The sequence below is a fragment of the Arachis hypogaea genome, chromosome 6 (assembly GCF_003086295.3).
Source record: "Arachis hypogaea cultivar Tifrunner chromosome 6, arahy.Tifrunner.gnm2.J5K5, whole genome shotgun sequence".
NCBI lineage: Eukaryota > Viridiplantae > Streptophyta > Magnoliopsida > Fabales > Fabaceae > Arachis > Arachis hypogaea.
Window position 1 is genome coordinate 101,312,023 of NC_092041.1, and position 65,096 is coordinate 101,377,118.

The window sequence follows — 65,096 nt, forward strand, 5'->3', positions numbered from 1 at the left end:
TGGAAGATCTTCAGTACTGTACACACGAGTTCAATTGGACATGAATTATTTTCCAAAGAATTATCTAAATATCAGAATGTTTGGTCCATTATAGAAGGACCCTTTGAGCATGATGCAAATTGGCATCTAAATGACAAAAGAGTATGTCAGATACTCATCACAAATTATCTCTCTGGTCCTTTTATTTGATCCACAGTAGAAGGTTTCTGCCACTAAAAGGTTGTTCCTGGTTTGCATCAATAGGCAATAGCTCACAATTTCTGCAAGTAGGTTGGTGTGGTCTAATCAATTAAATAAGAACAGTTAAAGAAAGGAAAGTAAAATAACTTTTAAATTGTCAAGATAAGAAATGAAATAAGGATTTCGGATTTCCTATAAATATGATCCTCATTGTGTGTTTCTCATTTATGGTGATGACAAAATAAAAGAATAAAATGTGGAGCAATTGCACAAACCTTGAACTAATTGAGTAGAAATTCTAACAAGTACAGATAATTAGTTGAGTTATACTGTTCATGTGTTGGGCATGATGGGAATAGCTCACAAGCCTATGTTTAGAATGAAAAATCTGTTAATTAGTCAGCGATAGAACCTTTAAATAAAGATTAGATTCGTGACGGATTAATTTTTAGTTTGTCTGAGAAATATTGTGAATAATCCAACCAGATGCACTCCATCCATTTAAGGGACTTATTTTTTTTGGACATGTATTTTTTATTTCCATTTGTCTTAAAAGAAGGAAAAAAGTTAAAAAATGTGTTGGACCAGTTTGATCACTTGTTATGTCCAACCGTATTTGGGCCCTCTAATTTTCTAACACGATTTGAACATTGAGTTAGATTTCTAAAATAAGAAAATGAAGCAATTTTGAAAAGAGAATGGTGTTTTAAAATTTTAAGCGTTGGGTCCTGTTTCTGTGTCAAATCTCAAATGCTTCATAAAAATCTTGAAATCATTGTTCCCTCTTAAAAAGCTGGAAGTAGTTGCAAGTTATACTGTAACAGGAAGCAAAAGAGCACATGCTTCTATGCTAAAGTTGTACTTACTAATTAATGAATGAACTTTGAAGAAGAAATTTACATAGCCAGAGAAAGGGAGGTTTGAATTAAGGTTATTTTTAATGTTTAAAATAATTTAAGGTTATTATTAAATTATTTTTTTATTTATTATATATGTGTAAAAGTAATAAAAATAAAATTTGTTGAAATGACAGCAGGTTATTTAATTTAATTAAAAAGTATTTGATTTGGGTTTTAAACATAGTAAACAGAATTATTTTTGTATAAATTATATATAATGAAGATTATTTTAAAAAACAAAGTTATACACCAACTCTTTTTATATTTTCATTTATAGCATATATATTGTTTTGAGATGTCTTTTTAGTTGTTGTATACAATATCTTCCAGCCCTGCAACAAGTGAGTTAACCACTGTTTGTGAAAATTGGACCTGCATTGATTGTGGTCCTGTTTCTACTAATGACCTTTCTAAAAAGATTATCAGAACACCAATCAGTAGAATAATAGAGTATGACAAATTAGTTTGGTCGTATAGCAAGATAAAAATTACACAATCAAGATCGGGTATTACATTACAAAAAAAAAATGCAAAGATTAATCTCTCAACAAATTCCTCATTAAAAGATATTTAGATAGAAATATGGAATATGAAAATTTTTCAAAAAATTAAGATGTTAATGGGGAGAATTACAATATTTTGTCGGTTAAAGGAAACTTAATAAAAAATAATTAATTATAATCTTTGTCCTATTTATTTGCAAGAGAAAAGGACAATTGAGCATGCACTACTACTATGTGATTGAACAAGAGCTGTATGGTTTGACTAAAAAATGCAGTGCACATTATACAAAGAGAACGTCAAATCGATAGGATTATGATTATAAAAGATGTTCAGAAAATACAATTAAGAAAACAAATCAGAAACAACTCAGAATTAGAGTAAATTTGGCATCATATTGCGGACAATTTGAAAAATAAGAAATGAAAAAATCTATCAAAACTCAAAACCTAATCCGGAGTCAACCATCAATTATGCTAGAGTACTTGAACTAAGTTATTTCAATTCAGCAGAAGAAAGCAACAATGGAACTAAAGAACAAATCAAAATAAGCTTAGTACCTCTCATATGAAGAGCACCTCCTCTCAACTTGCTCAAATTAAACATTAATGCAACCTTCTTCAAGAGATTAAATTTTGGATTAGTAGCAACTGTCATAAGAGACTGCAATGGATCAAATAGGGGAGAGACGATAGTTGTGATTCATACAAATTCTAGTTTCACTGCAAAAGCAATTGCAATTAGAGAAGCAATTATTTTAGCATATCAAAAAATCTCAATATTAAAAATGTAATAATTGAATACTGCTGCCAGTTAGTTCAAATTCTCAAATTAGAGAACAATTTGTGGGAAGGAGATTCAATTATTTAAGACATAAAAACAATTCAGAACAGACTCTCGAACTGTGGTTTTACCTGGATTCTTCGAGGGGAGAATGAGCTAACTCATAATCTCACCATCCTAAAGTAAAAAAAAAATCAACTTGTCAGCAACTAGCCAACATGCCCATCCATCCATATTGCACAAATAATCAGAAAGAAAAAATTGGACATACCTCTCCATCTCCACAAGTAGCGACCGTGTTCCTGACGATAGCCGACATTGCAACCTTCACCGGCGGCAGCTCTCTATTCATCTCCCTCTCCAAGAAGGGAAGGTTCTGTCTTCAACCTCGCAGCTAGGGCTGAAAATGAGTCAAGTCAGCTCATGAGTCAGTTTGATATCGATTCATTAATAGTTCGATAAGTTAAGTTCGTGAATTGATGAGCTGAGCTTAAGTCTGAAATTGAGTTCATAAATTAAATAAGTCGAGTTTGAATTTGAATAAGCTCAGTTCATTAGCTCGTAAGCTGGTTCGATTATATATATATATATATATATATATATATATATATATATATATTAATACACATATCCTATAGGAAAGTTTTCACCTGTTCATTCCATTTTATTGGAACTAAGCTATACCAAATTTAATCATCATCCATTTTATGAATAAAATAAATGAAAGGATCAGATTTGGTGGATATAAATCTTTGTGTGCATAACACGATATGGATCAGGGTGGAATCAGACTGATTGACCCATTTACCCATTAACTGACCATAATAAAGTCTAGCTTGTCCTCATGAGTTTTTAAGCCAGCCGTGACATTAACGTGAGTCGATCATGGACGGTATTGTTTGTTTAGGCTAGTGGAATTAGATGGGCCACATTCTGGACCGTTTTTTTATTATTATAAAACATAAAAAAATATTAACCACGGTTATTTTTTAAAAATCGAATAAATAATTTAATCATATGAGTATAATAATATGAATACATATAATTTTATAAATCCTTAATTTAAATTATATCTATTTACATTTTAAATTACAAACTAATACAAATTTTATAATTTAAAAATCTAATTATTTAAATAAAATTAAATTGATTAAAATTTATAAAAATATATTAATACAATTTAAATCGTATTAAAACGTAAACAAGTTTGTTGAGTTTATAAACAAATTTTATGTAAATAAATAAATTTAGTCAATGTGATAGGTGAATTTTGTGTAAGCTTTATGAAAACACAGTAAAAGAAATTAAATCCTAAAAAATAACATATTTTTTTGAGAATTAAATTTTTTTATATTTTATAATAGAAATAAAAAATCTGATTAACATATTCTAGATAATTTTTTTGTGTAATTCGAATTGCATCCCTTATAATTCGAATGAGTGTAATTCGAACTACCCTGGTCAATCTGCATGCATAATTCGAATAAGGTAGATTCGAATTACGTACGAATTTTGGCTGCATATTTTGAATTGATCAACTTCGAATCACTGTTGCTTTGTAATTCGAATTAGTTTGATTCGAATTACATAAAAATACGCTTCTACTTGAACCATGTTACATTTTTTGCTTTGGTTGAACATGTAATTTCTCCTCTATTCTGGTTTAATAGTGTGATTTGCCCTTATTATTTAGAAAACTATCTTCCTCACTTGCCATTGTAAAATACTTCTCTTCAACAGTTTGAATCTTACTCATATATATAGAAAGTAACAAGGTTTTATGATTAAAGTTCTCTCTTCATAAATCGTGTTTAGTTACCACGGTTTATGCTCATCTTGATCACTTTATAAACCGAGCTTATCTGTCATAGTTTATGTGTAAAAAGTAAAACGTGGTAATACATAATAATGAATCAGGACACCCAAGTAAAGGAATTACAATTGTTACATTTGAGTAAAGATTTTTGTCAATCATTTTATTTAAGTAAATTGCTAAATTTATTAAATATTAAATTAAATAAAAAATTATTATTTACAATATAAATTAAATAAAAAATATAAATAAATAAATTCATCATTTTTTTAAGAAAATCTTTACATATATTTATTCACCGTATAAGATATACAATGCAGAGGTAGAGACAAATTCTAATGAGACAGTAGCGCAAGAGAGGAAATTATATGTTATGTATATGATATTTTTGAGCAATCAAGTAAGAGTTGTTGAGGAGAAGAGGAGAATATAGGAATGGAAAAAGAACAGGAAGTGACTATCAAAAATGACCAATATTATTCAATGAAACAATATTTTAAATTATCACACTATTAAAGAGAACAGAAATATTTTCATGGCGGATATGGCGTAGAATTCTTACACAGAAAGTTGGGTTCTTATATATAGATATAGAAAAGAAAATGTTAAGTCAACGTGACATTTGTTTAACTTCGTAGAATAACTGCATATGTTGTGTTAGATCTTAGTGGCAGGGTAAAATGAAAAGAAAGAATTGGGCACCTCATTATAAAGAAAGAATCGGACATGAAACTCATATATATTTTTTTAATTTATTAGATATTAAATAAAATAAAAAATTACTATCGGTATAAAATAAATAAAAATGTCTAAGTATTACATCAAGAAAAAATATTATTACGACAGAAATTAAAATTACAAATCAATTAAAGGGACTATGCCAATTTAATTATGGTGAAAAAATAGAAAAAATCAGAATCTAAATTTATTAGATATTAAATAAAATAAAATATTATTAATTACATTATAAATAAAATAAAAAATATTCAATACTTTTAGAATTAAAGTAATTAACATCTTAAAAATAAATAAATAAATATTCATATACAAAATTTAATAATTATAAAAATTGGTTAGAGAATAACTGAAAACTTTTGAAAAATAATAATAGGAATAAATTAAAAAGATAAGATTGGAGACCAAATTTATATATTCTTTTTATATATTGTTATAAATATACATGAGATATGTATGTATATTTTTTTATTTGAGGGTCTCGTGTAATATTTAAATTTATTTAGTTTATTAATATTATTTACCCTTTTTTATAGTAGGCCTTTGTACCCAGTTGAATCATGTATATAAATGTTCGAATCCTAAAAATTTTAATAGTAGAGACAAAAAATTAATATTCTATCACTTGAACACTACTCACTGTTTCAAACATACAATGCCAGTCCATAATAATCCAATGCCATTCAGTTCATCGGCTTAGAGCTGTTTATAGCCAGATACAACTATGCTTGTCCTCTTCTTCACTGCTCTTCTAGTATTTTGCCTTCTTAGCTTAGGGATGAATTTGGAATTATACTATATAGAATACGACAAATAAATTACCTGCAACCGTTATGTTACTGGTATAGCTTTGTTTCACTATAATGCATTGGAACATGTGAAAACCTTCCTATCCTATATACATTTAGTTTATATTTTTAATATTATATATATACATATAAAATAGTAATATATAATTTTATATATATTAATATTCTTATTTAAAATCTTATAATTATTTTTTATATGATTTTGATGTGGTACATAAATAAAATAATTAATAGATACACAATATATAAAATCAATATTTTTTAATATATATAAATTATAATTTATTGATATAGTATAAATTATGTTCCTGTTACTTAAGTCAGTTTGTGAGCTTGAATTGGCTCATGAATTTTCGGTGAGTTAAATTTAAACTTAAAAAATAAACTCGAGTGTTAATGAGTTGAGCTGTAAGCCAAGCTCAATTTTTTTAAACCAAAATTGAATTTGGTCTACCTCGACTTAACTAGTCTCACTTCCAGCTCTACTCGCAGCGTTACTCAGTCTGGTGTAGCAGCGGTCCTTTTCACAATCGTGCCTGGCTACTGCGAAGAACTCCTTTCAAGTTCTCTCTCGATCAAATCTCCATCAAGTCTTTAAGTGCAGATGTGCAATGTTAATGGGTTTTAATTTCAAAATGACATTACAGAGGAGGGAACTAGTCTTAAGATAGTCAAAGTGATGGGTAAAAATAGGAAATGTTGTTTTGGTATCAGATTGAGTTTTGGCCCTTTTGGATTTTGTGACCCTCGACCCGTCCAAAAAAATTGACTAATGACAAAAAAAATCTGACTCAAATTTTTTGTCTTAGTTCATGTAAAAAAAAATTACACATATATATATATGTCACCAAAATATATATATATATATATATATATGAAGTAAAAATTAGGGGTGAGCACGGATAACGGGTACCTGATTATCCATCCGAATCCGAACCAAACCAATCAAATTGGTTCTAGAACCGACGGGTAATCGGGTCCAACCCGAACCAAACCAATGACATTTGTTGATGATTGATTCGGGTATCGGTTTTGGGGGTGTGGAACCCGAACCAACCCGTATACCCGATCATATATATATATGACTTTTTATGTGTTTTCTAACTCATAACGCTAATCCTATCTCACTAATGTTTAGATTTTAATGTGTTTTGGTTTTAGCTTCTTTCAAAGATTATTCACTAGACTTTTGTATTTAACTTCTAATATTTCTATTGCACTTTTATATTTTCATTAGACAAGATTATTTACTATTATTATGTTTGGATTTTGATGAGTTTAGTTTTTAATGTATTTCGTATTTAATATGTTTGCATTATTTCTGTTGATGTTACATGTTTATTGTATTTCTTTAAGATAAAAATTTGCCAATTTAGTTTTTTTTATGAATTTCAAAGTCATCGGGTACCCGCTACCCGAACCGAACCAATCCGTTCTTAATCGGTTTGGTTTGGTTCAGGTACAAGCACAAAAAAACGTAAATCCGAACCAAACCAAACCAATTACTTTTTGATCGGTTCGGTTCTAATTTTACCTTGAACCCGAACCAAACCGACCCGTGCTCACCCCTAGTAAAAATGGAATCAAATTAGGTAGCTTTATAGTGATTTAAACAAGGAACAAAGAATTCTCAATAATCTCCTAAAAACTGAAAAAAAAAGGAAAAAAAAGAACACCTAGGCGTGAAACATGCTTAGCAACAACCCCAACTCTCAAAAATGTCTCTTTAACAATCACCCCAGTCAAAAGGCCAAACGGAACACCGATCCAATTGATTATGAAGTTCGCCACCAATTCAATGAATTTTACTCACGTACACCCAAGGAATGAATGCTACTTTCTTCAACTCTTGAGGTAATGATCGTCTATAGGAGTGTGCAGATTGAATACTATGCAAGCATTAATTAACGATGTATGTCTATATTACATACGTTAGAGTAGAAATGCCACTTTTAGAGGTATATGCTCAAGAAAGTTAACTTTCTTTTTTCGTCAACGGTGTCTTCATTCATTCGTTTGCTTCATTTCACTTATCATTTCTGAATATTTACCACATAAATGCATGCAGATATGATATTAATGAGACCTAAGGCCTAAGGGTAGCAGGATATGCGCTATTGCTATCGATGTAATACATCATCCGTAAGGTAAGTCTCTCATTTCACGCAAACCAATTGAAAGTGAAATAGTTGCCGGTTTTTGCTCATCGTCCTTCTTAGTTCGTAGTTCGTAGAGAAGAATTGGAATCCATTAAACACGGACACCTGGCTCATTTGTGGTGTCCGTATACTCATCCACACTCCTTTAATACGTGTGTTTTTTATTTTCAATTGTCTTAATAAGAGAGAAAAAAATATTCTTTTATATCTTTACACACTTAAATATTATCACATGTCAATATGTTTAGTCTTATTTTTAATATATACTTTTAAAATGAGTTTAGAAATAATATATATTATTAATTATAAAATAAAACTATTTTAAATATTTTATATAATTAAAAAATAAAAATAATTTAAAATTTTCGTGATTGTATATTTTTAATTGTATTGTATTTTATGTCTATATTAATATTCGTGCATTATAGATCGATGAAATTATTGTAGTTTTGACTTTATAGCTCAAAATTAATAAGTAATGGGCTCTCATGGTCTCCAACAATTATAGTTTGTGATGGAATCAAGACAATTTAAATAATGAGAGGAGAAATATATTAAAAAGAAAAAGAGTTAGAATTATATTTTAGAGGATTCTGGCGGATTGCATTTTCGCATCGGTTCTATATTTTAAAGGTTAGAATAATTTAGATTACATACCTCTACCAAAAAAGGAATAAAAATGAAAAAACCTAATTTAGATTATCTAATAAAGCAGAGCATTATTACCTGGAGAATACTAAAGTATCAACACTTTTGGTAAAAAAAATTATACTCAAATATAAGTTAAAATATAAAAAAAATACTAATCATCTATTTTTTTATTATCTAATACTTTGTAAAGTTAATTAATAAAGATAAGAAAAAATAAAAAAATAAATTAATTTTATTCTAAGAGAGTTTACGAGTGAATATTAATGCACTTGGGAGAAAATAAAGGGTGCAGTGTCTTTTTAACTCAAAAGTTTAAATCCTAAACACTAAATTTTAAATTTTAAAGTCTAAAATCTAAATTTTAAATTTTAAATTCTAAACTCTAAATCTGAGTTATTAATATAAATATAATAATAAAAAATTAAGATTGATTTAATATAGCACTCCTTAATAAAAAAACGTTTTAATGATGAACCGTGTTGTCCTTTAACTATATTTAAGGAATTTGTAGCATTTATTAATTAATTTCAGCAACAAATACAAATATAAGGAAGGCTTCATTCAATTACTATAAAACAGCCCTTAAAACAAATAATGACACAATAATGATATTACTAATTATAGGGAACAAATAAGCATCAGAACAGAATGATATGTAACATAATATAAGATAGATGAACATTTAAATCTGCATCAAGTCTTGGAAGATCTTCATGACAGGAGCAGGCAAACCAAGAAGGACATTGATGTTTCTCCTCTCAATGCCATGAGAGAGGAACAAGATGACTTCCTTCTCAGGCAATGAAACTGGGCCTGAGAGAACAGGCTCACCCCAACCAAAATCAGTGGTGTGAAATGACAACCTTGACCATGTTGTGATCAAAAGGGTGCATGCCAGTGATGGCCTTGCCCTTGTCACTTCAAAATAATCTATTGCTGATCTCATGTAACTGTCTGTCACCATCTTTATTGCATTTTGAATTAGACTCACAGCATATGAGAAGGGCTTTTCTGTAAGTTCACCTGTTTCACACATACAGTTTTTTTTTTGGGTTAATTTTTTTTATGTTATTAGCTTATTTCCATTTTCATAATGATTTTGAAACTCAAGTTATTAGGAATATATTTTTTTATTTTTGTATATAAAGTAAAATCTCAATACATCTCTAATCTATTTTTGAGTGGTCACTAATCTGCAATTTTTTATATTTAACGAGTGGACCTCCAAATTTATATATGGAGAGAGACTTTTGTTAGACACCTCTTAATCATAAAAGATTCTATCATATTTGAATCTTAATTCCATCACATGTCTATTAAGTATATCATCTTAATTCCATCACATGTCTGTTAAGTACACCGACACCCTACCTAAGTTAAAAGGGGATAATTCTTATTCATTTGTAAACAAGAAATTAAAAAAAAACAAAAAAAAAAACAAAAACATGGAGTAATTTGTACTTTTCAAAACTAATAAAGAATTAGATTGTCTCATTCAAAATAATAATATTTCTGACAGCCTCCTCCAAAAAGTCTTTCATAAAATCTTACTCCAAATCTATCATTTAAAGTCTCAACAAAAATTCAACAACATAACCTTAACACAGTGGAAGATATAAATTTTGGAATCATATCTAGATTCTTCAACTTTATCCAAACCTATTTTTTTTCAATTGTATTTTGTCTCTTTATCTTCAATAGTTTAAACTTCTCTAACCATGGATGCACATAAATCTCGACAATTCTATGAAATTGTAAGGTTAATTTTAGAGATTAGAACTTACTCACACCACCATCTCTGTAAGACTGTAACCATCTTCACATTCATTCATACAATCCATGCTATTTTTATTTGGGATAAATGGCTTCTTTCACTTTGTATTTCTAAGATTTACAGCTTCTTTAGTTGTTTTGGTCTTTCTGCTTCTTAACATTATTGGGACCTAACTGTTCCCTTTGACTTTTAAAAGTAGGCTCCGAATTTTTCTTTTAAGGATGACAAGACAATTTTAATGAAAAAGGTGGTAGATATTAGTACTAGATACATCTAAAGAGAAGGACGGATTTGTCTCATACTATGTAAGTTTAAAGACTAAGTGGATAAAAATTAGGGATTAAAATAATCATAAAAAAATCAATAGATAAATCAATTCTCACGTCATATTAAATAACAATAAAGATTTGTTTGATTAAGTTTTTACCAAAATTTAACATAAACTAATTTAGGGTATTAATCTAAAATTTGAATCGTTATATTATATATACCTGCTTGGCAGACAGAATTTGTGAGCACAATTCCATTTCCAAAATATCCTTTGGGAAGAGGAGGATTAAACTTGGCCCTGCCATCAACAGCAAAGAGAAGCTTAGTCTCTTGGTTCGGCAACATCTTGAGAGCCTTGGTTCTTGCAATCCAGACAAACGCAGAGAGCACTTCAAAAGTGGTGCAAGAATCAAGAACCCCATCTTCCATTGCCTTAGCCTTGAGGCTCTTGAGCTTCTCAGGGTCAAAGCAGAAGGACCTATAAACCATGTCATCTTCATACAAGGTGTTGGTGCTTGACTTGTCTTCTATGTCAGCGAATTCTTTGTGAATAAACTCTATCTTTGGTGGCTCCCTTGCCTTCAGAATGCTTCTGTCTAGGAATGGAGGAATTGAGAGTGGAAGCTCTCTTGCTACTTCTCCCCATGAGTTCACAAACTCCATGGCTCCTATTCCATCAAACATGCAGTGGTTCATGCACAATCCAACCGAAAATCCTCCACACTTGAACTTAGTCACCTGGAATAAGTAGAGAGATATCTCAACCATTGTTCTAAAACTTTTTTTCAAGTTGCATAAATAAATAAAGGTGAAAATTTAAGTATAGCCAACTTTATATGATAGTTGAGAGACGTTAAATAATTTAACTGATTTAACTAAATTTTTATTTAACGACTCTCATTTATTTATTTCACGTGAAGTTGACTATACTTTGAGTTTTCACCATAAATAAATTTAAATAATAATTTAAATAAAATTTAAAAAAAAAAAAAACCTGGGCAACCAAAGGAGGCATCTGAAGTATGTGCTTTGCATCAGGTATGTTATAAACCAACATACCAAGAGTGGCAGGGTCTGGCTTTGTGATATCACCAATCTCTTCCATTTCACAGTTTGCTTCAGCTTCCACATACAGTGCACCCTCACCAGTGCAGTCCACTATAAGCTTCCCCTCTGAACTTATGCTCAGCCTCCCAGCAAGAGGGTAATACTGTACAAGCACCTTCTTCAACGCGTTCTTCATCACAACCGCCGCCTTCTCGTTCCCCCTCTCCGCGCTTTTGAAGCAGTATACGGTTCTCACGATCACCGCAATGTTCTGGTCAAGGTTAGATAGAAAATACATTCCTTTCTTTGTTTCTTCTGCTGGAGCAACTAGACTTGGTTCACTTGTTAGCTTCACGCTTACTTTGAAACCGCCGCTGTTTCCATTCGTCATTGCCATCTCAATATAATAAATAATCCTCTGTCAGATATTAAAACAAAAAATTATGTTAAGATTCTACGCAGTTCTTGCTGTTTTTCTAGATATACATAAACGAAATTTTAAATAAATATAAGAAAGAACACATTGTTTTATGAACACATCTTTCGATAGTTTGATATGTTTGACCCAACAAGTTTGACTAAGCTATGGAACGGTTCATAATAACATTCTCACAGGAAGATATCTTCATAACCACCTTTCATAAAAGCAATGGTATTTGTGTGACTATAATGCATAAGTCGTGTGTTTTTTCATACCTGAAGCTGAAGGTGTGCCTCACACAAATATGATTTATGTCTTTAACTCTTTATGATGAGCCTCTTCGGGAGCTATAGAGAGAAAGAGAGAGAGAGAGAAAGTAATAAGGTGTTGTTTGAGAACACAGCAATGGCAGAAAATAAATATAATGTGAAGGTGAGAGGTAGTTGTTTATATGCAACGGTGCAAGCTAATAAGGGAAGATGGTACTTGTTTTAATGTTTTTAAGATTGAATATGATTTTAGTAATTTTTTTTCCCCTTTTTTTTTATAACAAATACGGGTGAGGGTAGGCCACTAGTAAAAGAGACCAAGGACACAAGGAACCAAGACAAATTAAAGGAGGCGAAGCATGCAAAAAAAATAAAATAATAGGTCTCTGTGTTTGGTGTGGTTGGTATCCCACATTTGATAACCTAATATTTTTGCTTCATTAGTTTTTCCCTTCCTATTACATCATCATTTTCCCAGTAGACTCAAAAGTTTCATCACCATCCCTCACTAGTCACGTTTCATTTTAACTAAAGATGTCCTTATTTTATATATATATATATATTGTCAATAATGTTTCTTTTCTTTTTTAAAAGATTTTAACTAATTAATATTTTGAATAGCTTATAGAAAACAAAAACAAAAGATAAAAAAAATACATCACTTAATTCTAGCAAGCATATATATATGAATAATTAATTAGAAGTGGTTATTGTGAATCAAGAGACCTATCACAAATGAATAATTAATTTGAAGGGCTGAAGGGGTTATTATCACTCAAGAGACATATCACAAGGGGCATTTGATTTTGTTCCATAAGCATGTAATCAAGGGTTCACCAGTAACAAAAAAGGTTCAGACTTCCATAGTGTGTATGAATAGACTTTCTTGACCGGTTTTGTATGATAGTTTGCAAATGAGAATTTATATAAAAGTGATTTTGTAAACTTTATTTTGATGAAAATGAAGTTTGTGTTGATGTGGTTTATGTTTTGCAATTTTTATATCAAAATAGATTATAGTAAAATAAATATTGTTTAAATTATATTACTCAAAATCATTTTTTAGATGAAAAAGTTACTAAAAGAGATATCAATTTAAATAATTTTTTATATTATCCTATTATTTTACTTTAGATATTTGAATAAATCTTATTAATTTATTTTATAATAAAATTAATATTTACTTACTAAATTAAAGTAATATTAAAAATTGATAAAATATATTTTAATACATAAAAACACTAAAGGGAGTACTTTACATTTTATAATGTTAAACAAAACCAAAATGTTCTATATTATTTTAGTATCGTTACTATTTTTTAATTTAGTATCATTTTAGACTATAAATTTTTATAATTAGTATATAATAAAAACAAAAATAAAGTACAATAAGAAGTACAATAAAAACAAGAAAAAAAAAACAAAAAATTATGTACAAACATAGGATATAATAATTACAACTAACAACAGTATATCATATGAACAAAAAAGTAAATAAAATTCATACGAATAAAACTAAATAAAAAAATAAAAAATTTTATACACAACATAAATATATATAGTATAATAAAGGATAAAAAAAAGAATTTATATAAACAAAAAATAATAAAAATATCATAAAAATGAATAAAAATAAGAATTTATATCAACAATAGTTGTCATATGAATAAAAAATACAATAAGAATATGATATTAGAACACTAAAAAAATAATATCAGAATACAAAAAAAAATATAAACAAATATTTATATATAAATAAAAAATACAATAAAAAAAACATAAAAATCAAAATATGAAAGAGAGTACTAAAAGTGATTAAAAAAATTAAAATATTTATCTTGGCAGTGATTGTAACAAATCTAAAAGATTTCGATGAAAAAAATTGAAACCAAAGAACATACACAAAGAACTATTGTGAAAATTATATGGTTACTTACATCATTTTTATAAAAGAAAATAAAGAATAAAATTAGTAGAAGAAGAATAATTTTATTACTTAATTTCTCAATTGTAATTAGCATTCTCCAATGTAAACGCAAAAGCTAAAATAGCTAGAATTTTTAGCTTCTTGTAAATTTATGTTTAGAGGCAAAATCACTTCTAATTCAGTGTTTAAATAGTACCAACTTCTTTCTTCTCCAATGTGAACTCCAAATACACCCGAACATATCCTTCATAAAACTTTTGATATAAAATAATGTAATTATTACTATAAGACTGGATATCCTTGCCAATTTACCTTTCCTAATTGATATTAATGAGTTTTTTATTTCATAATAAAGATTAAATTGAGATGAATATTTTATTAAAAAAAATAACAATAAATAAATAAATAAATTATTCATTATTATTATTATTACGGATATTAATACTAATAGATTTAAATAAGTTTAAGTTATCCAAGAGCCCTCATCTTTTCACTTTATAGAATCCAAATCCTTTGTCGGAAGTCGGAACCTTGAAACAAAACAATCTTAATTCTAACTATTCATCATCAAGCCTCCTAGTCAATTGTCCTTGCTCTTAAAAAATATGATTGAAACAATACGAAAAACGAGATAAAAACATTTCTTCTAGTAAGGGTGTAAGCGTGAATACGCTTTTACCAAATGAAGAACACTAAGAACATTTAAATTATCTACGTAAGATGGAGAAACGTGCAGAATTCAAGAAATTATAGTTTACTATATTATTACGCAAGTAATACAATTAGGTATTGATTGTGCATCATAAAAAGATCAGGTAACTGAAAAATGAAAATTTATTCAGTGGCCCCAGTCAACTATGGTTAGATCAACAATAATGTCTACACTAGCGCACTCTTTAAAATTTTCTGGATTCCGAAAAAATCCAGGAGACGTTGACCATATATACCCATATAATATTGAGTGAATACCCAATACAAAGTAATTACACTAAAGAAGAAAATATATTAACCAAAAAAAAAAAAGAAGAAAATATACACAAAATACAACAACAATTTCCTTTGATGGATTATGTAACCGATTAAATTGCCAATTGCCGACATTCATAGATGTGTATTACAATCTCTCTCAACAAAGTATGAATGAAATTATATAATTTTAAAAAATTTACAGACGACGTGTATTCCTTACTTTATTTAAACATCCTTTTATGCTAACAAAGTTACAAATCTTGTTGGAAAAGATAACAGGATGCATGGGTTTCTTCTTGTCTTACCTATTAAGAAACATGATTGCAAAATGCACTATAACAGCTAGGCCTCCAATATAGCATTGGAGAACCTATACAAGGCCAAAACCCAATCAAATGCAAATCTATTAGAGGAAGCAGTTTTAAGAGCTTTGAATATTTTTTACATCACATGGCCTCTTTTGTGCTTTGCTTCTCAACAAGTGATCTCCCACATTCAGTGTGGTCTCGCAGACCTTAATGGCCTAACCTACTTAGACAAGCAACTCCTTCTTCTAGATAATGTTCCCTTTCGATCCAAAAATCGTTGGAATCCTGTTTTTTAATCGCAAGTGTAGAGTTAATGAAGGTTGTTTGAAATTCAGAAAATTCCCAATGGCTTACACAAGCAAAAGAGCTAGAGAAGGTATAGACAGACAAAAGGAATGAGAGTTTGACACAAACCTTCATTATCCCTGCTAGTACAGCACCTCCAAGGTACACCATGTGCTTTCTACGCGGTGGATCCTCAATTCTTAATCGCAATTTCTGATAATCACCAGAAAAGGGAAGAATAATAAGTTTATGGAAACAGTGAGTTGGCTTAATATATGACTGCAGTTCGATAGTCTGTCCTTCCAAAGGATCAGGTCTACATAGAACTTAAAACACATTTTTTCCTGATACAAAGAACTCTAACAGAGACAACATACAAAAACTCGTAAATTTAAAATTTGATCTGATGTTGCTCCAATGTTATAGTATGTTTTTTCTTGCAACTCTAAATAGCAAATGCAAGTTGAACCAAATCTAACTACTAGTTCATATACCTAAAAGCACATAAATACTAAGATCTGATGCAGTTTTCTACATAAGAGTTGTTGTTAAAAGGTAACTTTCCCATTTACCGTGCACTTTCAAGTAGTAAGAGCCAGGTTTGTTGTTTCTGATATCAACAGTAAGGTTAGATTGGGAATTTCAGAGATAGTTTAAGAATGCCAACAAGGTATGGAGGATTGTCCACACTAACTTTGATGTCAGCTACTTGAAATGAGACAAATAGGTCCTAAACTAAAATATCAAAAGAAATATTTGCTTCTTTTCTTTCTTTTCTTTGTTCCCAGGACAAGATTTTTCACCTATTGATGAAGTAGCAACCAATTCACTTCTATATGCATTTCTCTTACTTTTTTGAAACAATGTATTCCTCTGATTCGACAATCACTAGAAGCTTTCATCATCCTTAAATGACATGATGAGAAACCAAAAGGGAAAGTGCTTAATAAAGCAAGGGACTGAATAAAAGATTCATATTTTAACTTTTCTTGCCACATAACATAGGGCAATTGATATTTTGATCCAATTAGGGTTCAAAGTAATGAAAAGGGAGTTCTCGTAATTTGAGGCAGGGTACATATTGACCAAATTTTATTCACAGCTCCAGCCTTTTCTCCAGTAGTTTTTTGAAACAAAAGCAATAACAATAAAACAACCAAACCTCTTCTCACACTAAATTACAGGTTGGAGAAAAATGGATCTTAAGGAATCAGCAGAGCAAACACATCTATAAGTGGAAAAATAAAAAAGTCGCAACTTACCTTCAATCCATCTTTGTTACCCTTCAGAACAACATCAAGATAACGATCAAGTATTTCCTTTTCCAATCTGAAAAGGTACAGAGACTTATCAACTTTAATCTTGAATTTCATTCAAAGCAAGCATGAAATTATTGAAATATACTTGATGCATACCATAAACAAGAAACAAGAACTTTAAAATGGTATATACTTAGATAAGTAACCTAGCTTGCAATAGCACTATCTTAACTGCACACAAAATGTTTTATGAAATCTACTAACAATAAAAGAAATCCCTAAATTATGTGTGAACCTTGGCACAACATTAAGATTGCTGTTTGTGGCTTGAAGGAACAACCTATCCACTTGCAGGGTTAAAGTAGAATATATCTACCGTTTCCATACCCTACCATGTTGAACCCTTGTGTATTTGGAATGCCCCTTACTAAAGGAATCCTTAGTCATTAGTTTTTGTATAACCAATAGCCAAGTCAACTAGGGTTTTTTTTTTTTTTTTTTGCCCGGGGGGTAGAAAAAGAATTTCATTATGAGAAGAAGGATCCCCTATACAAAAGCCAAAAAAAAAACAACAAAAGATTTATCTATAAAGCATAGCTTTCCAATCTCTCAAAATGTCTTGAGAGGGAAAGTCCCCTATAAAGGATCATGAGCTTTACACCAGCTACATGTTAGGAGTCTAATTCCATCCCATATAACATGCTTGTTAGAAAACTGTCACTGAAAGTGTGCGCATTATGCTCCAACCAAATAGTACAGTGGCGAAAACAGCACATTGCCACAAAAATGTTGCCTCTTTTCTACTACCAAACTCAAAAAACCCAGCCAAAAGAAATTGGTCTAGGGTTGCAGGCATATCCAACATTCATCTAAGATGCTAAATAAGTTGTTCCATAAGAAAACAGCTATTGGGCAATGCAAAAACGGATTTGACTCTGAATTTGCCTCCACACACAACACATGCATCAGGGGAGATAACCTTATGTGGCCTTTTAACCTACAATAGTCATCGGTATTAATTCTTTGAGCACAGCTGTCCATATATAGATTTGACTTTAGAGGGGACTTTGGACTTCCAAATGGGTTTGCTTGGATGAAAAGAAGGTATGTTAGAGGAATGAGTGAGAAAAAGGAAGAATTTACAATTAAAACTACCCGAGTGGTCAAGAGACCGTATCCTTTTGTTAGGGTTAGAAGACAGAAAAATTGTTAATGAGACCTAAGAGAATTAAAAGTTCACAGGATTCTCTATCATTATCATTAAAAAAGTGGAAGTCCCAAGAGAAAGAGGAACCCTGTCTAATGTAAAAGGACCAAATTGGAGAATTATAGAAGATAGATGATAAAGAAGAGGAAAGGCTAGGTTGAAATGAGACCCATCACCTACCAAAAAGGAGAACAAGGGTTTGAGAGTACTGTAACCTTGAGAAATGATCCAAGGGCTAAAAGCATTAGCATCCCACCCATTCATGTCCGTACCATATTAACTTCTGATAACTAGATGCCAAAGAGATTGAGATTCTAATGGAATAGGACATAGCCATTTTGCCACCAAAGTAATGCCTTTAGCACGACAACAAACTTCCCATACCTCCTTCCTTTTTAGGACGAAAACAAACTTCCCAGTTCTCGAAGTGATCCTGCTTCGTATCCAAAAACACTACGCCAAAGAAAATCCTTCATAATCTTTTCAAAAGTGTTTGCCACTCCCACTGGAATACAGAACAACGATAAGTAAAGAGGAAACTTGAGTGGCAAGACTGAATGAGTGTGATTCAACCACCTAAAGAGAAATAGGCCCGTTTCCAAATTGCCAACCACTGAGAAACCTTCTTAACAGCAGCATCCGAAAAGGAGATAGATGTAGGATTGCCACCCAGCGAAGCATAACTAAGAATTCAAGAAGATACTTTCAAGTTTCAACCAATGAATTTGCACTTGGATTATAAGGTTCGGAACACTGGACAACGGTCAATCACACATCTGTTATGGCTGAATGCCAAGGATCCAACATAATAGGAAATTGAAGGGTTGCAAGAACCTAATAAAACATCAGAACATGCTATATGAATATGCATGCTTATCTCTACTATATCTACTTATGCTATTCTACTATATATAAAGAGGATTTCCCTTTTTGGTGTGTAGTTCTTTTTTCCCTAAAATACCCTTTTTCAGATATTAAAATATCATAAAATATTGTTGTAACTTATAAAACTTGAACCCAAGACTATTTATTATACATATTGAAGAAAGATAAGGTTAGACTAATAGGCACATTAGTGCCTATTAATTCACCAGTATATATACAATAATGGCAGCAATAAAACCTTCAGCAGTTCAAATATTAAGGACAATTTGAGCCAAAGTAAAGAAGAAAGAACAAACTACCGGCTTGGTAATCCAGGATACATGGTGCTCCCTCCACTTAAAACTATGTGTTGGTAAAGCTGCAAAACAAAAATTTACAATATTATAGACAATAAATTGTAGGGAATAGGTAAGGGCACAATTTTCTATATAAATTATAAGGAAAAATTGCAATGGTATAATTATCCAGTAAAAATAGTAAATGACAATGTAATTTAATTATAAACCATATGTCATGGATGTTCCGAGGACATGAAAGAAACATAAGATATGTAAAACTTCAGGATTTACTTGATTGAGTGGTTAAAAATGGACAGCAGAGAAATTGAGGACAGAATGAAAATGATTCTCAACCAAAATAAGGCCCAATGTAAAATTGAGCTATATTTTCATTTCCACTTTCCATATCATTTTTTCCAAGAAAGGAAGTTTTCCTTCCAATCATGAAGCCAAAAGATTCAATGGAAGGCAAAGAACTGCTGTAATAATTTAAATGCTTCTTTAGTTATCATTGACAGAAAACAAGAGGAAGTCTTAAGAGTGGGACAATATCAATCACACAGCAACCCTTCCAAATTCAATTAGAAAACATAAACGAATCTTCAATAATATAATTCCCAAGATGACCACAGGAAAGGCAGAGGAGGAATGGGAAAGGGAAAGGGAAAGGGAAAGGGAAAGGGAAAGGGAAAGGGGAAGAGAGAGAATTGAAGGGTAAAAATGAGTTAAATATTTTGTGAATAAATTTAAGGGAGAAGACATAACAAACTCTTAAATCACTTTGTTTGATCTGACAAAAAACTTGCTTGAAAAGGCTTGAGACAATAATATCTAAGGCTGCATTTGTTTCTGAGAACAGGACAAGACACTGAGAATAAGACACACATGATAGAGACACAAAATTGTGTGTTCTTATATTCTGTTTGGTAATAAACTAGAACAAATTATGAAAATCTAATTTATTCTCATTTTTTTCATTCAAAAAATTTAAGAAAAATATAATAATAAAAAATATAATTATGAAAAATTAACAAGAATAATGAAAGAAAAAATGAAAAATAAGTTGTGTCCCTTGTTAGTGTCGCTGTGTCCTTCCTGTCAGGATAGACACAAAATACACTAATTTAGTGTCTCTGGACACAATGTCTCTGTCCATGTCTCATCTGTCAAACACGATTTTGTGTCCATGTATCCCTGTAAACAAACGCAGCCTAATAGTTCTTAAAATATTTGAAATCTAAGTCATCTTTGCCTAAGAAGATTTAAGGAGAAAAATATCCTGTAAACCCTTATTCAAACAATGAAACTTTCAACGTAATTGAGGAGTGGATGTAAGGCAAATTGTTGGCCAAACCAACACACATCTTTGTGCACTTCCCAAATCTATCTCTTTATATTTACCATTTCATTGTTGTCTATATACCTCAAAAATCGGTTTTAAAACTGACCTAAAGTCCTTGCGCACCTCAAAAACTACTCTCTCAATTATATCGTGTTTTTTTGAACTAACGTTTATCTTCTACTGCACACAAGTACAAGAAACTTGATAAGCCTTATGTCTGTTTTTCAGAAAAATTATATCTAAGCTCGATTCAACCTCCCTTCTCATGCACAACTAACCATTTTAATTGATACCAGAGTTGATCCTTTAAGGGGTTAAGCATCCAAACAGTTGCAAAGGAAAAGGTCTTACAAGTGGCTGAATCTTTAAGTTATAGTGAAGTACTCTCTCTCAATCGTCTTCCTTATTTTGATGGAGAAAACTACTGTTGCTTGAGAGACAAGATGAAACTCTTCATGCAACTCACTAGTTTGGATATGTGGGAGATTGTTGAACATGTCCACAGCACTACTAGGAAAATGGCAAAGTTGTCAAAACAGTCATCCCCAGAGATGGGGTAAATTGATAATCACAAGGCTAAAGTTTCAACTGCACTTAAAAAGCCAAGTATATTATGATATCTCAACACGTCTGAGTATGACAAGATAGTATCTTGTGATATAGCCAAAGAAATACGAAATAGATTGAAGATATTACATAAAAGCCCTGAAGAAGTGAAAGAAATCAAGATCAACATCTTGGTGCGTAGATATAAAGACTAATATAAAAGAGGGATATACCATTTCTGACATGTCTACCAGATTCATGAATATAGTCAACTCGTTTAAAATTCTAATAGTTCTTAAATCAATTGTGATCTGAATCATCTTAGCATGAGAAAACTTAAGGAAAAAATATCTTGTAAACACTTATTCAATAGTGGAGTTCCTAACTTGGTCGACGATTGAACGTAAAACAAATCTTTAGACGAACCAATAACCAATATACATATGTGTACTCCTTAAATTTGTTTTCAGAAAAAATTATATCTAAGTACGATTCAACCCCTTTCTCATGCACAATTAGCCATTTTAGTCCGTTCCACTAACCTATAGATGGGAGGAAACAAGAAATCACACACGAAGTGATTCTTCTAATAGCTGTCATTTGTTTTATCTCCGAAGTAGCTAACCATTCAACTCATTTTCGACATTGCCAATATTGTGTTTTGGCTTATAGAATCAAATTTCAAAAGATGGAAAATGTTGTCAGCTTTCAAGCCTAAAATGGTGATAAACGGAATCATTATCTATTTACTTAAGATAAGGATCCCAAATAGTATAAATTTCAAATGGAATATCATACCATCATCCGATTGTCAATATCCATTTCCTGAATGCATCTAAAGACCATGTCAGCCATTCCATCACCTTCAACATCTATAAGTTCCTGCTTAGCAAGGGAATCATTAGAAACTACAATGGCACAGGTACATCACAAGGACCCGAAGGTCGTGTTCAAATTTTTTCTTTTTCTCGTTAAAAATTCATCTCATGAACCATAATCAATCTAACAAGATTTGATTTGTCTACCGGAGTGAAAAGAGCCTCAGGAGCCTGGAACCTTTCAGTGCCCACTTTAATGACCCGCCCGTCTGGAAGCTGATATACAGAGAGTAAATAATTAAGTAACACCAGCAAATACGTTAAACCAAAGACGACCAAGAAATAATAATGACAACACCATTTATTACAAATTCATATATGCATTAGGCCACAAAATTCAAATTGGATACAGAAAGGCATGTGAAAAGAAACTGAGAAAACAAAGTGTTCATACCCTGACCGGGGTCCTCCAACTCGGTAAATCCGCAAGAGGTCCGACCTTGTCCTAAAGCTCACACCTAAGGGTCGGACCTCGGACAAAGAGCTCAAAATCAGTCACAAAGAAGGCCCATCAAAAGGAACACAGCCCAAACCTAAAGGCCGAAAAGGCCTAGAAAAGGCGGTTCCACAAAGATAGAGATAAACTCCCAAAGATAAGATAAGATAAGAATATCTTATCCGGGGAAGATCACTGCCAACTACTATAAATACACTGGAGCACCCAGGTATGGATTTCATTCCAAATCTACACATATCTGCTTGGACCCATGCTAACTTAAGCATCGGAGTGTCATTGCAGGTACAACCACCAACCGTTCTGCATACCTAGCTCGGGTCACCGAGCCCCCACCTCGGACCTCTCCGGACGACCGAGCTACACGTTTCAGGCAAACCCTCGGAACACAAAGTAAACAAAAACTGAACCCCTGCCTGTATCTCCAAGCAATCTATTTCAACTAGAATTGCTAACAAGATCAATCATTATATGCGTAGCATACTAGTCAATCTCATGGGATCTCGGCGTCCCATCGCAACCCAGCATACAACGTTTTTTTTTTTTTTCATCCCAGGTGTCCTGGCCAAAACCCCAGCCTTGGCAAATCCCACTGGGATCTTATGCGGGTGCTGAAACACGATTTCGCCCCCTTATAACCAACTTCTACTTTCGTTTTAAAGGGGCATTTAAGTAATTTCACTATCCTTCTATGGTGATGATTGATCATTGACAACCTAAATTAGGATTTATGAATTTATGAGTTTTATTTCGTATGGGTTATGGAACTATTATAAAATATAGAACTTTAAGATTTTGGATTTAGTTATGATGCCTAATACATAGTTTATTTTTAATTACTTCTTTTTTAAAAACAAATATATATATATATATATATATATATATATATATATATATATATATATATATACACACACTAGAATTTTCCTCTACCTCTGTTCAAATCTCAGCCATCCCATGCCCTGGGATCCCAACATCCCAGTTTTGGGGACTTTCAGGATGCGATGTGATTTGAGATACTACAATACACAGACATAGTCCTCTAAAGATTCCAAGAAATTCAGCGTATCAACTTACCGTATAGTTCTTGACAAGGATAGTGGTCTCAAGCCCCAATTGATATTCCCTCTTGTAATCATAACTGTGGGAGAACAGAAGTGGCTATTAAGAAAACCTCAAAGACCACAGGAGACCAAAATATATCATGAGATTGCTTCCAACCTTATATAGCATAGTTTCTCCTTGATTTCCCTAACAGTCTCAAAGTCAGCAGTCCTATTCAGTGCATACCTTGAGAAAAGAAAATATTGTTTAAGCTAGAACTGAAGTGTAAGATAGAAAGAGTCAATTTGACGTCATATCAATATTAGGACTGATATGAAAAGAATTAGACCTCACCCCCTTCTTGAAAGCAAATCAACAAGATAGGATGTTATGTGTCGACCAGCTACATTCATCCGCTTTGTTAGATGAGGGAACGAATAGCCATCAACAACTGGAACCTGGATCGCAACATTGATTATTAACATTTTTGGAATGAATAGTTATAATAGTAACACTATCAAATTTATAACAGGTGCTCAACTTGTTAGCCCATTTCTGCTTCCTTAAATTAATGGTGCAACATATTTTAAACCAGGATGATTAGTGATGATCAGTCAGTATATCTCTCCTATATAAAGCTTTTGGTCTGAATACTTCTCCTGGTCAATTTTTCATTTTCATTGCCTTATATGCGCCTTATCAGAAACCATATTCAAGTTAGTTATTGAATCACATCTAATTGCTGGAAACTTTGTTAATTATTTTTCTCAAATTAAATACTATATTTTCATTTAAGAATATTTAAAAAAAAAAAGGCTAGGTGAAGTGCTTATTGTTTTGCTAGTCCTGAATTATGCTATAATCACTATGAAATAAAATGGATACCCAATAAGAAAGATAGACAATGAATCACAAACTGCAAGGAACTATGAAGGATGGGATGGAAATGATATGAAGACACATTCATAGATTCACCATGAATTAGCACAAAGGATAAGAGTAAGTAAATAAGTTCAAACAATCTATTGTTTCAAAGGATGAACTCACAAATGCACTATTAATTTTCAAGCTCTCATCAAATAAGTCATGCTTATCAATATATTTTACAACAATGACAATAACAACAAAGCCTTATCCCACTAAATGGGATCGTTATCAATATATTTAATGACAATAAATTAGCACTCCATCAATATCAATACCTTAGACAAACGTAGCATTCAAATGGTTGAAAGGGTGGTAGTTATCATAATTATGAGTATCAAATTGGTATGAATTGAACCAATTCATTAAATGCCAAATGTGTTTTCGACTGAGATTGCCAGGAAATGTGCTATTTTCTATGCCAATATTTCTTAGAAATAACACTTTTTTAAAATGTTTGATTTAGCCATTTGGGTACTGTACTCAATTCATTGGATACTTGTTATTTGTTATAAAAGATCAACACAACAATCAATAGTAATCAAACATTTAATAAAAGGTATACGCTAAATGGCTTGACTCTGTAATCATATGCAATTGGCATGGATTGTTAAAACTGATCGTTAAAGACAATCAAGGAAATTTAAAGAAAAATAACAATGAAAACTGGGAGGCTGAATCTAGCAGTTACACCAATCTATTATATAGAATCTACTATATATAATGGGGATAAGAGGAAGTTTGATGCACAATTTTTTTCCTAAAATATCCTTTATCATATATAAATCATAAAAAAATGTTATTTATAAGATTTGAACCCAAGCTCTCTTAGTTATAGTATAAGTTACCATAATGTGCCTGTTAACACAATAGTAATAAGTAATAAGCATAAAAATTTAGGTAGTGTAGCAGATAATTAGTTACCACATGAGTGACACCATCACCAGAGTCAATAACTAATCCAGTCAACAAACCTGTGGCAAGTAACAAAATGTTGGTGCAAGATTAAAAAGTTAAAAGTAAGAGAGAGAGAGAGGGAGAGAGAGGATATCTTTATTTCACCAAACTAGTGTGTAACATTGTATCGAAAAATGAAATATTATGGTTTATAAATAACTCTTTGTTATGGATAATAGGAGTGACAGGAAGCATAACACAATTAGACCATAAACAGATAAGAGGGATTACGGAAAGCAAATTATGATTAGGATGGCTTCATAATAAAGAAAAAACAAAGCTTCAACTTTCACCCATCCCTATAAGCACCTTGAGCATATAATGTCAGAACAGCTTGAATTGAGATATATGCTCCAGCATAATTGTACTTCTCAAACAGCATCTCAATCTGTGAAGTCAAATGGTTAATAAATAATATTTAAAACTTAAAATCATTTACAAGAAATTCACTATTTTATTTTTCAGAAGAAAAGGCCTCAGGGTTGTTCACACAAACCATTTTTTCACGATTCTTCGAGGGATTAAGCGGTGGATCTGTGAGTAGAATTTTACAGTCAGGCGGGTTAATCTGTCAAAGCAGATCACATTAGATAGTTAGCCATGAAAGAACTTTTTTTTTAAAAAAAAAAAGATGAAAAATCGGATTTGTGTACTCCAAATTTTTTTAATTTTTTAAACACAAATCGGATGGTCAGATTTGTGTACTCAAAAATTGGACGGTGATTTTTGCTCCTGACACCACACTTTGCGTAGAGTACCTATACGTTCCATATCTGCGTCCTACAACATTCCCCTTCCACATCTAAATTAAAAAGTGCAGAATTACCAGACAGTTACCTACCTTTAATTCATTGTAAAATGCATGATCCCAAACATGACACATATCATCCCAGTTTTGCACGATGCCATTGTTAACTGGGTAAGATATATCAAGCTGATGCCGCAAGTTTGCGCACCCTTCTCCAACAACAATATCCTAAAACCACACACAAATTCAAACCCTTTTTTCAGGAGCACAAACTAAATTGCACATATATATATATATCATAATAATCAAATTAACAACAACACACCTACTGTAAAAAAAATAAAGAAATAAATTAAAAAAAAAAAGCACCTAGCTAATTTCATTTTCATTTAGTAGTAGTACTGTAATAGTGAAATAGAAAATGCACCTTTAGCGATTGCTCAGTGAGCGATTCTTCGTACCGAAGCATTGGCCTTCCCACCACGCAAGGGAAAACAGACGTGGGGAAATTCTCCCCAGCGAAACCGCACTTCACATACTGCAAACAAAAATTCACATATAAATAAATTAATTTGAATATTAAAAAAAACACGCTTGTGAAATCGGGGTATATAGGATCACTTAGATGGGTTGCGGAATGTATGTGATTTGGGAGTAAGTGGATCGACGGTGACACTGGACGGATCAAGAAACGTGTGTTGTATTGATTATGTGAAATGGAATACAAACCCCAGTTCCGTTGTCGCAGACGACGACGTTTCTGTTGTCCATTCTGCGCTTCTTCTTCTTCTTCTCTTCAGTTACTGTTCAGTGCGCTCTTGCTTTCTTTCGCTATTTCTTTCAATTTCCGTTTGGGTTTCAATTGGTTTGTTAATTTGGCTTCTTTTCATCAACTGCAGATGACGTACAAAAGCGGCAAAATGAGGTCTACACCCTACAAACCGATAAACCGCTGGTTGAACCGGTAAAACCGGTTTCACATAAATAAAAAATATAAAATACTAAAAATAGTCATAAACTTAATAAATTCAACATTATGTTGCATTTCCGTTTCTTCAAGGCTATACTCAAAACTAATCTTCAAAGGATTGTAAGCATATTTTTGTTTTATTTGCATTAGAGCTATACATATTTGCTATTGGTTTTATGATCATATCATATATAATAGTTAACAAAGAGAGTTTTTATTTAGAAGGTAATTTATTCATCTATTCATTATTATTATCATCATCAACAGGCGAGAGCATTCCAGATGTAATAGCCATCTTCAGAACAAAAATAAAAAACTAAAAGCAGGAATTTATTTATTTTTATACATAGATGAAAATTATAGTTTAGGCTATTTTCTTTGTTTGTTTTTTTATTTCTGGTTAAGGTGTTAGAACTTTTGGCACACTAACTAACAGGTTTTCACACAGAAAATACCCAATAAGTTTTCAAGGAGACATGGAAGCGCTCTTTCAAATCCAGTGTTTCTTAAGCCTCCAGATGGCACTCTATGGAAAGTGTATTGGACAAAAAAGAATAGTGATGAAGTTTGGTTTGTAAAAGGATGGAAGGAATTTACCAAAAACTACTCTCTTAATGAAGGACATTTAGTTGTGTTTAAATATGAAGAAACTTCTCAGTTTGATGTAATCATACTTGAGATAAATGATCTAGAAAGGGTTGGTGCATTTGTTCTGTATTGTTGTGTGTGTGTGTTTGGTGCAACTGAAAGCAGAAGATGCATACAAGTATTTCACAGCACAAGCATATTCATCCTAGAGACCTAGACAAGCATTAGTCAACAAGCAATCTTAAATAGTTAAATTTCCTATTCAGCAAGACAAGGATATTCATATTTCATAGATTCAAGCATATAATTCATATTTCATATTTCAAGAACAAATCAATAAAACAACAAATTTTCAAGTTTTTAACAAGCATGTAAAACACAGAACAAATCAACAAAACAACATAATTCATATTTCATAGATTCAAGCTTTCAACAAGCATATTCATCCCAGAAATTTCAACAAGCATATTCATAACACTGTAACAGCAAGAAGTGCAGAACAGAGCAGACTACAGAGGAGAACTGGAGCTAACCTGTTTGACAGAGCAGAAGAGCGAGGCAACGGCGAGTTCGACGGCGCAGCAAGGGCGAGTTTGACGGCGCAGCAAGGGCGACGGCGACGGCGATGATGGACAGCCGCGGCTCTGTTCTGTTCGGCTGTTCCTACTTCCTTAGTTCCTTCAGAGTTCAGGCCGGCGGTGAGACGAAGAGGATGACGGCGGGCGGCAGGCGGCTGGCGGCTGGCGGCTGGCGGCTGGGTGACACTGTAAAAGAGTGAGGTGAGGCGGAGAGGGTTAGGCGCCGTTAGGGACTTAGGGTTGGGGGGAAATCAGAAATGTGGAAAGTGGAAACTGGGGGTGGGTCGGTGGGGTTTGGTACCCGTAGGGCTTTTCTTTTTTTTTTTAAAAAATAAACCAAAACGACGTCGTTTTGAAAAAGGAATTAAAAAAAAAAATTTCCAAACCGGTCGGTTAACCAGAAACCGCCGGTTTTCCAGTTTTTATCAAAACCGGCCGGTTCAACCCGGTTCAAAACGATTCTCTTCCTTATCCGGTTACATCACTCAACCAGATCGGTTATAGATTCAGTTTACCGATTTTCCGATCGAACCGGTCAGTCCGGTCCGGTTCTTACAACTATGCTACAGACTACCGTCTACTTTCCTCTTAAGTTGCAGCGAGGGACAATTTGGTCTATGAACATTTTCCGGACAAGTTAGTGTGTGTTTGGATTTTAGTTTGCAAAGGGAAGTTTGTATAAAAGTGATTTTGCAAAATTGATTTTGATAAAAAGTAAGTTTGGGTTAACGTGATTTTTGTTTGGCAATTTTTATATTAAAATTGATTGTAGTAAAATAAATGTTGTTTGGATTATACTACTCAAAATCACTTTTAGATGAAAAATTACTAAAAGAGACATCAATTTAAATAATTTTTTTATATATGCAAAATCAAAATACTAACAAAAATAATATAAAAATATTTATCATATAAATAAAATAAATATAATAAAAAAATAAAAATATAAAAGAGAGTACTATAAATTTTATAATGTCAAACAAAAAAATATTCTATAATTTTTTACTACTGTTAGTACTCTTTAATTTAGTATTATTTTTTACTATAAATTTTCATTGTTTATGATTTTGTTGTTACTTATAATTAATTTCTTATTTATTTTGTCCTTTTTTTAGGATCATAATTTATATTATACAAAATTTTGATAATAAACGTAGTATATAATAATTACAATTACAAATTTTATAAAGTCAAAATAAAAAATAAAAAAATTAATACAAAATAAAAGTAGAGTACTTCAAAGAATAGAAAAAAATCATACACATAAGAAATAATAAAAATTCCATAAAATTAACAACATATATCATATGAACAAAAAAATATAACAAAAAGTAAATAAAATTCGTATGAATAAAATTAAAAAAAATAAAAAATTTAATACACAACATAAATATAATGCAGTAAAGGATAAAAAAAATTCATATAAAAAAAATAAAAATATCCTAAAAAAAGTCAACAACATTTGTCATATGAATAAAAGAAATACAATAAAATAAATAAAAAAGCCAAACAAAAATAAAAAAAAATTATAAAAAAATATACATATAAAAAATAGTATAATAAATAATTAAAAAAACTCATAAAAACATAACATGAGAAATCAGAACACTACACAAATAATATAAAAATATTTCTCGTATAAATAAAAATATAAGTAAAAAATACAATAAAAAACATAAAAATTAAAATGTAAAAATGAGTATTAAAAATAATAAAAAAATTAAAATATTTAATTTGCTAGTGATTAAAACAAATTTAAACTATTTTAATGAAAAAAATTTGGAACGAATAACTATGAAGAAGTAAGAAGAATTACAAAAAATTATTATGAAAGTAATAGTTACTAGTATCTTTTTATAGAAGAAAATGAAGGGTAGGGTTAGTAAAAAAGAAATAAAATTTCACCTAATTTTCTAAAGACAACAAGCAACCATGAAAGTGAAACGCAGAAGCTACAAATTTTAGCTTTTCCTAAACGTGCGTTTAGAAGCAGAATCACTTCTGCGGGAAGATAAAAATTGCCAAACAAAAAAGTGAAACTTTCAAGAAGCTCAAACGTGCTTCTCTCCTCTCTGACGTGTTTGCCAAATACACCCTTAGATCCTGGAAAAGAAAATTATGATAATTAGGGTGGTGAGAGGAGGATAAAATAAGACATTAACAACAAGATAAAAAAATAAAGATATAAAATTTTGTGTTTTTAGATTTTGTTTGGTAATAAATTAGAATAAATTATGAAAATTTAATTTTTTATTTTTTTATTTAAAAAATTTGAGAAAAAAATTAATAAAAAATATATAATTATAAAAAATTAACAAGAATAATGAAAAAAAATAAAAAATAAATTGTCCTTTATTAGTGTCTTTGTGTCTTTTCTATCAGCATAAACACAAAATACACTAATTTAGAATCTCTGGACACAATGTTTATGTCTATGTCTCATCTGTCAAACACGATTTTGTATCTCTGTATCCATGTCTCATTGTCCTGTCTCTGAAAATAAACATTACTCAGAAAATGAGGTGTTGGACACATTACATCTTTTAATCCGTCCATGTAATAAAACGAAACAGTTATTTTACTGTTTCATTACATGAAACCGACGTGTCCGTTTTTGGCACATTTGCAGTTAGACGACATCGTTTTGTAAATTCACTTCGTTTATATTTGTTTTACTTTGCCTTTATCCTCTCGTTATTCTGTTTTTACTTATTAACCCTAAGAGAGAAGATGAAGTCAAAAAGTCTTGGTTCTGCAATAACAAAAGTCACGATTCTTTCTTCAACGTACTAGTAAAAAAAGAAGACGTCGTCAAGAGAATCGGTGTTAGCGGAGACATCCTCGTCTCAAGTAAAAAATGTTGATGCTTTTGTCGATTAGTGTATCTCTTTGTCAGTTCCTTTCATGGTAATCTCATTGTTTGAAACAAATTGTTTAATCTTCTGCAAAGCATGGTGGTCTCATAGTTTTCAACTTATTTACATACATATTTTGCCACATTTAGAATTATTTATGCATTTGTTATTATTTTTGGGGCTTTCGTTTATTTATTTATGATTGCTGAAATTAATGATTAGTAGAAAGACTAGTATCACTTTATATCATAATCAAAAAAAGACAAACATGTTCCTAATTCTTTCGTTAATTGTTGTCCCAATTGATTCAAATGATAACTGTGTTTCAACTTAGCAGATGGAGGAATTTTCTATTCCTATGTTCAACCGTGGAAAAAATTTTGTGAGGAACAAATGGAGAAAGTTGAGTTATGGGATGGGTTAGTTGAGAAGTTTCGAGAGATGGATCTGAACCTTATGAACTTATTTGACTTGAAGGAATTGTTCAAAAGCTTGGGATACGATGATTACAAAGCAATGATGTGGTTTAATCTGAATGCTATTAATTTTGAAGCCGGTTTGCATCCTATTTTTGGAGATTTAGAGATCAATGTTTTAAGGGAGCACAAGATGCAAAACAATGAGTGTGAGGAGTTCTATATATATTTTGAGCATCATATTCTTGGTGATGAAGATACTATAGGGTGTGATGAAGCTGGTGATCCCCCTATTTCTAGTGAAGATTGTTTCCAAATTAAGACTTTGTTTTCCTGAGTATACATGCAATCGGGACTTTGAAAGCAATCAGACAGATGTTAGACGACTTACTAAGAAAATCGAAAAGCGATTATGGACATAGCCAAAGCTCACCCGAAAAGAAGCATTAGAACATATAAAGCAGGATTATAACATGCAAATTCACTACAAGAGTATGCAAAGGGCACTTAAGAAGGCAAGAGAGTTAGTTATTGGTAAGAAAAGTGAACAGTATGGCAAATTAAGAGATTACCTGGCTGAGATATTGAAAAGCAATCCTGGCAACACAACCTTGTTAGGAGTTGAGCCAATTCCATAATCCCTTCCTCTATTTGATAGACTTTACATTTGTCTAGATGCATGTAAGCAAGGTTTCAAGGCAGGATGTCGCCCATTGATTGGGCTGGACGGGTGTTTTCTAAAGGGTTATTATGGGGGACTATTATTATCTATTGTGGCTCAGGATTCAAATAATCATTTCTATGTGGTGGCTTATGCTGTGGTTACATCGGAAACCAAAAAAACATGGAAATGGTTTCTGACTCTATTGCTAGAACTCCAACTCAAGTCCAATTAAAATTCTCTGCTGCTAAGCTACTGAATCCAGCCTTATTTAGAAAAAAGCAATCAATTGTAAGGCTTGAATAAGTTCCACCACAACAATCAACAACAAATTCAACTGATGGTATTTCTGCAAAAACTCTGGCTGCAACAAGTTCAGAAACAGATTCAAGAATATTCCAGTTCATTCCCACCCCTAGATTTAAGTCTTAGTTGAAGTCTTGAATGGATGAAACTATAGTATTTTAGATATGATCGATTGTGTATTTTGGATATGATTGTCTAGTATTTTGTGCAAACTTTCTTTGGACTTACATCCTGTTTTGAATTAGGCACAATATATTGTATAGTTATCATAATATTTTCATGTAGATTTTTTTTATTTAGTAATACAAACAACTGTTCAGTCTCTTTTTGGATGAACTCCTGTAGAAACAATATTTTGAAAGCTTAGATAATATAACAATACTCTTCTCTTATGCCTATTATAGTTATGTGATTTCTTTTTTTTATTTCATCGATGTGAACATTATATTCATTAACACCAACATCCATCATAGATCATACAATGATTCAAAAATACTTATTCATTACTGCATTCATAATAATACAATTATAAATACTACTATATTCATGGCTGAGCTATCTAATTTAACTCACCCAGCATCTTTGCTCTACACATTCACAATAATTGCAATTAAAAAAATAACCATAAAATACACAACATTCCTAAATCTACTATTAGTAATTTTGCTTGAAGTTTTCTGATTTATACAATCCATTTTCAATCTCACAATTCTCTCCTCCAAATCAATTAATCTATTCTTTCCCTGTTTAGAATTTTGAACCTCCACATCTCCAATAACATCATCCAACCATCTAAAGAACTTGCAGTATAGCAAATTGTCCTGTAATAAGAACCAAAAAATATACCATGAAAGACAAACATGAATTTCAATTCAATGGAATACTCAAAACTCAAAAAATAAAAATAAATTGAATTAACAATTACCCTCTAGTTTGGACACCCTAAGAATAACCTATTTGGATTCTCTACTGTTCCAGATTTGTATATTGTTGCATATAGCTGACAGATACACTTGGGAATGATTTTATTGCTGGAGCCTCTTCCATGTGTTGAGTCAGCCCTATAATTTCAATCGTTGCCTTCATTCCTTTCCCTTTGGCGCCTCATGCTTCTGGAGCTTCCAGTGTTATTCATTCTGTGTTGAGCTAAGATTTTGTTTCAGGGTGAAGAATTGGAGATTTTGGACAATTAGGATTTGGGACATGTTAAAATCAAATAACATAAAAGGACCAATTTATCCTCATCATTTAGGTAGCGTTTGTTTTTTGAGACAGAACATAGAGACATGAACAACAAATGTTTAAAACGTATTTGGAGGCAGAGACATAGGCACGAAACACATTGTCTCCAAGACACTATTTTATATTTTTGTGTACACTCTTGTACGAAAAACAATGATGGATACGGAATTTGAGAAAGTGGACATGGACTTTTCTATCAAAAATTTTTCCCTTTCTATCCATAGATATTTTTTTATTAATCTACTATTATCTCTTCTTATTTTAGCTTCTTCTCTACATCGTAGTTCTTCTTTTTTTGCGTTCTTTTTTTTAAATACTCTCTTTTTTTGGTAGAATTTCTTACTTAACTGGATAATTAATTTATTCCTTTTTATCGTTTATTCTCTTCTCTATGGCATGTTGTATTAATAAAGACTTAATTCACTCTTCTACTTTATGTTACTTTATTTATTCTTAATTTTGTTACTTTAATACCATTTTTATCTTATTGGTTCATAAACCAATTCTTCTTGTAATTTTCTATACTCCTACACACTCTTGTTTTTTATTAAATTAATTTATACTTGATGTAAAAAATTTGGAATTACAGGGCTATTTTAGTCATTTCGCATAATATTTTAGTTTTGTCCATGTCTATCCAAACATAATACAGGACATTACATTAGTGTCTTGTCCATCGTATCCAAACACAATACACAACAAATAATTTTTAGTGTCTCCGTTCTATTGTCTCTCTCTTAGTGTCATGTCCTGTCCTGTCTCCAAAAACAAACGCAGCCTTAGAGTAATTCCAATGTGGCAGTTAACGGACACCTCAATCACATTAACAGTCCACGTCAGAGGTGCTGTTAGTCTTACTAACAGAAAGATGTAACGTGTTCATATTTCATTTTCTGGAGAATCTAATTGTTACTTTTTTTTTCCTCCGGGTCTCACTTGTCCAAACGCGAAATCCTCAGGGAACTAATTATCACTTTACTTGGATAAATATTTAGCAATAGACTAAGAAAAAAAAGTGAAAAGAATATTATATTATTTAAATATTTGTTATAAATTAATTTTATATTCGAATTTTAACTCTGGTCTCTTATTTATAGTCATTTAATTTTTTAGTTGATGGTTATAATGAAATATAATTAATGGTTTAAATTAAGTGTTCAAAATTTTTATTACAAATATCTTATTTATCATATTTTTTAAATATATTTAGATTATTCTACACTACTCTTTATATTTCTATATATATCCACACTCTTCTATAATATTTTATAATTTTTTAGTCTTTCAGAATTTTTTAAGACATTTCAGGATCTTTTAGGACATTCTAAAATATTTCAGAATCATCGAAAGCAATCTCAAACACTTTAAAATATTATACAAATACTGTTAAATATAACATCCTAAACTTTACCATGACATTCTCTCTCACTTATTGCGTAGATGTTTTTGTTACGTTCTGTGCATAATAGCGCTCTAAGTGTTCTTAGAATTGCCACAGATCTTCACAAGCTTCCTAATTAGCCTCTATTATTGGGAGTCACTTTCACTTGATCAAATATTGGATACTTGGTGTTACTCCTCTTTGTCGCACAACTTGATTAATTAGGATTTTTTCGATCTCTTTATCGAATGATCTAATTACCACGGGTGGAGTCCGATTCTAGTCACCTCTGCTCAGTTCCTCTTGATCTCCATGATATAGTTTCAGCATACTTACATAGAATACTGGATGGATCTTGATAGAGTGAGAGAGTTGTACTTTGTAATCAACCTCCCTAACACGTCCAATGATATCAAATGACCTTTCATATTTGCATATCAAAATTCTTACGAACCTTATGAAAGGCTTTGAATTATTGTGAAACAAGTTTAATCATTATCTTATCTCTCACTTGATAGCTTGCATACCTCCTCTTCTTATCTATCCATTTCCTCATCCTCTTTGTAGCTTTGTCGAGATAACAACGAGAGACATCTGTTTGCTCTTCCCAAGACTTAATCATATGATATGTTTCAAGTCTCAGGGAAGAAACTTAAAAAATGTGAAGACAAAATAAATCATGCCCAAGATCTATAATAGTTGATGCAAGAACAGAAAGGGAAATGGAAACACCGCAACCATGGAGATGGCCGGCGTGGGAGATGGCGACGATGATGCAGCAACTCATCATCATCATGGTGCATGCACTGTCAGGTAATTACAACTTCTCATCTCCTTTAATCACGCATTCACATTCTTCTTTTATTGATTGATTACCTTAATTTGAGAAGATTTTGAAAAATAAATCGGAAAATAAATCTACAATTAAGAAATCAAATCAATTTCTATTAATGGACCGATTATGTCATATCTCTACTGATATTGAAAAAAAGTTTGCAAAGATGATATCAATGGATTAAAGGAGTGTATATGACGGGATCTTACAAGAAAGGAGTTTGTTCAGAGATAAAAAACTAGAAGGAGAATTGCTCTGATCAATGGCAACAAATAATAGCCATAGGTAAAGGCTACACTCAATTCATTACTTTCATTGTTATTTTTTCTACTACTATTAGTTGAATTATATCTTATTATTATTATTATCATTATTGGTTCAGTTTACCCGACTCGTGTGCACCACCAAGTGTTCTGATGAACTCTTTTGAGAGAAGAGTTATGGCTGATTTAGAGGCATGTAAGACCAACAAATATTTGTGTCTTATTTTTAAGTTTCAATGCATTTGTGTTTTAAATTATCTATGTTGTATCTGTTACCTGCAAGACATCAAAAGAGCTAACAATAGTATTCTATTTATGTCAAGCCTGAGTTGAAGGAGAGTGAAAGACTTTTGAAAAACAGCAAGACCAATCCTATCGCCACCCTTCATAAGACATGCAAAAGTACGGAAAATCACAAAAAGAGTGACCCAAGTCAATATTTAATATGGATATGGATTCAAATATATGTCTTGACGTGTCAGATGATGAGGATGATGTCATGGAACTAGATTGAACAACTATAACCCGCCAAGATCCACGCAAAGTTGCTGTCCAACAGAGCAATTCCTCTATGAAACGCCAAAAAATATCACCCCAGCCAAATGAAAAAGGGAAGGCGAAACCAATATTAAAGCCATGGTTCCCTGGACCTGGTGAAAGGAGAACCAGGTTCCAAAATACGGTTGAGGTAAAATCATTGCACATCCATATGAATTTATATATTATTGTAAAAGGGATCAGTTTATAATGCCCGAATTTTGTATGTAGGCGTTCAAAGGTGTGCAACGATCACGTCACATGTCAACTTCTAAAATGGATGCATAAGTATCCCGTGGAGAAGCAGTATGAGTATCAAGCATGCCAGTTGCTGCACGTGTCCCCGCAAAATCGAAACCGCTATCTATTTTTGAACAGCAAAATTTGGTAGTGCAAAGGAAACGAAAGGTCAAATATTCTTTTTTATTTTATTTTCCGTTTTTTTCTAACTATTGTGATTGATAAATTAGAATTTTTAATTTTGAATGATGCGAAAATAATGCTTTAATAGAAATTATTTGAGCTCGAACGGGGAATAACAACTTATTTCAAAATGGGTAGCGAGATTATTAGCCTTAATCCATGAAATTATATTTACCATGAAAATATATTGGTTTAATTATTCTGTTGGTCCCTATAGTTTCGCGAAATTTTTTAATTAGGTCCCTATACTTTTTTTCTTTTTAATTGAGTCCTTGCGCCAAATTTTTTTTTAATTGGGTCCTTACACTTTTTTTCCTTTTATTTAGGTCCCTATACCAATTCTTTTTTTTTTAGTTGGGTCCCTATAAAATTAAGCCAATTACTACTAAGAGGGACTTAATTGAAAAAAAATTAGTGCAGGGACCCAATTAAAAAGAAAAAGTATAGGGACCTAATTGAAAATTTCACGAAACTATAGGGACCAACAAAGTAATTAAACCAAATATATTTACTAATGCATCTCATGATTCATTAAATAGATCCCCTTTTAGGCACCCTTCGTTCATAGTTTGTTTACACCAATGTGTCAAACATGCACGCCAACTGATAGCCAAGGAATCCTCCATTAAGCCACCTATGTCATCATATCCATTAATGCCTTCCTTGCTTTTCTAGTCCATCTTCGCAGAACTAATGATTTTGGCAGCTCCACAATGTCTAGAAAACCCAAAACAGCAAGTATATAATATTGGAATAAATAATTTTATTAACCCAGATCATCCATATTAAATCACCAAAAAATATAACATAATGCGGAAGCGTACCTTTACTCATAAGAGTAAAAAATTGATGGAATGATTTGGATCTTGTGGTTCTTTCAATCTTCCTCAACCAAAGCCTTCTGTATCCCTAGGCAGCTGAATTGTGACTCTTCTAATGGGGAAAGAGCAACAAAGGCGGCTTTGCTATATTGGGGACCAAAACCCTGAAGGCACTATTTATATTTGAGTATGGCACCCATTAAACCCTAAAGCCCAAATAAAATAGTATCTAAAATCCATAAGATAATTATCTAAAGAACAAAAGATAATATCTAGTTTTATTCTCATTTAATTTCAAATAAAAAGTAATAATGACTTATTCAATTTAGCATTTATAACAATAAATAAAATCACTATTATATAAGTCATTAAATTTGAAATAGCATAATTTGTGATTATAATTAATATATGTATTGCCCACAAACAAATTAGGAAATTAAAATAATTTCCTAACAATCTCCCACTTGGGCTATACATATATTCTTTCTTGACATAATCACATCTTATAAACTTTATGCGCGCATCTGAATGTTATTACTCTCATTACTTTAACAATCTAGTCCATCTCATACATTAGACATGGAACTACCACAGCTTTTATCACATTAATGTCGTGACTAAATCACGACAATCACCATCCTAATATACTTAACGACATAGATCAAATTTGGATGAGTAATATGGAAATTACATGCCAAGTGATCTCATGCATGTCTATTTCTAGCTGGTCCAACTTTAAAACTTTATTGAGACTAAACACAAAACAAATGTTGTAAAATGAACATTTCACACAACATGAAATAAATCATCAACATAATTCTACAGAAAAATAATTCAATATCTGTCATAGAGCATATAACATAAAATAAACTCCCACTAAACTAAGGCATCACAAATATTGACACCCATCCGAGTAGTGTGCTCATGAAAGACTTTAGGGATAAATTCATTGGTTATTGAATCTGCTAGTATATACTCTGTTCCTATATGTCCTATGGAAATCTGTTTTTCTTAAATTTTCTCCTTGACAACTAAGAACTTGATGTTTGTATGCTTCGATTTTGTCAAGCTCTTATTGTTATTGGAGTATAATACTACTGACTTATTGTTACAAAATATCTTTAATGACCTTTCAATGTCATCTACTATACGAAATTCAGTGACAAAGTTTCGCAACCATATGCCATGAAATCCGAATCAAAGTACCCAATGATCTCCAAATTTTTTTAACTCTGATATGTAAGCATGTAATCTTTTATTCTCTTTAGATAACGCATTATGCGTTTAACATCTATCCAATTATCTATGCCCGGATTGCTCAAATATCTACCCAACACTCCCACTATAAATGATATATCAGGATATGTGCAGACTTGAGCATACATTAAATTTCCTAATGCTGATGCATAAGATTTCTCATGCATTGTTGTCTTCTCAAGATCATTTTGGGGCATTGCTTGAGACTAAACTTGTCTCCTTTAGCTACGGGTGTGTCCATTGGTCTACAATTTTTCATGACATATCTACTTAAAATCTTTTTTTGATATAGTTCTTTTGTAATAATCCAAGAATACCTTGATAGTGATCTCTTAGTATATTGATTCTTAATACAAAAAAGGCATTACCAAGATCTTGCATTTCAAACTTGTTCGATAAAAATTTCTTAGTTTCATACAACAAGCCTATATCGTTACTAGCAAGTAGAATGTCATCAACATATAAGACTAAAAGGATGTATTTACTCCCACTGAACTTGTGGTATACACATTCATCTATGATATTTACCTCAAAACCATATGAGGTAATGACTTGATTAAACTTGTGATACCATTGACGGGAAGCTTGTTCGAGACCATAGATAAATTTTCTCCTTTTTCTATTGAATCTCCTTAATGATATTTCTTGAGGTTGTTGAGCTTGCTGTATGGGTTGAGGTTGAGGAGGATTCTCATTATTTTTCGGTACTGTAGTAGTATCTTGAGCAACAATAATATTCTCATTGTTCTCTTGTACTGTAACTGGATCTACAGCAGGATTCTTATTGTGCTCTTGTACTATAACTATATCTTGAACAATAATAGGCACAAGATCCTGATCATTGTCAATTATAGAATCCTCATCAAAAGCAACATTTCTAATATTTCCTTCCCCCCAAACTCAACATCCTCAAGAAATCTCGCATTTTTCGTTTCAAAAATAGACCTTGATGTAGGATTGTAAAATTTGTACCCCGGTGAACGCTCAGTGTAACCAACAAAGTAGCAACTGATTGTCCTTGAGTGTAATTTTCTTTCATGCGGCCTATAAGGTCGCATCTCAGCTGGACATCCCCAAATATGCAAATGCTTTATACTGGGCATTTTCCCAATCCAAATTTCATATGGTTTTGTTAACTGCTTTGCTTGGCACCCTATTAAGGATGTACACTGCGGTCTTTAAGGCTTCTCCCCGTAGTGATTCAGGTAAGGAAGAATGACTAATCATACTTCTCACCATGTCCTTAAGAGTTCGGTTCCTTCGCTCTACAACACCATTCATGCTAGGTTTGCCTGGCATGGTGTATTGCGGAATAATACCACATTCATTTAGGAAAAGAGCAAAAGGCTTGGGACGTTGTTTACCTGAACCATCATATCTTCCGTAGTATTCATCACCATGATCAGATTTGACATCTTTAATTTTCTTTCCAAGTTGAAGTTCAACTTCATCTTTGAAAGACTTGAAAACATCCAAGACTTGGGACTTTTTATGAATTAAATATAGATACCCGTAACGAGAGAAATCATCTATGAACGTAATAAAGTACCGTTGTCCATTCCAAGAGACAGTAGGGAATGGACCACATATATTGGTATGTATCAGTTCTAAGACATCTTTAGCTCTATCGGCACCTAATTTCTTTTTGTTTATCCTTTTTCTTTTTATGCACTCAATGCAGACTTCAAAATCCGCCAAATTTAGGGGTCCAAGAATTTCATCCAACATGAGCCTCTGAATTCTCTATTTAGAGATATGACCTAGGCATTTGTGCCATAATGATGCCGAATTCTCATTTAGTTTTCGTTTTGTACCCGTTTACAATATTTTATTATTATAGGAATTTAAGTCAAGCCTATATAGATTATCCACCAAATGACCAGAGCAAATATTATTCGAATTATAGAAGAGACTGACTTTGTTGTCTTCGAACGAACAAAAAATAACCTGATTTGTCCAAACAAGAAACAGAAACTAAATTCCGTCTAAATGACAGTACATAAAATGTCTCTAATAAATCCAAGTAAAATCCACTCGTGGAACATAATCTAAAGGTTCCTATAGCTTCGACTGCAACTATATTGCCGTCTGCCACATAGATGTATCTTTCAACATTACTTGGCGGTCGACTCCACAGGCAACCCTACATAGTAACACTTACATGAATAGTAGTAGTAGAATCTACCCACCAAGTATCAACATGTGCATAACTTAAACTAGCATCAGAATAAACAAAAGTAAGAATTATACCCTTCTTTACACGTCAAGTGGCATATTTGGTACAATCTTTCTTCATGTGTCACACCTTCTTACAGAAGAAACAAGTTGAAACTTGATCTTGTTTCTTAGCTTTTTTTTTTCTGCTGAGAAGGCATATCCGCAATAGTATCACGCTTTCTTTTATACTGAGAAGATGAAGCCATGTGAGCACTTTCAGTCTTATCTTGTTGTAGCCTCTCTTCTTCTTGCACACAGTGAGATATAAGCTCATTTAAGGATCAAGTGTCCTTCAGAGTGTTATAACTCACTTTTAATTACCCAAAGTGTGCAGGAAGGGAAATCAAAATGAAATGCACGAGTAAGTCTTCAGACAACTCTAACTTTAGTGTTTTCAATTTTGAAGCAAGATGAGACATTTCCATAATGTACTCCCTTATGTTCCCTTTACCTTTATACCTCATGGAGACAAGTTTGCTCAAAATACTATTTGCCTCCGCCTTTTCATTCTTAGTAAAGAATTTTTCAACATTCTTTAAGAACTGTTTGGCATCTTTATCCTCAGTAATTGAGCCTCAAAACGCCTCAGGAATTGAGCGTTTCATGATCATAATGCTCATTCGATTGGATCTTTCTCACTTCTTTATTTTAACCTCATTAAGGTTTTCTGGAGTGGAAGTGGGTTTCTCTTCTCGAAGAGCTATATCTAGATCCATACAATCGAGGACAATCTCCACGGTATCCTTCCAAACTTTAAAGTTTGAACCATTCAGCATAGGAATACTGCTAATTTGTGCAGAAACATTGGTAGCTAAAGCCATAGTTTCTGGATTAGAACAAAAAAACATGCAGTAAACATTAGTTAAATAATGGGAAATGATCCAGATTTAGATATCTAGAACAACACTAATTTTCAATCTTTGGATAGAAAAATTAACTACAAGTGATACTCTCATTGCAGTAATAAAATATTGTCAACATTCCTGTCACACATGAAGCCTTTTTTTGGACCGACTTAATGCGCATATGGAGACTTAAACTTCGCAACCTATTTATTACCGCATATATTTTCTATTAATTGGTTAAACAATAACCTTCTTTTGGACCGATTATTGACCGCATAATTAATGAAAAATAAACAAAAGTGTGCAATGCTTATTATTTGGCCAAATAATAAACTTCCTTTGGGCTGATTATTGTTCGCATAAATAATTACTTTATTCTTAATTAGTTACCCAAACTTGTATTTACCATCAATATGTGTATGTAATTTAGCCAAATATAGATTTTTCTTTGGACTGACCAATATTCGTATGAATTACATATCACCATATTCCTAATGTTTTGAATAAATTAATTTTCACAAAAGAGGCTACTTTGGAAGCATAATGTTTAATCAATCTATTTCAAAACCAAATCTTTATATAGATGGTATAATAATCCAAATTGTTACTAATTTCTTTATGTAACAACAAAAAAATATTTAAATTTCAAAAAGAATTAAATTTTAATGGTATCTTTTGAGACCTTAAAGAAAAAATATAATTATAACTCATGTACCAAAAATTTTTGATCCGTTAGGATTAAAATCAATTCTTATAAAATTAGTACGGTAAATTATATCCAAAAGGATAATTAATTAATTTTATACCAAATTAATAGCACTCATAATTAAAAAATGAGACACTTATAATAATACTTTGTGCTAATGTTTTAGAATAAATCAATTACTATATAAAAAAAATCGATACGATAAATTATATAAGCCGAAAGTATATATATATAAAGCAATCCAAATGGCAGTAATAACATTTATTCTAAAACAATACTAAAATCACACACACAATATATATATATATATATATATATATATATATATATATATATATATATACTAGTGTGAAGACCCGTGCAATTGCACGGTCTTGTACATGATATGAAAAATAAATAATTTGATATTTCAATTAGAATGAGTAAATACAATTAGTTAAAAGTGTGAAAAGATTATATATGTAAGCATGTAATCCATTAATTTGTTATTTTTTATAATTATCTTTTAGCAATTTACCACAAAAATATAAATGAAAAATAAAATGGATAAAAAATCAAAATTAAAACGATAATAATAATTATAAACTCTTCGATCACGTTCTCTTTGACTAAACAATTTCAAAGAAAACACCTCAGATGGGTGATTCTCATGGAATTCCCTCACTCTTCTAAATGACTGTGCTATGGGATTGTGTTGATCAATCATTTGGGTCAAATCAATTATCAGTTGTCTATCTATATTTGAACTTTGCCTATAATTAAGGAAAATAGTAACACAATATTACTAACTAATTTTACTTAAAATGAAGAAACATGCATTTTTTATAATTAGAATGAATCTTAACAACAATAATTAAACAATAAGATACGAACATTTTGATTATAATAATCAAAATTACATCCATATTAGTATTTTACCAACTAAAAATTAAATTGAAAATAAAAGAAACAAATTAAAATTACAAACAATCATAACAAAATTTTTGTAAGAGTTGACCGTACCCAAATATTCCTTCTCTATGCGTTAACTCATGTTCTGTGTCATATATGTATAATTGGACAACTTTCGGAACTTGACCAGCCTGAGGTAATAAACTTCCAATCCTATGATAATTTTGGCCACTTATGATGAACTGCGGTGGGCCAGTTCCATCATTCACTGAATCTATTACTTTACCACCAAGAGAAGTGAAAGCAAACATACTATTATAATACCGAATTTTCTTCTGAAACTGTAAAGACTTATTATCATGACCATGAATCAAATTATATAATAAATCTGGAGCTTTCTGAAGATACGGTAATTGAATTTTTCCTTGAAAACAACAAAGTGTAAAAAGAGGCTGATTAATTCTTGACTATTTTTCAACCCGCTCTAGTAACCAAAACGACGCACCACAATATAGACAACTATACACAGAGTCACCAATATCGAGACAACCTACAAAAATGAACAAAAAATTTAAATAATAAACAAATCCTTACAGATTTAACTAAGTAAAAAATGATATTAAATGAAGACTTAAATGGTTGTTAATTTTTTTTTACTTAAAAAAATATACCAGTAAAACAATTAAAGATTCAGAAATTATTCACTGGATATTCATTGTCTACAAATTGAAAATATAAATATTTAATAATAATATTAATCTAACCAAATTTGAGACACTTATATTGAAAGTATTTAAAACCAATGAATACTATTTTTTATCATATTATATTTGGTAAAAAAATGTCATATAAAATTTATTACGACCACAATATTGAAATTATAAAAGGAACATAACGTGACTAAATATACTGAATGAGTAGATTATATCTAAATTAATACGAAAAATGCAAACTCTATAAATAAATCAATTATAAGTATACTGAAATACCTTGAATTTCACTTTGTGAAAAAAGTGGATGATCAACAGGAGACCGAAACTCATTCCAAGAATTTACAGTAGGATCATATATTTCAGAGTCGTCTTGATTTGGGTTTTTATTATGAAATAAAAAAAATTATTATAAATAAATCAAATATAAAGATATACACATCAAAGAAATATTTAAACATATAATCATAAATTATGAATTTATTAATAACTAAAGGCATAATAAACAACATAAAAAAATAAAATATACAAAAATTAATTCAATAATAAAATATATAAACCAAAATAAATAGACAAAAAATATAAATATGATAACAATAATTAGAAAAGAGTCCTTTTTATATTTTAAAATAATTGAAAAAATAATGTAAATAATAACTATACTTTCTAAGTTAACAAAGAAATTAGAAAATTTGAAATAATAAAGTCATACCTGATAATATGAAATTGGCATTAATAATTGGAGTATCTTGCAAAATAATTGATCCCTCTAAAGAAAAAAAAAGAACTTTAAATGTAAAACTAAAACTATGGGAAGATCAAAAAAATTAAACAGGTAGGTTAATAAATACCACATACCAATATATTTGAACTTAAAATAAGAGAAACATTAGAAGTAGGAACAACATCAAACAATAAAGCATAGAAATTCAACCAATAATATTAATTGAACACCAATTTTATAATATTAACAAACATCTGTAATGAAAAGATGTAAATTTTAATTTCTTTCAGAAAAACCCAAAAATGAATATAGCAAAACTGACCTCTTCTATCTTCAACTTGTTGTCCTCTCTTTCTCTTCAAATAATTTTTTCTATATAATCTTGCAGTAGCATAAGATTGAGACATTTTATGAAATTTTAACCAAGCTAAAGAAATTTAGAACCAACTAATATTCACCATAATGGTATTTCGAAAAAAGTAGTACTTCCTTTTTAGACACCACTTCAGTTATATATAACCCAAAAAAAAAGAAATCAAAGAACCCCTGTAAGTTCATTTGAAGGGAATGAATGAGAATGAAGGAGTATAACTTGTTTTCTCACTGCATACACTTATAACCCTCACTTTCAAAAAATAAAATCAGAATAAGTAGAAAGGCTTTTCAGAATATTCTTAAAGCATGGAAGTAATGCAACAGACTTGTGAAACTTAGGATCCAATTTATAGACAGAGAAATGAAACCAATTCAGGATTTAAATTAAAAAATTTGAACCATGGAGGAAAAAAATAAAAGATCATTGTGTATATAAGACTCACTTTGAAACCAATCAAAAGTGGAATTGATATATTCATTGGCGGGTATATTTCTTAAGGGAATGTATACATATATAAGGACTACGCTAGAAAGAAGGATGAGCACTGATTATGAGGCAAAACAGTATGAATGACCATCACATCATCGAAAATTTGACAGCAATCAACACCTACCAATCGAATATGCAGAAGGCTGATAATCATCCATCCGAAGAATGAAGAGCAGGAGATCTGACGTGATTTGTAGAAGGGGAATGTTTTTCCTTTTTGAAAGAAAACCTATAACCAGAGAGGCCATGAAAGTACTTGCTGATGGGATTGATTTGCAACAAATGACAAAGGGAAGTTAGTCACAAGTAACGATACCTACTCTCATTAACCAAATAACTTTTTTGATAGAATAATAAAAGATAGTAGTATTTGTTATAGAAGATGATGTCATTTCTCCCACCAAACCACCAAAATCTGACTTTTCATGTGAGGGTACACTGAAAAACAGGGAAGAGAATCACTTTCCCCACCTAACCACATCCAATCCATTTTTTGTTTTTGAAGAAAAATTCAAAAACCAACATCCCATCATAACTTCGAAACTGACAAAATAAAATGAGGAAGCAACAACTTTGACTGACATCAGAATCATGTATAAAAGAATAAGATGAGATCACAAATAACATCATTCAAACTAACATCCCATCATAACTTCAGAAGAATGGAATTCACATTATATTTTCAACAATTTGAAGCATATAATAATAAAAATACAACCTCACCTCCCTAGAACTGATTGAGAAACAATCTATACATACTATGATTTGATGAGCACTTTAACAAAAATCAACTCCCATCACAACTATTAGATCTAAATTACTAAAAAAGAACCATTAAATTTGTCTAATTACCACTTAAAACTGATCAATGAAGTATAAAATGAGAAATTGAATTAACTATAATTTGATGAGCACTTTGACAAAAACCAACTCCCATCACAGCTATTAATTCCAAATTACTAAGAATAAAAGAACACCAAATTCGTCTAATTACCACTCAAAACTGACCAATGAACTATAAAATGAGAAGATGAATTAACTAAGAAACTTATACCCTAAACACCGTAATACATATATACTAATGATATCAGCATGACAATGTGCAAAACCAATAACCTTATAACAATAATCCTAATCCAACCATAATTATCAAGAAAAACATAGGATATATAAAAGAACTGATTTTGAACAGATAGATAGTAGAACATATGATGATATGAAGGAACCACATTATTCATAAATGAAAATGAACATATAAACCACATTCATATCAAAATCACATGATTGTAGCAATAAATCAATGAAATTGTGGGAATCACAAAGTCATCTATGCATGGCTCCCGAATACAGATCCCAAAGCACCAAAACATAATGAAATTTCAAGAAATTGAATAAAATTACAAAGAGGGATATGAAATTAAAGAAAAACAATAGGAGAATATGACAGAACCATATTACATTCTTCTTTAATATTTTTATAAAAATGAGGAGAAGAGAAGGATGAAACTCTTTTCTCAGTCAAACAGAGAGAGGAAAAGTGAAGTATAATATGAAAAGAATGAATGAAGACATTCTCCTAATGCATCTAAAACAACTTTGCATAACCTAATAAATAGCATACATGCTTGAAATCACATGAAAAGAATTCTGTCTCACACCAAAGACCATAACAATAATAAAATTCAACAAACGTGTACCTAACCAATCACATCAACTACACAATTTTCAAGGTTACTTTCTATCAAAATGAACTTGTATCTATAGAGAAAAACTACCTACCTTAACTGTCCTAACCTCCTAGACTATATTTGACAACTCTACATAAACACTTCTGAGCACTGAGAATAAACAGTTACCCTAAGAATGACTTCATCCTAAATTTCACAGCAATCAACCACTAAAAATTTCAAAAGGCTATTCACTTAGCCATAGCTGATGAGATACTGGGTATGATATTCTCATTCTCATTCAAGAGGAAAGTACACTATTCATATATACTTATCTCAATTAATGTGATATATTAGCATATTTAAATAAATGAAATGACCTTTAACCCATGATCTGATTTAGCTCTTTCACTTAAATAAAAGAAAATTGCCTTCCAAGACATAAAACTTATATCCAACTGTATTTAATCTGTAATCTCTAGTATCTAATAATAGATATTGATAATTGATATCGATGTCAGAGAAGGCATTTGAAAGAAAACTAATAGATTCCTCATAATTCTTGATATAAAGCCATGCAAGAATGATTAATATAGTAATACCTCTGATAAATAATCCAACATAATTCCTAATATTTATGTAAAAGCAAAACACAAGCTACAATAACCATAGCAAATTAGATTCAATTGGTAGAGAAAAGAAAATGCAGTTAACCCAGAAAAAATTGTTAGCTATTTTCTGTTAATTTTTTGTATAGAAATATAAAGCTCCAGAGATATTGATTTTGAATAAAAGGAAAAGATCATAAAAGGAAATCAATGATAGAATTAACCCACCATACCTTGGTCTTCAACTTTCAGCCTCATCAATCCCCGAATTTGCCACTCCCCTGTTCTTCACAGACTGATAAAACTCCTCACAAAACTCATGAAACTTTGTGTCGGAATCGAAAATTTATCTACCGGAGAATAATCCTTCAGGAGCCTCTGAATCACATTGGAGTAGGTGGAGCATCAGTGGCTGCGGCAAACCGGGAACAATGCACTGGCGGGGTATCGAAGGCGGATGTCATGGAAGAGTTCAACGACGATGATTGCGGCGAGAAGCATCGCCAAGGGAGGAGAAGGTGTTGCCGGTTGAGGTTGAAGGGGAATTGTTGGAGATGAAGGACCTGAAACCAAAAAGGTTTAAATAAAAAATAAAATACAAAATATTACAAAATGGAAAGAAGACCAAAGAGAAGAAGAAGAAGAGAGCTACCTACCATTGTTGATGGGTGAAGAATCAGAAGCCATAGCTATTTTTCTGTCTTCCTCACCTCTTCTTCTTCCTAACCTCATTTCTTTATTTCCTTCGTTGAATATGTTGAATAGTGGTTTGACCGAACAAACACTTACTTATCCTTGTACAGACTAAAGAGGCCATTGGCATGAATGAGATCATATGTCCTTGGATATGTATGTTGAAAAGGCTTCACACCTGAATTTGAAAAATACAAACATAAATAAGGAATCCAACTAATAGTATAAGATTCATACAGCTATATCATATATTTCAACATTAAACGAAAAGATGCAATATATATAACCCGAGAAAGAAGCTAGAAAGCGATACCAATCATGATAAATGCCAATCAAGCCGCGCTCATATATGACCCCCAGGGTACTTTTCTCAGCTATGGTAGGCACAACGTTCATGACCCATAACTTGGGAGATTGAATAGCTACAGCAAAACTACCCAACCCAGCATTCATATCCGAGTGCTTCTTCACAAGATCCTTAATCCTCCTCTCCTCCAAGTACTCCAGCTGTTAAAACCAAAGACAATATCAATCACTCAGCCATCATCTCCGTTGCAAGCTTAAATTAAAGCAACTTTCAATTAAAAAATTCCTGAAACATTTCAAATGATCCCCTAAAGTTTAAAAACTAAGCACGCACTTAATGAATCAAATTGATGTGCAGACCTAAATGTGTTTCTAAATAAATTCATACAGAAATATTATGTTGTTCCTTACACTCCTAAGATTCTGATTTCCACGTGTTCATAATTATCCATTATTATTTTTTGTGTCCATCGAACTCATTGCAACCAAAACTTCATATCAAATATTACTATTGGTGAATTATATAACACGTCAAATAACATATTAACCCAAACATATCCACATCATATAGATACCAATCAAAGAATACATATCCAATACAGAAGAAAACGACAGCAAAAATATAAAACTTCTGAGTAAATAGAAATCAAAATGGGGCTGAGGTGTCTGTATTACCTGATCCTCCTTGAGGCTTCTGTGCGAAATCACTGCAATTACATCCCAAGATCTTCATCAAATGAAAGAGACAAAAATACCTGAAGCATTATAAAACAACAAACATCACTCAACAGCTTTATGCTGAATGAAAAACCTTCCACACAAAAATTGATGAGTTTTGCAAAGAGCATTTATGATTCTATCACTCTATCAGTTTATAAAGCGCAACATCAACTTATTAAAGAAATAGAAAATTGACGAAATACAGGATTCAAACACAAAATAGAACTAAATGAATTAGCAACTCCCATAAGAAACGAAACCTATTCAATGGAATCAGGATGCAACTGACAATTATTAGCCTTGATATAAGTTAACTTTTATAAAATAAAACAGCGCAAAGCCTGGCCAAAGAAAACGCAGCTGAAAACCCTAAATTAAAAAAAGATAAAAAAAATTCAGAAGCAGGGTTCGAAAAGATCCGTACATGAGGGTGCGCCGGTTGATCTCGGAGGAGGAGGAGAATGTATCAACCAGGTTCTTGAGGTTCCAAAGAGCGTCACTCGTTCAGAGTCCCCAGAATCCCACCGGCGTCGTTGCCATCATTGTGCTCTCAGATGATGCATTCGAGTAGCTACGGTGAGGACTGTGGGTGGGGATCATAACGATTGGTGATCTCAGAACAATAAAGGAAGAAGCCCATTGCGGCGCCAGTAAGTCGATAACGGCAGCACCGTAGGGGATGGCGATGATGACAGAAGTTGAATGCTCAAGAATCGGAAGAACCGGTCTATCGCCGTTCATCTTGCGCCTCTTGGTCGAACACCCTACGCCGGTCGAGACACTGCTTTCCACTACAACGATCAAGCTGTCCAAATGGGGTGAAAGAGGAAGAAGATGGTGTCTTGAAGAGTTCACCAAAGAAGATGAAAAGTTAAAAAGAGTGACTGAGAGTGATGTGAAAGGAAACCACTTTCTTTGACTCAGACCATGTGCTTTTTATTTTTTATTTTAAAGAAAACTCAAAAATCCAAAAAAAATCCACGTCGGTGATGTTTCCTCCTGAATTCTAGTATGTATAGATATAGGCATAATCACACATACATAATAAACGCATATATTGATTAAGGAACACAAAAATATATATTCCTTTATATGCATTGTCATAACGTAAAGATGTTTAAAATATATATATAATTTTACAGCATAAAAAAAATTCCAAATGTATATGATGTACGCATATACATATATTAATTCAAAAGGAATAATAAATTGAATATTTTGATGATTAAATTATGAATAGCTCTAATACCATTTGTTGGAATAAATAATTTTATTAACTCAAATTATCTATACTGAATCATCAAAAAATATAATATAATACAGAAACGTATCTTTATTTATAAAAGTCAGAAACTGATGGAAGGATTTAAATCTTGTAATTTTTTCGATCTTTTTCAACCAAAGTCTTTTGTATCCCTAGGCAGTTTTGGTATACTGGGACCGAAACTCTAAAGGCACTATTTATATTTGAGTATGGCACCCATTAAACCCTAAAATCCAAATAAAATAGTATCTAAAGTCCAAAAAATAATATATTTAAAATCCAGAAGATAATTATATAAAGAACAAAAAATAATATCTAGTTTTATTCTCATTTAATTCCAAATAAAAAGTAATAATGACTTATTCAATTTAGCATTTATAACAATAAATGAGATCACCATTATATAAGTCATTTAATTTGAAATAACATAATTTGTGATTATAATTAATATATATATTGCTCACAAACAAATTAAAAAATTAAAATAATTTTCTAATATATGACTACATGGAATACTTATGGAGTCCATTCTCATGCATGAGCATTTAATTTCATCTTGCTCTCCATGAAAGGACACATGTCATATCATGTTAAACTTGTAAAATTTTGACACCTGATAAATCTTGCAAGAACTTGTTTCCTTTTCATATATTACCTTCAATGTGCTGGCCTTGTGGAGCATTGAACGAAACAACATAAAAATTTGTCGGGTATAAATGATAGTTGCTGGCCTTTCTAATTGTTGAAAGTGTGTCAGCATCACAGGTTGTCCAGTTGATGATTTAAAGTTTGCCAAATCCTCTCTGTACCGTATGTAGCTCAAACAACGCTGGAAGTGTTGAACAAATTCTGTCTAATTATGGCGTGATTTAACATATCTTTTGAGGACAACATGTAGAATTTCACACCTTGAAGTCATTCTAAACCCAACAAAAAATTTTCCTCGGATATGAGCGATAGTCCACATGTTTTTTTTCCCATACTTATCTAATATCCATTCCCGATCTTCCACTCTAAAGCATCCAACCATTTCCTCCCACTTTTGTTCGAACACACCAACTTCGTAATCACCTAGCATTAACTTTGTAAACATTTTCGTATACTGAGGTTTGTGAATATTTCTTGTTGCATTACGCATCAAGTGCCATGCACGTAACCTATGATGTGCATTCGGAAACACTTCCTAAATAGCGATAGTCATCGATGGATGACCATCTGTAATTACTGAAATTAGTGTCTTTCCCTTCATTGCTATGAGAAGCTGTTTTAGTAACCACACATATGTGCTTTTCCTCTCATTCGAAATTATTACAACACCAAATACAACGGTTTGATTATGGTGGTTAACTCCCGAGAATATTACCACCAGCAATCTGTATCTATTCTTCTTATATGTGGCGTCAAATGCTAGCACATCCCTGAACAGATCGTAGTTCAACTGACACCGGCCATCACAGCCAAAAAATTTGCCGAAACGCTCATTCTCTGCCCTTCTCAATATTATAGAACAAGTTTTGATCCCCTGTTGCTAGCATTTTCAGGTAAGCCACTGCAGAGGTTAAATCATCAGGTAATTGTCTTCTTCGCTTCGCAACTTGATTATGCATATCCTTAATTGAAAAATTAACGTTCTCGTACCCACCACACTGGCTAGCTAATGACCCAAATATGTTTGGCATGCTGATCCCCACTACTTTCATATGGTTCATTTGACTAATATCAGGCTCAGTCATTTTCTTGTGAGATATTAACATTCTTGCTAATTTTGGAACAACAAACTCATGGTTGTGTTCATCACAAAAATCTCTCACTACCCAACTCTCAGTTATCGCATCGAAGAAAACATGAAGTTTATTCATACAACCACATCTTGTCTCTGGTTTAGGCTCCCTCACTCGATTTTTCAGATGGTTCTATTTTTCTAATCTATACCTTTCACAAGAACAAACATATGCTTTTTCTCTAACTTTTCCACCACCTATTCTAATCCTACTCTTTCGCACACTGAAACCCCTCGTCTTGGCATATGAATCATAAAATTCAAATGCCAAGCCAAGATCAACAAAGTACAATTGACAAATATTTTTCATAGATAGACATGAGAAATCGATCTTACCAACATCATCCTAAGAGCTTATGCGATATTGATCCATATCTACCGCATCAAAAGTTGCGTCTTCATCCACATGATCACTAACATTATGCGCATTTTCATCACTTGTGTGTCTTTGACTATTTGATGCTTCCTGTAATTTATGGTGACAACCGTTAATTACCCAACAAAATAGCACAAATTAGGTACAATTTATAATCAAATAAGCAAAACTAATCAATGACCATTGAATTTTCAAAAGGAATCACAGTACTAATTTCTGAATTTTCAAACACACTAAAAAATCAAACAATAACAAATAAAAAATACAACAAAGATTAATAAAAATAAATACCAAAATTTAATAGAAACATAAATCCAGAAATTGAAACCGTCATCAGAAATCAAACAGCAATAACAAATAAAAAATAGAACATCATGAATAGAGACATAAACCCATAAATTGAAATCAAAATCATAATAACAAATACCAAATTTGAATAGAAACATAAACCCACAAATTAAAATTATAAACAGAAATCAAACAGCAATAACAAATAAAAAATAAAACATCATGAACAGAGGCATAAACCCAGAAATTGAAATCAGAACCATAAAAACAAATACCAAATTTGAATAGAAACATAAACCTAGAAATTGAAATCATGAACAGAAATCAAACACCAATAGCAAATAAAAAATAGAACATCATAAAAAGAGACATAAACCCAGAAATTAAAATCAAAATCATAAAAACAAATACCAAAATTTTTTAACCCTAACTCAGAAATTTCAAACAACTAAGTAAACCGAACAAAATCACTAATTGAATGAAATAAGTAGAACAAAAAAAATAATTGACTGACTTCAATGAAACAGACTCATACAGCAGAACATAAAGAGATAAAAAAATGAGCTAAATGAAACAAGTTCGTACTTGATACTGAAGCTCCATTGAAACTCTTGAAGTGTAGTGATGAAGGGGGAGACGGAGCACCACGGCGCTGACGATGATGCTGGCTCTCTGAGACCCACGCCACCACTGTCTGTTGAGGACAACGGTGCTGACCAGTGAGAACGATGATGCTGAACGGCGACGAAATGACGCAGTGCATGGTAAAGGCAGAAAGAACAATGACACTCTGATGCTGAAAAGGAAATTCTTAAATAAATTGGCAATAAAAGTAAATTCTGTGAAAAGGGAAGAGAAAGAGAGGCTGATGGTAGTTGGTAGAGATTGTTGCTTATGGCAGTGGGTTTTGTGAAAAGGGAAGAGAAAGAGAGTAGAGAGTGCGTTAGTGGGTTTGGTTACTGAGTGAAGGTAGCAAATTTAGGGTTACCTAAATGAATTTTAAAAATATTTGTGGTAAAGATAAAAAATTAATAATTATTATTAAACCCCATGTGAGTTATATTTATAAATTATTTATTGTGTTCATCACAAAAGCTCAAAACACTTGAGCTTACTAAAGACAAACCCTACCTTAGAAGTTGATTTCAAACTATATTCTAAAGTGGTCATACATGTCAGAGAAGCTTCTTTCTTAAATTTATATTAACACTACGGTGGATGTTATAATACTTCCCTATTATTTAGAATTTTAAAACTCCATGATATTTTATTAAAAAAAAACTTTATGAAAATTTCATTTTAACTCTCCTTTTCATTTTTATTTTTTGTAAATTTCCATTAATCTCTTTTATCTAAAATGTAAAAATCTTAATTTTAACTACTGCTATAATTTATTGAATAAATGCCCCCTTAGTCACATCTACACGTTGTCTTTCAAGTTGTTGTCTATTCACCACATCTATTTTATCATACCTCCTGCTCTTTCTTTTTCATCATTGTGTCACTGCTCTACAATATTAATGTTGGTAAAAACAAAAAGTTCCAACAAACTCAGAAACCCACAACAGCGTCCGCGATGACAGCAAATGTAACTATTAACAAACTCCACCACCCGAAAATGAGCATGTCATAAACTCACCGGCAATCCCTGAAGCTATGACATCTGCGACAACAATGACAACTGCGATCAATTACTATACCAAGTTCTATTCCTCTCACAATTTCAAACCATAACTAGTTTAAAAAATTAGAACTCATTGATTCAAAGAAAATCTATTGATAATTTACAAATAATTTTGGAAAGAACAAAATTGATTTGGGCATTGTTCTGGGTAAATAAGATCATAACGGACTAACAATTAAGTAAGAATCCGACATTACGAAAATATGTCGGGAACGTCATAATGACTGTACCACTAAAGCCAAAATCGTCAAATTCTGAAAGTAGTAACGTGACATAAAAGCATTAGAGATTGAGAAAATGGCATCCCTAAAGGATAGGTATAAAGGGAAGGATACGCAGTATGTAAAGACATTTGTTCCATGTCACCAAAAAGCACTACTGACTTTAGTATCGAAGTGTTTTGCAGGTTACTCACTCGGCCTAGTTTTGTGTATGCTAAAGTCAAAATTTCCAATCTTCTCACCTCACTAATTCATAAACTCACCTCAGGTACGAACATGCATATAGCAATTGCAACAATGATTATTTAGAAGATATGGAACGCCTGGAACTTGCTGATTTTTTAGAATAAATCTTCATTGTCGGATGTCATTCACGCTTCTGCCATGGAGCTCGAGAAAAAATGCAGAGGAAATTCTTAAGCTAAGTATAATAGAATTATTTTGTGCCAATAAAACATTTAAAAAAATCCACATTAGATTCACTTTAGACTGTCCAAATATTGGACTCACCTTTATTGTTTTCATTCTATTCCAATAAATAAATTAAATCACTAACTTAGGAGAAAACCTAAAAAAACCAAAGAAATTAAACAATTTAGATTTAGCCAAAACAAATTTAAAATATAAAAAAAATAATATACAATAACTTTTCTTCAACATTTCATATGGAGTTTTTAGTGCTCTAAAATATATTAAGAGCAATGAATCGGGCGCCTAACATTATTTCTAAACTAACTTATTATCTTCCATTGCTCGTAGTCGTAAGTTTAAGAAAAAATTACTAAAAATACCTATTAGGAATATATATGACTATATGGGACGGGTAAAATTGGATTTGTCTTAATTTAGATCTGACGTTAAATATATACTGGGTTTTTTTTTAGACCATAACCCGACTCTAGACTTGATAAAACCTAAACATTTTCGGGTTACAATTATACTTAGTCCAAAATGGGTGAAAATCGAGCCTTTAAAAGCTTTAACAATAATTTATAAAAAAACTTATTTATAAAGAAGAAACTTGTTACCGAGAAGTTGATATCCATATTTGAATTTGAATTTATCCATAAATTCTAATTTGATGCTTTTTTGTTCTATTTTAATATTTTCTAATTCAACAGTGTGATAAAAAAATAAAACAATAAACTTATAATTAATATAACATAATATTGGAATTAATTTAAAACATATATACCTTTTCTAGTTTTCTCAGGGTGCACATGAGCCGGGTTAAGCCAGATTCACTTTGACCCAGACCAGACCCTAAATAATAACTGGGTCTATTTTTGAGACCTATACCCAACTCTAGACCCGGTGAAATCACACAAATTAGTCCCTAAATTGTTTGGGTCCGGGTCAGATCTTCGGGCCGGACCGGGCCATGTACACCCCTAGTGCCTATGAAGTTTATGAACGTTGACAAAAGTACCCATAAACTAAGGAAATTAACATTGTACCCATGAAAGATGGGTTTCGTACGACAAAAGTATCAAAATCCTAATTTTTTGTTAATTTTTTAATAAAATTTCCAAACTACCCCACCCTCAACCTCAACTCACTTTTTCAACCTGCATCTTTAAAATCTTTGCCATGGAGTCCGAAACTACTCCTATAACAAATCAGGCCAAAATCAATGGTGGTAGTGGTGAAGATTGGACCTCAACCGGTTCAATCATAAGTTTACAATCCATACCCAAACTAAATCAATCAAACACCAAAAAATACCCAAAAAAAAAAATTCAAATCTATTCATCCAATTTCAATTCACTTTAGCAAAACTAAAAGCAGAAACAGCCATCAACCATCGAAAATCAACAAATCCATTCATCCAATTTGAAATTTACTTCAGCAAAAATCAGAAGCAGAAGTAGCCATCAACAGAATCTTTTATAAATCAGTCTCTGCTTTCATAAAAATAGAAGAATATTTAAAAAAAAAATTAGAACAATATCTTTTTAGTAGTAACTAAATAAATTTCTGAAAAAAAAAGAAAAATAAAATAAAAATGTTAAGAAAAAAGAGAAATACATTTTTCTTTGCCCGCTGTAACATCGTCGACGACAGAACCTTCATCAGCAGCGCCACCACCCTTTTTTCTCCAATTTTTTTTTACTGAACCCTCTTTTTGTATGCAGCAGCGCCACTACCCCTCTCTCTTCTCAGGCGCGTGACGACGATGTTCTTCTCGATTGGGACAAGCGCGCTGTGGCGACATTCTCCTCAGGTTGGGTCACATGTATACGACGAAGGTGTTGTAGTCATCTTTAGAGTGAGAGGGGGAAGTAGTGAGAGGGGAAATTGGCGGTGATGGGGTAGGTGGGTGGCAGACGGTGGTAAGAAAGTAGGACGAGAGTTCTGTGACTCTGTGAGGATTTTTGAGAGAGGGAAAAATGAGGAGACAGGAAGAAGTGAGAAAAGAGGGAGTGACAGTAGAATGGGGTTATGGTGGGGTAGTTTAGGAATTTTATTGAAAAATCAATAAAAAATTAGAGTTTGGATACTTTTGTCGTACGAAACCCATCTTTCATGGGTACAATGTTAATTTCCTTAATTTATGGATATTTTTGTCCACGTTTGTAAACTTCATGGGTTCTTTTGGTAATTTTTTCTAATTTTTGACTATTCTAGATTTATATAAGTTATTTTTTTAATTTCTAAAGATGATACTTTTAAAAAATTTGTTGAATTCTCTAAGAAGTAAGATGAAAAAAGACTTGCAATCTCTGTTATTAGATTTGATTATGATAGTAAAATTTTGAGCTTAGATTTTAATTTTTTTTTTAAAGAAAACAACATTGTTTCAATTCCTAAAATACTCTAACAAAAATAAGGTTATTGAAATAAAAAATTATAAATTTGCAAGAAATGAGAAGAACAACAATGCTTTTAGAAAATAAAAATTCTCTATAATTAAGTGATTTACCCAACCAAATCAAACTAAGTTGTATAACCTTTTTTTTATATTTATGCGCATTCTTCTTCTTTCATTATTGTTGTTGTCGTTATTATTATTGTTGCCATCTCCTCTTCTTCTTCCTCCCTCCTTTTTATTTGAATTTCTTCTTCTCTTTCCTTTTCCCCTCTATCGCCATCGTCGTCATTGTCGTCATCGTTATCATTATCGTCACAGTGTTCCTTTTTTCTTTCATTCTTTTTCGCTGCAATGTAAGATTTCAATCCAATAAATGTACATTCAAGTCTAATATGAGAAGTAATACTTCTAAAAGAAGAAGTAAGAGCAACAAAAAAAGAAAGAAAGAAGAATAAAAATAAAAAAAAGAAACATGCAGCTTTAAAGACAAGATTAATCTATGTTTTTATAGCAAAATTTCAGTGTTAAATTAAGAAATTCGGTGCTATTTTTGTTTATGGCAAGAATTCAATTCAATAAGTGTAAACCTATATTTATTAAACTAAATAAGATTGTAATACAATACAAACATGTTCATTCAAATCTAATATGAGAAGTAATACTCCTAAAAGAAGAAATAAGAGCAACATAAAAGAAAGAAAGAAAGATATAAAGAAAGAATAACAAAAGTATAAAAATACAGCATTAAAGAAGAAATTTCAGTGTTATTCTTTAGAATTTCAATGTTATTTTTTAATAAATTTTGCATAACTCAAAACACCTCCTCTCCTTTTTTTTTTTCTTCCTTATCATCATCATTTTCTTCTTTTTTTTTTTTGTTTCAATCTCATAATTCTTCTTGCTTTACCTTCATAATAAGAATAAAAACAAAAAAAAAGAAGAAAAAACCAAACAAAAAAATATAGCATTAAAAAAGAAATTTCTGTATTTTGTAACAAAATTTTGGTGTTAAAATTATGAATTTTTGATGCTATTTTTATTTATGGTAAAAATTTAATCCAATAAATATAAAATACATTCATTCAACTAAATAATATTTTAAAATTCTCCTTCTTCCTTCTCATCATCCTCCTCTTTTTTTTCTTCTTCTTTCACATTTTTATTTCACCCATTTAGTGTCATAGTTAAAAAATTTTAGTATTAAAATTAAGAAACTTCTATGTCACGGTAAAAAAAAGTTTAGAATTATTTAATGATAAATTTTATATAACTCAAAACTCCTCATTTTCTTTTTTTTTTTGGTTTCAATTTCTCATCATTCTTTTATTTTACCCTCATAAAAAAATAAAAAAAGAAAACATACATAATGCTATAAAAATTATTAAGAAGAGAAGAAAAAAATACAGTAATAACAAAGTAATAAAAAAATGACGATAACAAGATAAGAAGAAATACGAAAAAGAAAAAAATATAAAAAAAGAAAAATACGAATAAAAAATCACGAAATATAAAAAGATAATGTATTTACATACGTTAATAATAAAACTAATTTTTATTGAACTTAAATTAACTTAGTTAAATTTAATTATCAAAAAAATTTAGATGTATAGCACCATTATCAGCGATTATCTTAAAGCATTTTGGGTAGCATTTTGGGTTGAGACACTAAAGATAATATCTCAATTCAAATTAAAATCTTTATTAGATCTATCATCATATTAACTCCTTATAAGATATGGGCATGAGGAAAATCCAATATATCATATTTTCATGTTTTCGATTTACATTATTTTGTACTTTATACAAAAGACAAATTTACTTAGTCTAATCCCAAATCATATACGATGTTTTTTTTTGGGCAAAACACTATAATAAGTCAAGGAGAAGAAAATTTTACACAAATCAACCAAATAGAAAATTGGTTCATGAATCCACCAACGCACATTATTATATAGTTCGAATCAATATGTTTCGAACTAGAATTTCATGTAATTCGAATCAATATGATTCGAATTACTCACACATGCAGACACACCATAATTCGAATCAAGCTGATTCGAATTACACCCATAGTAATTCGAATCATGTTGATTCGAATTACACTCACACACGCTGCACATGGTAATTCGAATTGGTCAAATTCGAATTATTCATGATTTAATTTTGCCCATTATTTTATTAAAAAATTAATAATTGATTAAAAAATTAATAATTAAAAAATTTTAAAAAATATATTTTTATTTTATGCATTAAAAAAAAGTTAACAAAATATTTAATTACGAGACTTCTTTAAAATATTAATGAGATATTAATTCGAATTTCATACAATACTCTTTTGCCCATTTTTAATAGCTCATGAAATTTTTTTAATAAATTTATTTAAATTATACCACAAAAAAATATTTTATTCCATACAAAATAATTTTAAAAAATGGCTTAAAAATGTTAGGGGTACTATAAAAATTTATAATGTCCTAATGACTTGGGACATTAAAGAAATACTCTACATAGTCAATAATAATTTAAAAATTAAAAAAATATAGTTATAACCAGTATTTACATAAATTAGTAGAATATTACAAACTTTTATAGTAGTCCTTATATTTTTTAAGCCATTTTTTAAAAATTATTTTGCATATAAAATGGCTAAAAATAGCTTAAAATGCCCTTTATTCTATGCAAAATAATTTTAAAAAAATAGCTTAAAAAATGTTAGGAGTACTATAAAAGTTTGTAATATTCTAGTAGTTTAGGTATATACTAGTTATAACTGTATTTTTTTTATTTTTAAATTATTATTGACTATGTAGAGTATTTTTTTAATGTCCCAAGGCATTAGGATATTACAAATTTTTATAGTACTCCTAACATCTTTTAAGCTATTTTTTTAAATTATTTTGTATAGAATAAAATATTTTTTGTGGTATAATTTAAATAAATTTATTAAAAAAATTTTCATGAACTATTAAAAATGGGCAAAAGAGTATTGTATGAAATTTGAATTGATAACTCATTAATATTTTAAAAAAGTCTCGTAATTAAATATTTTGTTAGCTTTTTTTTAATGCATAAAATAAAATATATATTTTTAATTTTTTAATTATTAATTTTTTTAATAAAAGAATGGTAAAATTAAATCATGAGTAATTCGAATCTGGCCAATTCGAATTAATATGTGCAGCGTGTGTGAGTGTAATTCGAATTACTGTGTGTCTGCATGTGTGAGTAATTCGAATCATATTGATTCGAATTACATGAAATTCTAGTTCGAAACATATTGATTCGAACTATATAATAATGTGCGTTGGTGGATTCATGAACCAATTTTCTATTTGGTTGATTTGTGTAAAATTTTCTTCTCCTTGGCTTATTATAGTGTTTTGCCCTTTTTTTTTTTTTGTCGGTGTCCAAAATTTATAGCATAATACAACAAAAAGACACAATGTGTTGGAAGAAATTATGGAAATGAATCATCTTAATTTCTTTTAATTGAGGGTATAAGTATAATTTTTAACTTTTTAATATTTTTTTCATAATTTTTTTGTCCCACCTATAAAATATATTATGAAAAATTATATTTTACTCTTTTAAATAAAAAATTGAGAGGATACAATTTCAAAAAAATATATATCTAAAATTTAAAGAGATAAAAAATAATTTCAAAAAAAATTTGAGAGACCTTGAAAATAAGATGGATCATCTAAATAAATCACAACATAATAAGTTTCTCTAATATAATTGGTTCCCTTGAATTGGACTTTCCAAAATCACCACCATATTGTACTTCATCTTCACACCTAAATTATAAATTATAAGCGTACTTAATTTTTTATTATGTCACGTTAGAATTGACAATACACAAGTAAATTTTATTTAGTAGATATATACTATCCAAAAAAGATAAATAATCAGGACATATAAAAGGGAGAGATATTATTTATTTAAATTTTGTCGTATTAATAGACCTTTTAAATACCACGATATGTATAATTATGTTCATTTTTCATTTATAAGTGTTAAATAACGTCCATTTGGAATTTGGAAAAAATGGTAGAGATGACATTGCATAACCATATCATGCATACTACAAGTCACCCAAAAGAAAAAAAATATCATGCACACTACAAAAGACTATACAAAGGTAGAAATGTTAAGTTTTAGCCACGGAAAACAAGTTCAAATTGTTATTGCAATAATAATATTGCATAACCATATCATTTGTTTTTATTCTATAAATAATTGTAAGTTTAAGAAATTTGATGAGTTGGATTTTGAGCTTGAAGGTGAAAATAAATATGGAAAAGATGATGCCAAATTTTGCAAAAGTATGAAAAGTATTCACAATAGTATAACATCAAGTATGGAAAGTGTTTTTAGATAATAAATATTTAAGCTTTATATGAAATAAAATATTAAAGTTTCAAAATATGTAGTGTCCCAAAAAAACAAAGGATCTAAGTTCCTTTTCTTCTTCTTTTGCCATGATTTCTTTCCTTTACTATTGCTGTGCTTTCATCTTCTCTTCTTTATATTCTGTTATTTATAAAAAAAATTTATGTTCTTTCAAATATTGATGTTTCTTCCCCAAAAATATTTGTTATAAGAATGTTCTCTGTTTGGTTTTATAGTCTCTCCATTTCTGTTATATTTTTAAAAAATATTATAACTTTTTGAAAAATTGTGATTAAAAATTGATTATCAAAACATTTATGTACCTAATATTTAATACAATTGTTATAGTGTATGCTAATTGAAAGTTATTTTATTTTTATTTACAAAATATAACTACTACAACTTTTAGAAACGATCTTTTGATAAACTACTTTTGAAAAAAAAAAAAAACAAATTTTACCAAATCTATATCCAACTAGTTCTACCACCTTCACATAAGAATTTTATTTAGTATTTTTTTGAATAGTTGAAATATCATTTTTCTTTTAGAAAAGGCAACCCAAAGACACACTAGACTTTTTATTATTCAAAAAATGTTTTTATTATTTTATAAAATTTATGAAAAATACTGCATATTAATCTTTACAAGAAATATGTATACAAAAATACATATTTAACATTTACAATAATTTTATTATGCTATAATAAATAATTTTATTATTCATTATTCTTAAGTTTGATTATTTTACTTCTTTATTATGATATGTTTAATTTTTTGTTGATTGATTATTTAATTGAAATACACACACATAATATATATATATATATATATATATATATATATATATATATATTAATTGGTATTTTTTTACGCATAACGTTTTTTAATCTTTTATTTACAGCAAACACCCACTAAAATGGATAGACTTCACCCCCTAGTTGGATAACGATAATTACGGATTTTTTATTTAAATTATTTAAATATTTTATTTATTAAAATATACACGCATAAAATATTTATATTTTTATATATATATATATTTAGGATGCACAGAACAAAAGATAAATAAATACATCTTAAAAGAAAATTTAAATGTATTGGGTTATGTTATATTTGCGTAGGTATACATATTTAATATTCAGAATAAAGCAAAAAAAATTAACCTAGTGTATTTGAAATACGTTATGATCTGATTTAATCTTTTTATTTATCTAATATTATTTAAAATTTAAGTTAATACAAATAAACGTACTCATATTTAAAAAAATTAAAAATAATTAGATAATACTCATCTATCTTCATTGAATTATAACTCAAATGACAAAATCTTCTGATATCCGCTTAAGAGATTGCACGTTCAAGTCTTCTTATTTTTGATAAAAAGATATAAATTTTAAAATAAAAAATTTTATAATTTTAAAATTTTAAATTATTTAAATAAAATTAGATGAAATAGAAAAATAAAAATAAACCAACACAATATGATACAAAATATTATTTAAACTTATCAAATTCTAAGTTAATTTTGCATATATTTTGGATGTATTTAAAATTTTAAATTATTAATTTTTTAGTTTAAAAACTTTAAATTATTTTTTTTAAAATTAAATATATAATTATAATTAACCCAATATAATAATATGAATAAGTTTATTTGTCCTGAATTAATTTAAATTATATTTATCAAAATTTTAAATTAAAAATTTGTAATTTTAAAATTTTAAACTATAGATATGTAACATATCCCATATGCACTCACATTTTTTTTAAGATGTTATACATTTCAAGTATATAGTATCAAATCTCTGTGGCTATTTGAATATTTGTTTTTTACCGTGAGTATTCAATAACAATATAAAAACATAAATACA

The 65,096-nt window shown here is 30.7% G+C and overlaps 3 protein-coding genes across 9 annotated transcripts; all 3 read right to left on the reverse strand.

Annotated features, from left to right (window-relative positions):
• Positions 1–9,025: 9,025 nt before the first annotated feature.
• LOC112697159 (omega-hydroxypalmitate O-feruloyl transferase) lies at positions 9,026–12,556 on the reverse strand. Its single transcript, XM_025750211.3, has 4 exons — positions 12,318–12,556; positions 11,569–12,039; positions 10,796–11,312; positions 9,026–9,553 (listed from the first exon to the last, which is right to left on the reverse strand). Exons 2-4 carry the CDS (start codon positions 12,016–12,018, stop codon positions 9,213–9,215), a joined length of 1,308 nt encoding a protein of 435 aa, XP_025605996.1. The 5' UTR covers positions 12,019–12,039; positions 12,318–12,556; the 3' UTR covers positions 9,026–9,212.
• Positions 12,557–15,280: 2,724 nt separating this feature from the next.
• Positions 15,281–28,761, reverse strand: LOC112697160 (actin-related protein 2). Of its 2 annotated transcripts, none has more exons than XM_025750213.3 (16): positions 28,414–28,761; positions 27,052–27,215; positions 26,750–26,860; positions 26,416–26,550; positions 26,071–26,142; positions 25,884–25,962; positions 25,542–25,591; positions 24,048–24,151; positions 23,871–23,939; positions 23,727–23,790; positions 22,343–22,411; positions 22,116–22,199; positions 19,451–19,509; positions 17,063–17,129; positions 15,930–16,013; positions 15,281–15,800 (listed from the first exon to the last, which is right to left on the reverse strand). In XM_025750213.3, exons 2-16 carry the CDS (start codon positions 27,091–27,093, stop codon positions 15,723–15,725), a joined length of 1,167 nt encoding a protein of 388 aa, XP_025605998.1. In that variant the 5' UTR covers positions 27,094–27,215; positions 28,414–28,761; the 3' UTR covers positions 15,281–15,722. The 2 variants fall into 2 exon arrangements, with proteins under 2 accessions (XP_025605998.1, XP_025605999.1); XM_025750214.3 differs by having other exon boundaries at positions 27,052–27,274; positions 28,414–28,744.
• Positions 28,762–44,076: 15,315 nt separating this feature from the next.
• On the reverse strand, positions 44,077–51,395 carry LOC112697162 (uncharacterized). 6 transcript variants are annotated; one of them, XR_011862537.1, is made up of 10 exons: positions 50,832–51,315; positions 50,363–50,442; positions 49,695–49,888; positions 49,345–49,559; positions 48,922–49,251; positions 46,538–46,672; positions 45,871–45,929; positions 45,537–45,593; positions 45,104–45,196; positions 44,077–44,664 (listed from the first exon to the last, which is right to left on the reverse strand). XR_011862537.1 is itself a non-coding variant. In XM_072197422.1 (9 exons), the coding sequence occupies exons 5-9, from the start codon at positions 48,944–48,946 to the stop codon at positions 44,582–44,584; spliced, it is 393 nt and encodes a 130-aa protein (XP_072053523.1). In that variant the 5' UTR covers positions 48,947–49,251; positions 49,345–49,559; positions 49,695–49,888; positions 50,363–50,442; positions 50,832–51,395; the 3' UTR covers positions 44,077–44,581. The 6 variants fall into 6 exon arrangements, 5 of the variants coding, with proteins under 5 accessions (XP_072053523.1, XP_072053524.1, XP_072053525.1 ...); XM_072197422.1 differs by lacking the exon at positions 45,871–45,929 and having other exon boundaries at positions 50,832–51,395; XM_072197423.1 differs by lacking the exon at positions 45,871–45,929 and having other exon boundaries at positions 50,363–50,394.
• Positions 51,396–65,096: the final 13,701 nt, after the last annotated feature.

Excerpts from the sequence above, each read along its gene's own strand:
- LOC112697159 (XM_025750211.3), bottom strand. The coding sequence starts at position 12,018 with ATGGCAATGACGAATGGAAACAGCGGCGGTTTCAAAGTAAGCGTGAAG. Across the intron at positions 11,313-11,568 it reads TGCCTCCTTTGGTTGCCCAG|GTGACTAAGTTCAAGTGTGG; the intron begins GTTTTTTTTTTT and ends TACTTATTCCAG. Across the intron at positions 9,554-10,795 it reads AAATTCTGTCTGCCAAGCAG|GTGAACTTACAGAAAAGCCC; the intron begins GTATATATAATA and ends TGTGTGAAACAG.
- LOC112697160 (XM_025750213.3), bottom strand. The coding sequence starts at position 27,093 with ATGGACAACAGAAACGTCGTCGTCTGCGACAACGGAACTGGG. Across the intron at positions 25,592-25,883 it reads TCTGACATTATATGCTCAAG|GTTTGTTGACTGGATTAGTT; the intron begins GTGCTTATAGGG and ends TACTTGCCACAG. Across the intron at positions 23,791-23,870 it reads GAGAAACTATGCTATATAAG|TTATGATTACAAGAGGGAAT; the intron begins GTTGGAAGCAAT and ends GTTCTCCCACAG.
- LOC112697162 (XM_072197422.1), bottom strand. The coding sequence starts at position 48,946 with ATGAGGCTGAAAGTTGAAGACCAAG. Across the intron at positions 45,594-46,537 it reads GCCTTCTGCATATTCGATTG|AGGGATCAATTATTTTGCAA; the intron begins GTAGGTGTTGAT and ends TTTTTTCTTTAG. Across the intron at positions 44,665-45,103 it reads TTCACAAAGTGAAATTCAAG|GTTGTCTCGATATTGGTGAC; the intron begins GTATTTCAGTAT and ends TCATTTTTGTAG.